The sequence below is a fragment of the Ursus maritimus genome, unplaced genomic scaffold (genome assembly GCF_017311325.1).
Source record: "Ursus maritimus isolate PB19 unplaced genomic scaffold, ASM1731132v1 scaffold_12, whole genome shotgun sequence".
Classification (NCBI taxonomy): Eukaryota; Metazoa; Chordata; class Mammalia; order Carnivora; family Ursidae; genus Ursus; species Ursus maritimus.
In genome coordinates, this window is record NW_024423564.1 from 46,573,931 (window position 1) to 46,646,019 (window position 72,089).

Here is a 72,089-nt window from a genome sequence, read left to right on the forward strand (position 1 = left end):
AGCTGAAAACATTAACAGGTTTTCAAGTTCAAGGTCAATGTGTAGAACAGCAAATAAATTGCAAAAAGAAAGCAGCAAGGAGAGTATAATGCTCTCAAGGTGTTGGGGCAGGTAGATGGACAGGCTGGAACCTGGAACCCAAACCTGAATCACTGCGGCCTGAATGAAAAAAGGGTGCGTACAGATCTAACGCACTGACTCCACACCTGTGACCTTCAGGCTGCCTTTCCTGCAGGAAGGGAACTAAGACTCCATTCCGTAGTGGAGAGTCAGTTTTTCTGTTGTTTTTTTTTTTTAATAAAATTTTTTTATTATGTTATGTTAATCACCATACAGTACATCCCAAGTTTTTGATGTAAGGTTCCATGATTCATTACTTGCATATAACACCCAGTGCACCATGCAATACGTGCCCTCCCTAATACCCATCACCGGCCTATCCCGATCCCCCACCCTCCCCTCTGAAGCCCTCAGCTTGTTGGAGAGTCAGTTTTTTAAACCAGTTTCTTCAGATTAGAAGATCAGATACTGCTTCTACGGCAAATGCACCCCAAGTAAAAGCCAGGACTTTCCCTCATCTCTTTCAGACCACGAATACACCAAATTTGAAATTTTATTTATTTCCCCCAAGAACCTTTTACCTTCCAGCAAAGGGCAGGTTTTTGACATCTAGGAACCAACCTGTAGGACTGTTTTTGCTTTCAGAACCTTTTCCATGTCTAGGGGAGCCACTGGTTCTTGGTCTCTTCATTTTTCACTATTTCAGCAGTCCCTTGCTGAGTGTAAGCTCCTAAATTCAGTTTGCTCCCCATGGTCTTAGGGGCGGAACTATGCCATTTTTCTAAAAAGTAGTAATTCATTCAAACAGGTCTTACTTCTAAGTTGAGCCACAGAAGAACACAGCCATGTGCTATAAAAGCACATTTAACATTCTGTGAAATTTGGTGGCCTAGGAAGAAGACACATGCGGAGCATGGCACAGAACTCCGTAGTTGGTTTTCACAGGGAAAGAAGATGAATAACGAAATGTAATCATCCCCTCTGCGAGCGGCAGACCTAATGAAGAAAAGAGCCCTTTCATGTGGGTGCTTCCTAATGCTTTTCACTGACTTCACACAGCAACTTCAAAGACTTCCTCTGCCAAGAGTAATTCTCCAATTTGAAGAGCAGCACACAGTCTTTTCATAGATCCACAGTCCCCTTCAGACCTCGGGCCATCTGGATGTGGTCACTGGATAGCACTTCATTTCTAGTACCGGAAACAAGATCCTGATTCAGCCAACGAGGGAGGAAGGGGAATATTTTCAGTTAAAGACTTCCTGAAGAGCTATGTCCTTGGTGTTGGCATGCTACTCACAGATCTAAGAGCCCAAGTTAGCACAACTTGAAATTAAAAGACAGCCTTGATTCTTGGATCACTAAAATAGAATCCTAGCATGTGGGGCAATCCTTGTATGAGCAAATCAATCCTAATGCTATATAAGACAGAATAAACTAATAACATGAACAAAATACTGAGTTGTGCAACCTTAATTTAGGCCCTCAATGGTAGGTACTATTGTGTAACAAACCACTTGATGCCTCAAACAGTCAATGACTGGCTGTGAAACAAAATATAATTCATGGCATCTTATTCAAAGGCAGTAGAAATTTCTTCAACATAGGCTCCCAAATGGTTCTAACGTGCAATCTTTTACATAGAGATTTTGATCATTTTAGTACATCACGCTAAAAGATATGAAAAGTGTGTAGAGGCTCTTAACCATTATGAATTGATTTTTCTAGGATTTCATGTTTTATTTTTAATTATCCAATGCACCTTCACATCAAAATTCTAGGAACGATTGCAAAACTCCTACCACCGTTTCTTTGAGGTGGAACTGATTGGAAACCAGCAAGAATCAACTATGCACAGAACCTTTCCCCAATAGATTGTTTTAATTAATTCTAATTTTTGATCAAAGTATTACATCTGAAGCATCTTCTCTTCTGGTATTGAAATGCCATAATAATTAGCCTTGAGAAAAACTTGTCATTATTTCTTGTGCTGGGAATTTAGTGGACTTTTCCAACCTGGAGTCACAGTGTTTCAATTCTGGGAAATTTTCTAGAATAATATCTAATTGAAAATTTCTTCATTTCTGTTTATTCTCTTCTTTTGGGACTTACGTTAGCAGGATGTTAAACCTTCAGAAATAATGTTATCTTTCTTTTCTTATTCTCTTATCCGTTCCTTCCTATTATCTATCTCTTTGTCTTTTTATTTTTCTAGGGATTCTCTTAACTTTATCTGCTGACTTTTCTTTTGAATTTGTTTTTATTCAGCTATCTTAGTTTTAATTTCTTGGAATTCTTCCATATTCTGATTGTACTGTTTTATTGTATCCTGTTCTTGATTAATGGATGTCATGCTCTTATTACCTCTCTAAGGATAATGACTTTAGTTCCTTTGATGTTTTCTTCTGTCTCTGGGTCGTCTCTGCTTCCTCCAATGATTTCGTTTTTTCTGTTGATTTGTTTTGATGTCTAGTGCTCCTTAACTATCAGGGTCAGCCAACTATGACCCTAGAGCTAAATGCAGCCCACAGCCTATTTTTGTAAACAACCTGATTTCACTTTCTCTAAAGACTAAATCCCTAGTCTCCTGTGGGATGAAGAGGGTTAGTAACCTAATTAGCCAGTATGGGGGAGAAGACAAAGTCAATCTAACTGCTTCCTTTACAGACTTTTAAATAATCCCTATCTTGGGGCCCCTTTAATACCACTTATGCCTACATTATGAATTACTTGATAGTTCAATTACTGAGTTTTTCCAGGGTTCTTCAGGGCAAATTAATTTGCTTGTCCAAAGGGAAATTGCTATCCCTTCTAGGGATAAAACATTCACCCAACACACAAGGTCACCTTCTTGGTCTTTGAAGAGCCTGAGGAAATGTCACCTATACAACAAACAGCTGGCTTATGTGCTAAAATTACTATCTTGAGAAACCCAACTCAGGATCAATATATTCTGTGATACAAAGATTTCCTAGAGGCATAGCTGTTTACTGCAGAGAGAACCTCATAAAGATGAGAAGGGGTAAAGAAATAAAAACGGAAACATAACCAGAATGAAACCATCTGGTAGGGATATTGCCAAATACAATCTAGAGTGTAATTGAACATCTGCTTAATGACCTTTGAGAGCTCCAGGGAATGGTTTTTAGCCACTGAACCAAGGATGTCACTAACCACATTTCAAGTAGCCCACAGTATGTCCAGAAGAATGATTTTCAAGTTTAGCAGAGACCTCTTAAGAGACCTCACACCAAATCAGACTGATATTAGAGAGGGTATAGTAATGGAAATCTTTGAAAATAGATAGAATACCTAATGCAATTTTGCAAAGACTGATTTGCTCTTAACAAATCCCATGTTCTACTCTGAAAACTACTCTGAGCTCAGAAATGCTGGCTTCACAGCATGTAAAGCATTTTGCCCTAATTTTAGTTCCAACTAGCCATGAGACAGAGAAAAGAAAGTGAGAGAAGAGGGAGACAGAATAATAAAATATAATAAAAATGACTCCCATGAATAAAACAACCACTGACCTCTATTCAAAGACAACCAATTTGTTTGATTTTCTAAGGACATAATAGAAGAATAAGATGAAGCCCTTGCTCACATGAAGCCTAGTATAAAGACATAAGATGTGTATGTCAGAAATATGGGATCACAGAGGAGAGAAATTATTTCCAGCTAAAAAGACCAGAGACGGCTTTTATGGGGGTATGATTTGAACTGGCTTTTAAAGGACGGATTAGATTTTGAAACAGACTGTAATAAAAATAAGGACCAGAAATTCGGATTCAAAGAAAAGCAATGCTTCTCACAGGTCAAGAGATATTCCAATTTTGAGACACCTGGCTGGCTCAGTCAGTACAGCCTGCGACTCTTGATCTCAGGGTCATGAATTTGAGCCCCATGTTGAGGGTAGAGTTTACTTAGAGAGAGAGAGAGAGAAAGACATTCCAATTTTGAGGCTCTCAGTGTAATAAAAAGTAAAGAAATGAAAAAATATAAGGTTTCCAAATATATATATATATTTCCATATATATATGTAGATATATGACTATATATCTACATATACATAACTATATATATATATGTATATATATATCTCCATACATAAAACTATATATATATAGTTATAAAATATAGCATATTTTAAATATTCAGTCTTGTGTATGTGTCTCTGTTTCCTTTTGAGGCAATATTAAAAAGCATAAATTTAAGACTCTTTTTCAATGAAACCCCAAACAAATGGTCTTTTGGTGTCTCTCTATCATTCAGCCCAAACAGACTCTGGGATATAAGAACCAAGGGAGACAAAATTACAAAGCTTGTTCAGGAAGAAATAAATATGATCTTGATGACAGAAATATACAAGACAGGTTAGGCGGGTTTTTCCTTTTTCCTTCTCTATCTTTAAGAAATGTTTAAGGAAGTTCTTTCAGAATAAAGGAGGCACACAAAATGTAATTTTTTTAATGGCTTAAAAGCTTTTATCTATGACCTTCATATATCAGCTGCAGTAATAATTTGCCTTCCTCGTAAACTATCACAGATTTTCTCCCACCTCGATTCTGATTCTCCAGCAAAAGGAAGTATTATTAAAGCACAATGTGACTTTGCTTGGAACGGCAGCAGATTTTCACGTCATAAACACCAGATGATCTCTTTACCAAGAGTCAGAAGGCAATTGTGCTCTGAGGAAACAAGCTCATCTTCAACAACAAAAGCATCCAGTAAAAATCACTGTAGATGCCGACGCTCACGAGCTCATAAAGTCACTATTTTATGTTTTGCGAATCCCTTTTGTTTTGCCAACTGTATTTCACACAAAATTCACTCACTCCCCCGGCTTTTTCCCTATGAATATGTTCTTAGGATTAATCATAACATTTTAGATGATGTTGGTGAACAAATCAGAGTTTATCAGACAGAGAAGTTAGCAAATCTATATTTATTTCTCTAGACCTTAGAAGACAATGGGTTGGAAAACTCTAGGCAAGATACTGGAAGTGGGGAAGGGCCAGAAGTCACAAGAAAAAGGCTTTGAAATATATTGGCTCAAGGTTTTTTAGGATAAAAACTAACAAAAATTGAGAGCTATGAGTTCCACCTGAAAGTAACCAGAGTGTCATTTGAAAGTACAGGTGTCGAAGTTATAGTTTTGTTAGCTTAATTCTTTAAGTAATACTTTCTTATGTCAAATGGAGTTGCTATATATTAGCTTATAGAGGACACATACTTAGTGGTCTTTTTTTTACAATACGGTTTTTCTCCATTGATGAGTGAACGTAGGAAGACTGGTACTAGAGTTATTTCTGATGATTCCTAATAAAGGTAAGTATTTTTTAATAAATAGAACTTAAATTACATACATGCTATACATTAGTCTCCTTTTGGGAACTTCCCTGTTAGGTCTATCTCTATTAGAAAGAAAGATTTGTTCACTCTCCTTCGTCGGTATGTCCTAAGAAATCTATCATAGCAGAAGTGGCACCCGATAGGTTACGGAGGAAGATACAGATGGCTCAGAGGATAACTGAGTTGTCACAATCGACTCCATTCATGATTGTGATATATTAACGGCAAAAAGGTCCCCAATCATTTACCTCCTCCCTGTATCCATATCCCTTGGATTGTGACTCTCGGCTCTTCCCATAATGAGGCAAAGTCTCTCCCCCGTTCCTTGAATCTCTGCTAGCATTGTGACTTGGTCTGGCTGATAGGATGTGGTGGAAGCAATGCTGTGCCAATTCGAAGCCGTGGTCTCGAGAGGCACTGCACATTTCCACTCGCAATTAGAATCCTGCCGCTGCCATGGTAACAAGCCAGAGCTAGCAGGAGTGCTACGAGACATTTAGGGCAAGTGCAACTACTGCTGGATTGAAAATAAAACAAAAATACCCGCAGGACTGATCAAACTTGGGCTTGAGGAAATAAAGGCAAGAATTAAGGTAAAATGAAGAGAATGTAACATTTATACCTTTTGCAGTTACAAATCATCTTCTCAGATATTTTTATTTTGAGAGAATTTATACAAAGGGGATTACTATTTGCAACAATTGTTTTATGTAAATCAACTTAGTAGACTTTGTGAATATTGTAGTTTTATAGGTTGTTTTCCCCTTATATATATATCAAATATTATCTTTTAAAATCAACTGTCTGAGAGAATGATTAAAAGAAGGGAGAAGGAAAAAGAAAAGAAAAAAAGAGCTTCCTAAAATAACCTCTCTTGACAAGTGAGGATATGCTTCTCTAGAAACAGATTTATTGACAACATAATCTTGTTGAATTTGTTTGCTGCAAACTTCAGTGAAATATATCTCAGCAGTGGGTTGCTCTGTCTGAAGTTAGGTACTTCCGGTTGGGGAGAGCCCTCAACCCCTTGTGAGCCAACTGTAGTTTGCTGTTTCTGACACTGTTAATGAAACTCCAGCACCAGACCAGATGTTCTTGAAGATTTAGCAAAGATTACTGATACATTAAGCCTTTTTTGAAAACAAAGAACCAAGAAAACACATTGTCACAATTTGCAGCAACTTTTAAAACATTAACAGTTTGAAGAAGTGAAAAGTGAGAAGAGAGTGGGATTTTGAAGTGTCTTTTGACTACAAAACTATAGTCAAATTTGGTTATAACTGATTTGGGGCATGTGGACACAAGATAAATACTTCTCTCCTATAGATTTTCCCTAAGACAGGGAGAAAAAAAAAATCACCCAACATCACAACATAAACATCTTTGTGGAGATTCGAAATGAGCTCTGATCTTGGATCCACACGGTCGCACTTGGCCATGTGACCACTTTCAAGTTCCTTCTCAATACCCTGGAGGTAATAAAAGTGCTCTTTCAATAACAACTTCCTGCATTCGACAAGTATTCTATCAGCTGTGGTTCAAAATAATGCAGAAAAGTAGGTGTCATTGTCATCCCTGCTTTAGAGATGAGGAAACCAAGAGGAGAATAAGTAATTTGCTGAAAGCCCCAGGAAAGGAAAACCAGGATTCAAATTCAGGCCATATGGCTTCAGAGTCCATACTTGTGGCCCTATTTTGTATTTGAAAAAAAGTATAATGTATCCTAGAGATCGTATGTGATGTATAATATTGAAGTATACTTCACAGTATTGCAAAATATGGGGTCTTACCAGTTAAAATATAAGTCTTACAAGTTAAAATTATATTTCATCATAATTACATTAAAACTATGCTTAGCACAATTTCCCCCTTCTCTACTTCTGATAATACTTTTTCCAGCAGACTGGTGAGTAGGGCAGTAGAGGGGCATCCAGATCTGAGAGCCCTAATTTTCCCTCTCCCTATGTACCTCCTTGTTCCATGAATTTAGGAAATCTGGCCTCTGGCATCCAAGTAAAAGAATCGAGCTTCTCGCTTCAGATTGGTTATCCCTTACCGAAATGGGCGTGATACTGCTCCTTCCTGTCGCTCGGTTAGATTCAGCTCAATACAGAGGGTAGGTCCTGGTTACTGCAGGTCTGAGGAGCAAGGAGGAATCCTCCAAGAGCTGAGGAAGACCCTCAGACTCAGTCCACCTTGTATATGACCTGGGAGCAGGAAGGAAGCAGTGCGGTAGTTCATCACCCCAACTTTGGTGAGGGGTAGCCAGTAGAAAACATAATCTCTTTGATTCTGCAACCTGAAGACCAGAAGCCAGACTAGAGAGTACATAAGCAGATTGTCACCCTTTCCAGAACAACCTGAAGATATATCACCTCGGGTTGTCCAAGTGAGCTCAATCTAATCATATGAGCTTTTAAAAGTGGAAAATCTTTCCCAACCAGGACAGAGAAATGGAAAAATGAGGAGAGATTCAAAGCAAGAGAGGCATTCAATCCACTGTTGCTGGCTTTGAAGATGGAGGAAGGGAACTGTGAGGAACGCGGAAGGTTGGAGCAACCCGCAGATGGCAGCCAACAAGAAAATAGGCTCTCAGTCCTACTACTAAAAGATACTGAACAAGGAAATGAATTCTCCCCTGGAGCCTCCAGAGAGGAACACAGCCTGACTAATAATACCTTGCTTTTAGGGGCGGCTGGGTGCCTGAGTCAGTTAAGCATCTGCCTTCGGCTCAGGTCATGATCCCAGGGTCCTGGGATGGAGCCCCGCATCAGGCTCCCTGCTTGGCAGGAATTCTGCCTCTGCCTCTGCTTCTCTCCCCGGTTCATGCTCTCTCTCTCATTCTCTCTCTTTCTCTCTCCAAAAAACCAGAAAACAAAACAAAAAAAACCCTTGATTTTAATGTAGTGAGACCTGTGTCAGACATCTAAGCTTCCTAATTGTAAGATAACGAATTTGTATTGTTCAAGCTGCTAATTTTGTGGTAATTTGTTATGGTAGCAATAGAAAACTAATACAGAAGGGATCTTGGAGATGTTTTAGCTTAGTCCCTAATTTTAATCAGTAAGAAAACTGTGTCTTAGCTATGCTGTAGAATGTTCTTCCGAACCTGTTCATCTGATTAATACCTACTCTGCTTTTCAAGATTCAACTTGGACACCTTTTCTTCCAGATGTTTTCCCTGGCCCTCCAGGACTTAGTTAGATGTTCCTACTCTATGGTGTCATAGCACTCCATGCATAATTTAGCACAGTGCCTACTTCCCAGAATTCCCACTAAATGTTTAAGAACTAGGATTTCGTCTTACTCAACATGGTATCTACTAAATATAACATATTCCCAGCAGTTATAACTCAAAACACTGGATGAAAAAAATGAAAGAATTTATGTCTCCTGATTACCAATCCCAGACTCTTTCCCCCATGCTTCCAGAGTATTCTACTAAAACTGGCAGAAGTATGGCAAACAAATTTGTAACCTTGAAGTGGCAATATGGCTTTAGAATCATACGAACTAGGTTCACATCCTGGCTCTACCATCTACTAGATGGCCTAGGCACGTTTCTTTAAAGGTTAGTTTCCGGGGCGCCTCGGCGGCCCAGTCGTTAGGCGTCTGCCTTCGGCTCAGGGCGTGATCTCAGGGTTCTGGGATCGAGCCCCACATCAGGCTCCATGCTCTTCTGGGAGCCTGCTTCTTCCTCTCCCACTCCCCCTGCTTGTGTTCCCTCTCTCATTGGCTGTTCCTCTCTCTGTCAAATAAAGAAAGAAAATATTTTTAAAAAAATAAAAATAAAAATAAATAAACGAAGGTTAGTTTCCCTTAGTGTTAGTTCCTCATTTATAAAACAAAGGTATTAATAGCATCTGCTCAAATAATTGTATGAGAATTCATTGACATGATGCTTGTAAAAAGCTTAGCAAAGTACCTGGCATATAGGAAGCGCAAAATAAAAATTGGCCATTATTACTAGGTATCTGTGATGGTTAATTTTATGGGTTAATTTGGCTGGGCCACACTGCCCACATATATGATCAGACATTATTCTGGATGTTTCTGTCAGGGAATTTTAGACGAGATTAACATTGAAATTGGTATACTTTGAAGGAGATTGTTCTCCACAACACAGGTGGGCCTCATCCAATCAGCTGAAGGCCTGAACAGAACAAAAGACTGAACTTTTCCAAAAATAAAGAATTCCTTAGCACATGGTCTTCAGACTTGAACAGCAACATTGGCTTTCCTGTGTTTCCAGTCTGGCAATACACACACTCACACACACACATACAACACACACATCTTACACATCTTATTGGTCTGTTTCTCTGGAGAACCCTGACTAAAAGAATATCAAACCTGCAAATATGATATTAAATTGTACATAATAATTATGTACAATTTGTAAACATAAAAATATGAAGATAAGTAAGATTCCCATTATCTATTGTAAGTAAATGTTTCCTTCGTTTCAATATCAGATGGGACTCTTTCTGTTCAGAGCAGCAGTAACTAGTAAACAAAAGAGAAAGTGGCTTAACCAAAAACAAACAAGCAAACAAAAACAAAAGGAAAGAAAAAGAAGGGTGAATGGATACCAGGCAGTGAAAAACAAGAGCTGGTCACTCTAACTGCTTAACAAAATCACCCTTATATAATTTTGGTTATTCTGCCTTTTACAAAGGCTATTAGATTTTTAAGAACCAAAACCAGAGGATACCTGGCACTCAATATTTTTTTATTTTTTATTTGTTTATTGCTGTAAACACATCCAACATGGAAAATTTTTAACAGTAAACTTCCTTTCTTGGCTCCTTTAAAACAAGAACAACTTCAAACCTTTCCACCGTGTTACAATGAACATTATGGCTATCTGGTGATGATTAAACTTATAATCTTGCTTTATATTTTCCAAATACTGTTATCATTTGTATTAGCTACCACATATGGGCCAGCCAGATCTTCTGACATTTCTTTCTGCAATATTCAATTAAAAACAAACAAACAAACAAAGAATTCCCCCACACCAGCTGGTGGAAGCAGCTTGTGGCTAAGCTAAAATGAAAACCTCTTCCCCTCCTCACACCAACCAGAATAACCAGTCTGCTTGTTAATAACAACAGTGCTCTAAGTCTGAACTGCAACAGGAGTTGAATCCACAGTTTTTATTTGCCATGACTCCAGTATTCAAAACACTGTCTATATAATTAGAGAAAGAACTTGAAGGCATACACACAGAAATTTTACAGTGGTTACCCCTAAGCCAGAGGCACAGCTAACGATGACTGAACACCTACTGCATGTCCTTTACATTTATTATGGCACTGAATTCTCATAACAACTCCATGAAGCAAACATTGTTATTATCCCCATTTTACCTATAAGGGCAGACACTGATGCTTAGAGCATTTAAATAAGTCACTCAAAACAAGGTCAAGTAGCTGGTAAACACGTGGGAGCTGGGTTTGGAACTCAGTCTGATTTCCACTTTTCTATAATGGAAGCCTATTTTTAAGAAACTGCTTTTCTGGGGCGCCTGGTGTGGCTCAGTCGGTTAAGCATCTGCCTTCGGCTCAGGTCATGATCTCAGGGTCCTAGGATTGAGCCCCGCATTGGGCTCCCTGCTCAGCAGGGAGTCTGCTTCTCCCTTTCCCTCAGCCCTCTTCCCCGCTTGTGTTCTTTCTCATTCTCGCTGTCTCTCAAATAAATAAAATCTTTAAAATAAATGCATACATACATACACACATAACTGCTTTTCTGGAATCAGGGAGCTAGAGTTTCCTATCCCCTTGAAGGTCCTTCTAGCAGGACAAGATCGAATTGACATAAGACATTAACAGGAGAAAATAAAATTTAATTTTGTACTTACAGGGTACTTACACAGACATGGAAATTCCAAAAACAGTTTTGCAAAATGCCATATATATGTCTTCCAAATTGGGGTGAAGGAGTAGGAGTCTGGGACTTTATTTATTTGACAGAGAGAGAGAGAGCACAAGCAGGGAGAGTGGCTGAGAGAGAGGGAGAAGCCGACTCCCCGCTGAGCAGTGAGCCCAAAATGGGACTTGATCCCAGGACCCTGGGATCATGACCTGAGCCAAAGGCAGATGCTTAACCGACTGAGCCGCCCAGGTGCCCCAAGTGTGGGACTTTAAAGGGAAAAAATGCAATTCACAGAAAGATGAAAAAGAGTAAATGTTTGGTACACAAATGTTTGCTGGACAAAAAAAGAAACAATGGGATATAGAGGACTTTGATCAACAGGCCTTGCTAGGTTCCTCCCTGTGTGCCACTCCTAGTTCATTGTATAATGTAGTTATCTATGGTGGTAACTCTCTTCCTGGAGCAGGTCCTCCATCTAAATTCTTTTCAGGCAGGTAAGGGGGTGGGAGGCTTGGTAAAAGGTTTCCTGACGCCGCTGGGTTTTGACTGCTTTTTAACTAAAAAATAATCCTCATGCCAAAGTGGCCCATCTTGAGGCGGCCTGCCCTTGGCCCCTATAGCTGTAACTCCCTAAACTCTATAGAACAAAATCATTTTTCCAAAAAAGAAAAAAATATTTCGGAAGGAATGGAGGAAGGGAAAAAATTCATCATATTCCAATAATCACATTATAGCCACAGTAAGTTTTTTAGACTGGCTTGGAGGTTATCAGATAAACATGGACAAGGCATGACTTAATACTTGCAGTGGATACTCTAGTACCCATTGGATAACCCGTACCCTCAGAGCACGCATCCACCCTTCTCCAAAGAATTGCCCTGTGCTGGCTGGAGCCACTTAATCAGGGAGGTTACACCACCAGCTTCCCTGCCCCTCTCCATCCCCAGTCCATAACTAATGACTGAATAATACAGGACTATAAAAGGTAAGTCCCTGGTCCCATTTCTGTAGGGCATTTATTTCAGAGACCACTTCTTGAAAAGCAGGCCAAGGCTAGACTTTGCTGGACGCTCTTACTCAAAATAAAATAAGCTGTATGGATAAAATACATGTCCATCTTAGAAAGTTGCCACCCTATTCTCTTTGCCCACTAGAACTGAGGGTTTTCCTTATGAGAACTTGATCACAAAACAACAACACTTGCAATTTCAAGAGAGTGGTTTGCTAGTCAGCTTAAACAGTCTCTCTACTGGACTAAAATGACACACTGGAACAATGAAATGAGTTCAGAAAACCAGAGTTGCAGCCCTGGCTCTGCTGTGTAATAAGGATCAGTCACAAAACCACTCGGAATTTTCCTTCCTTTCTCTGTAGAAAATGGACTATACTTGTGTCTTCTAATTTAGCAGGTAGGTATAACAATTGAGCTAGTAAATGAAAACAAAAACACACAGAAAAGTCAGGCCTGAACTTTTTCCTAATTGAAGAAATTGAGATATAAAGTATAATAAAAATAGTAATGAAACGAGAAATCTCTAATCCCTAGCACTAGGCCATGTGTGTTCGGTCAGAGGCATTTTACTCAAAAGATTGGGAATGTTTGCAGTTGCTGACAGTTCTCATTGGAATAAGTTTAAATTGATTTTGTGAGCAATAAGTCAACATTGAACCAAATGTGGATATTAAAAAAAAAAAAGACATACAGCAATCCTTTCTTCAACTAATCTTTAATTTCTACCCCAAAGCAATTATACTTTTCATTGCACTTATTTTTTTCTAAGTTTGCATTTGTACGATGAAGCAAATGGCACCAGGATATCTTTTACTGTGGAGATGGAAACTCTCTTTTTTTTTCTTACTTATTTATCTTTGGATAATTTCTTTTTTTTTTTTTTAAAGATTTTATTTATTTATTCGACAGAGATAGAGACAGCCAGCGAGAGAGGGAACACAAGCAGGGGGAGTGGGAGAGGAAGAAGCAGGCTCATAGCGGAGGAGCCTGATGTGGGGCTCGATCCCAGAACGCTGGGATCACGCCCTGAGCCGAAGGCAGACGCTTAACCGCTGTGCCACCCAGGCGCCCCCAATCTTTGGATAATTTCTAAGAGAAGATTCCTTATTTTGAATAATACTACTTTTATCACTAGATAACTTTTGGCTTAATCATTTTCTCTCTCTCTCTCTTTTTTTTTTTTTTTTTGCTATTGTCCTTATGGTTTTCTTATGGAGCATTTGCATTCTCTTTTGCGTTTCTGTAAAACGCATTGCAAGCTTTCTTTCCTCTGCCCTGAAATTTTCTTTAGGTCCACCTGAGTAATTAGGTGATTGTATTATTTTCACTTTACAGAATTACGGAGTATTAGATTTCCATCTTTGTGAAAATAAGTTTGTAGTTCCCAAGTGTTTCTTGGCTTCTCCATGGAATTCAGGCCATTTAAGGCTACTCTGTGGTTAAAAAGGATGTCTTAATTTTTAAAAAATATTCCAGATTTCATTGTTACTTTCTGTTTACCCCTCACATCTCAGAACTAGTAGGCTTTGGCACAAAATTCCAAAATAATGGACGGCCTTACCAGCCTTACCAATGACAGAATTCACTAAAAAACTAAGAAAACATACAAGAGAACTGAGTGGAAGAGTAAGAGCCATTTCCCTTATTATGTAATACAAAGCAGCCAGAAGTTGGCTATGAATAAGTTCTAGATACAAATACATGACTAAACTGAGCCACAAGCAAAAGAAATGAGCGTGTTCTACTTTACCATGCCTGTAATGTGTTCCCCTACATGTTATCTAGCTGAATATAATAAACACGATGCTATGTGGCTACTTAAGATAGTACCCAGTGGCCTTGGTATAAGATACTGATTTCACTCCGAATTTCAACAGTGAATGTGGCAAACATGAGGTTAGAATGGAATTTTGAGTAAAATGCCCTATAAAGCAATTCAGTGAACATTAGTGTTCTGGAAGCCTGACTTCATTTAACCCCACCAGAACGTGGCTAATTATTTCCCTTCTACAAAGCCAGATGTATTATGAAGGGGGCGGGAGGTGGAGGGTGCATTGTTTAAACACTAAACCATTGTCTCAGTGTAAACTATGTTAATGGAGAGAGACGTGTTCGCAGATAACCAAAAGTTGTGGATAAACCTCGTAAACCATAATAAACGGTTTAATAAATGACGGTGCCTCCGCAGGCAGTAAGGAACAGTGCCTAAAACATGGCTGTGATGGTTAATTTTATGTGTCAGCTTGGATAGGCTTCTGGTGCTCAGCTGTTTGATCAAATACCAGTTCAGATGTCACTGGGAAGATAATTTTTAGATGTGATTAGCATTAAATCAGTAGACTTTGAGTAAAGGAGACCAGGCTCCATAATGTGGGTGGCCTTCGTCCACTCACTTGAAGGCAAAGCAATTCTGCTTTAAGCCTGCGACACAGAAAACCTGAGATTCCAGCTTGCTGGCCTGCTCTGCAGATTTTGAACTCAAGACAGCAACAACTCTTTTAAGTGGGTCTCCAGCCTGCCCCATATATTTCAGACAGGCCAGCCCCACTGTCACGTTAGCCAATTACTTAAAATTAATCTCTTTCTCTCTTTACACACACAGTGTTTCTCTCTGTTCTGTTCCTCCGGAGAACCCTTACTAATACAAGGGTGGTCACTGCTCACTAGAAGCTCTGACAGACTGAATAGACAAATGGACAGTCGATAGACCATATATAAAAATAGAATTTTGACCTACAATCTGCAGCAACCTCCCCAGAAAACCAAACCCTTTACCTAGAAACAACAACCGAGGAAGCCAGCCTGCTTTAAGTCAGACCTGCAGGAAACCTGATTGCTATCTCTATTGACAATTCAGGAAGCTAAACATTAACTTCTGGAACAATTGGCACCAAAGGGCCAGCACTTGATTAATAACTGACAGCTTCCCTAATTTTTGTCTGTTTTCAACTGAGGACCAACCCTACAAAGCCAAATATGTACCCCTAACCAATTGCAGCAGGTGTCCTACTTCAAATCAGGCTGCCTACAGCTTCCCCATGCCAGCAGCCTCCAATCAGGGCATACCTGAAAACTTCCCTTATTTATTTATTTATTTATTTATTTAAGATTTCTTTCATTTATCTTTGCAAGAGAGAAAGAGAGAAAGAGAGAGAGACCAAGCAGGAGTAGAGAGAAGGTGCAGAGGGGAAGCAGACTCCCCGCTGAGCAAGGAGCCCAGTGCGGTACTCAATCCCAGGACCCTGGGATCATGACCCAAGCCCGAGGCAGATGCTTAACCGACTGAGCCACCCACACACCCCAAACCTTCCCTTTTCTACACTACAAAACTTGTCCACTCCTCTATCAGCCTTAATTTTTCAGTTTTTTTTAAACATTTCTGACAGTGATTAAACGTTATCCATTTAAAAGTCTTCTGACAGTTTTATATACGGAAATTTTAGTTTCTCATCCACGTCAACACATATTAAAATTTCTACAATTCTTTATGCTCTGCTTCCCTTTGAGTCTCTGTCAAAACACAAGATGACAGTAGCTGACTCCCTTGTAAGCTTGGAATAAATAGTCCTTGCTTTTTTGATTTGCTTGGTCTTCGTTATTTCCATGGCACTACAGTGTAGCCTCAAAACGCTGCTGCCCAGAGCCAGAATTTCCAGACTCTGTCACGTAACTCAAAATATGAACAATACGTAAGACATAGCCTTATGTATTCGCCTCCTATCTTGCATTCAGTGATACGCTTTTTTAAGGCGAAACAAATGGCAACAGCAAATGACTAAAAGCCTTTAATATAAAAACAATTTAAAAAACCTATTTGACGTATGACTTATTAACAAACACTTGCTGACTATGTACTTTACTCTAAAATACGCTATTTTAAGCATTTCTCTCTTTAGGCTCATTAAGTTGACTGTTACAGGTAAAAATATAAAAAGTAGTATGCCCCTCTATAAAAGTGGCTTTTGACCTCCATGACAGAATCTATAATCTGCAAACACTAAGATTTGGACATGATAGTTATACAGTTGAACTTACAAAAATTACTGCAAGTGGCTGAGACCTCTGAGAGTTGAGGATTAAAAGGGCCCAGGAAAACAAGTCAATGCCACATAATATAGGAATATCACAATGGGATACATTTGGTAATTAGATTTATTTATTTATTTTTTAAATAGTAAGTACAACCTTTTATCAGCAGAATTTCACAGTAGGCTTTTCAAGTATTTGATTTTTGGCTTATGATAATTATGTGTAAACCATTGCTTTGAGTGCTGTTTTCGACAACATGCAAAAATCACACTTGATTTAAGAACATTCATTTAATAATTTAAATTCTTCAGAAAAACATAAAAAAATGAATTATTATATTGTAAACATGATCAATATAAATCGTAAGCTATGAAAAAAGGTCACAATCCCCAAAAGCAGCACAAATCCCACCTCCTTCAGAGGCAAATGTATACTAAAATTAACAAAAAGATATTAACAGAATTGACCTGTCAATTACAATAAGGGAAAGAGGAAACAGTTTTTAATAAGGAGGATCCCTGGAAGGTTACAACTCTGACAAGTAATGAGGTGCCTTAAAATTTTCACTTGAAAATTCTGCAAAGGCTCATTCATGGTCCGTTCAATTACACAGAGTTGATCTTCTCAGGAAGCAACTTCTACCAGCAGTTCTGGAATGCTAGTTACGACCTGCATTTGGAGGGTGCTGCATCAAAAGTGCACAAGAAAAATAGGTTATTAAAACTGCAGGCAAAGACTTCACTTCTTCCAAGGACTCTTTTCTGAATACTACCAGTTTTTTAAATCTGCACTTCAGCTGAGTTCCTTGCAGATTTATATATCCTGTCTATTATAAGAAGAGAAGAAGAAACCTTCAGAATTCAGGGAGGCCGAACAGTGACCACCGGGGCGCCAGGGTGGCTCAGTCGGCTAAGTGTCTGACTTTTGATTTAGGTTCAGCTCATGATCTCAGGGTCATGGGATCAAGCCCCATGTCAGGCTCTGCGGTTGGTAGGGAGTCTGCATGAGATTCTTTCTCTCCATCTGCCTCTGCCCCTTCCCTCCGCACTCTCTCTCTCAAATAAATAAATAATCTTTAAAAAAAATAAGAGAGCGGCCACCCCCCCAAGATTAAACACACAAACACACCAAATAATTAAACTTACTGCTGCCTTCAAAGCTTGATCTAGATCTTCAAGTAGGTCTTTTTTATCCTCTAAGCCCACAGACAGTCGAATCAGTGTGTCACTAATTCCAAGGACATCTCGGTCACTCTTAGGCACTGATGCATGGGTCATGATGGCCCTGAAAGAAAGAATGAGCAAATTTTTGATCAACATATTGTATCTGTCTTATAAGTTGCAATTATCTTCAGTTTTTTTTCTATTCTAAATATCAAATTCTTCATATGCCTATAATTTTTCACAGGCAAAAAAATAAGGAACTGTGAAAATGATCTTTTCTAGTCACTATTATAAGTGAAAACTAAGATCTTTTATCCTTTTTATATCATCAATAAACTCAATCCAAACACTGAAGGTGCCAATAAAGCACTCCCATGCAGGAGGGAAAAAGATAGCCTCCAGCTGTGGATTTTAACATCTGCCTGAATGAAGCCTTGGCCAGAAGTCATATACCCCATGACCACCCAGCTAGACTTAAAAAAGACTTGATGGACCAAGAGCCAGCCAGAATTAATTCCCTCCCGGTCAATGGCACCTTGTGAGGCAGATCAGGGAAAGACAACCCAGGACCAACACCAGTGGCAACCAGTGAGCATTAGGAATTTCAGCACATAATCCATGAATGGAGGTAGAGGCCTGGAAGGATTTTCAAAACCAGCCAGTAACTCATCATCATCATTAACGTGTATAAAGGTAAAGCACCTACTGTGGGTCAAGTACCACAGTAAGAATTGGGAAACCAAGAAAAACGAGGTATTTTTCTTGACCCTACCTAACAAAGCAGAAGCCAAAGACTGTGACAATTCACAGAACAGAATAGTCTACAGCACATGCCAAACAAGAGTGGACAGCAAGGACCGCCAGAGTTGAGAGGAGGCAGAAAACTCTGGGCTGAGGCCGAGGCATCATGGAGGAGAGGCTAGTAGTCTTAGTGAACCCTGCCACCAACACTCATCCTTTCCGGGCACACTACCCGAAGATCAATGCCTAAGTTGCTCCGTCCTATCTCACTTCAGATCCAGGGACAGAAAATCTCAGATGCGGTCAACACAAATGAGTATCTTCTTTTATCACTCTACTGAAGTTGTACATGCAAACGTCCTCCTTAAAATGTTCTGTCTTGGGCGCCTGGGTGGCTCAGTCAGTTGGGCATCTGTCTTCGGCTCAGGTCGTGGTCCCAGAGTCCCAGAATCGAGCCCCAGGTCAGGCTCTCTGCTCAGCAGAGAGGTTGCTTCTCCCTCTCTCTCTGCCCCTCACCCAGCTCGAGTCTGCTTCTCCCTCTGCTCCTTAGCCCACGTGTGCTCTCTCTCAAATAAATTTTAAAAATCTTTTTAAAAAATTAAATAAATAAAAAACGTTCTCTCTTTTCAGGCTTTTAATTCCTCAAAAAAGAGTGTACACATAAAAATAAGAACTTAGGCCTCTGAGCCCAATAGACCTCCACATGAATCAGCTCCTTTACACACTGGCTGAGTAGGCTTGTAAAAGTTACCTGTCCTCACAATCAATTTCTTTATCTAAAATCATAACAATAGCTATCACTTATTATAGGTTTACCATGAGGCAGGTCCTCTGCTAGGTCATTTGTGTGCATTACTTCATTTTTTTTTAAATGAACAGAAGTTGGATGTAACTCCTATCCCAAGAGTTTATCACAGTCATTAATGGAAGGAACACATATAAAGCATTTGCAACCACCTGGAGTGTATCAGATGCCTAATAAAACAAAAATTCCTAATAATAATTAACATTTATTCGGCCCTTAGTATGAACCAAGGCATCGACTTAGGGATATTTCCCCCCATGTTCCCCTAACAACCCTAAGAGCTGAGCGCAGGGTTATGCACATGTTACAACCGAGGAAACAGACTGAGACAATATAAGTCACTTTTCTGAGGTTGCGGAGTTAATGTGCCTGTCAGGCTGGAAGACTAATCGAGCACACATTGGCTCTGCCTCCTCCCTCCCCTATTGCAATGCTGTACCCGTTGCCGTAGCTGGGAGTCACAGAATGAGGGTGACAGAACAGACAAGCCCTGACCTAATTCACTTGTCCAATAGCAGGCATCGGGGTGATGGCCTCGCTGGCTGGTACATCTGAGGGCCAAGCAACTTTAAACCAAATCCCTGAAGAAATTAGGAGGTGCCAATTTTTAAGAGAGCTTTAAAGTAATACACATTTCATGACTATGAAAAATAACCCAATTTCATATGCTGAGTGTGCCCTCTTGTGCATTCAGACTTACTAGCAGGCATCTTCTGAAAGACTCACAAAAACCTATTTGTGTTACCTTAGTTATTTGAATAATTATTTGGGTATCATACATTTTTTTTAAACTTTATGTGGAATTGCCTGACTCTTCCTTCCAAGAAGCCGCAAGCTACTGTGCGAGGACAGCAAATGTGCCTAAATTCTGGTAATCCCTGACACCCCTCAACATCGTGCTTCCAGAACATAGTTATTATGCAAATTAAAACACAGAAACATGCCAGGTGCGTTTAGTGCTCTTGAAAATTATTAGCTAATGATGTTTATTACCACTGCAATATTTACAAAACATGGGTAGAGTACCATCCAATAAAATCAGGATAGCTCTGGAATGCTTGGGGGATAGGTAATCAATAAATGGTAATTGTCATTTTAATTATTAATCCCATTTTATGGATGAAAAAACTAAAGCTCAGTGGTGAGTAACTGGCGGAGCAGGTGTCAAATCCAGATCCAGGCTGCTTTTACCTCCACTCGTTATCTCTATGCAAACCCTCAGGAGAGAAGTTGCTAACATATTCCTATGTGACATTTGAGTAACCAGCAAAACTTTCTGAATCTTTGTTTCCTTATCTATAAAACAAGCTGTTGGAGCACCTGATCTCTGGCTGCATGTTCCTATATCCTATGGTGCTTTGATAAAATTAGATGAATTGATTGGATCGGGAATACCAAGTTAGATTTTGGGTTTATCTTGCAGAAAACATGAAGCCATTCAAGGTTTATCCACAGAACAGAAAATAAATGGGATTCGGTGGCATCTAGTAGGGTCCTCTTCTGACCATCAGGGGCATGGCAGCATTTCAACAGAGACACAGTCCCCAATTCCAAGGAGCCTTGAAATCAGCCCTTCTCATAAATGTCTCTGACCTCCCTCCCAGAGCAGAGTGGGATAGAACAAGCAGCTCTTGGTCAGAGGTCAGAGATCCTAAAATAACGGTCCACGGGAATGGCCTTCAGGCAGAACGGAAGGAAGCAAAACTGGGGAGGACACACAGAGCTCACTGAGATTTTGTTGGGGTCTCCATTCTACTGGGTTAAGAGTCCATTCTGATTAACTAGCATGATGCTATTCTTGTCAAATGTCTTGAATTACTCCTGATTTTACCATATTCCTTTCCAAACAACTGTTAAAGCTGACGTCAACGTTAAAACACTGAGAAAAACAGAAATATACTCACGGAAGTTCAGCAAGACTTTCGTATCCTCCCAAGCTCTCAGCCAGAGTAAATAACTATGGCAAAGAAAACATTAATTTAGATCTTTAATTAAAGTAAAAATAAAAAAATACAAAACTAAATGTTTTTAATAAAATGGCCCTGGACACGGGTTAAGAAATGGTGGTTATGAAAGAAAGTACAAGTTGGGCAAGAAACCCAGAGAAAAAATGAAAATAAAATCCGTAACACTGATGTCACCGATTAGACATATGATGTGCAAACTTTTAAAACATTACAAGTTGAGGAAGGTGAATCTCTCATACCTTCCGGATTTGGCCCTCTAAAGTGATAGACACTTCATTAACATAAGTCCTAAAACCTCAGAATTATTACATTTGAGACCTACCTCCGTGGTTACCCTTTAAATAAAAATCTCGACAAGTCTACCAAGTTATACACACTTACTTGTTAAAATAAAACACTTCCTAAATTAATACATCCATTTAACTCCCTCCTGGAGTAGGGAAAAAAACCAAACCCGTTTTTGTATTTAGTGTTATAGTGTCATAATTTTACAAGTATTTTAAAATTACTCTCACAACTGTATTTAATTAAATATACACGCTCTTTCTGCTTTTAGTACAACTTTTAGATACCAGTACAAGATAACTAATCTGGCAGCGGCCTCTGCGTTCGACCTCAGTATTTAACACTCAATCTGCTGCATGAACTCTGCAAGCCCAGTGTATGGAGTTACAGAGGCCTCTCTCCCAGGGGCCCCGAGAGCCTCCTGCCAGCGTGAGACTCAAACAAAGGCCTCTCTTCCTTCACCGCAGGCAGATGCAGCCTGGAAGGCACAGGGTTTGGAAAGTCATTCCTAGGCTGGACTTCAGAGCAGCCTTTGTGCAGTGCACCAGCCGCACATTGCTTTCAAGTTTCACATAATATTTCATTTGGAAAAGGGGTTCAATTTTCAATAAATCTGAAAACCAGTGCATCAGGACGTTCCATCTCTCTCAAATTGATGGCCCTGTCTGGAACATACTCAGATGTCTGCCACTGCACCAAAGTCATTTTCCAACCTAAAGCATTTCATGATACAGAGGTCTGTGGGTGCGACCTGCAGGTACAAAGACATGAATCTGAGCTGGATGGAAAGGAGAGATCATGAACTGCTGTTAATTTACCTCGACGATTTAAAAACCTCTTTTGAAAGTTTACCTTGAGGTTCTTGAGAAACGTCTGAGCATGCTGAAGAGTGCCTTTAATATAAAAGGTGATCATCCCCGGGCAGCCTGTGCACTGACGCTTTGCCAGCTCATGCTGAGGATGAGAGGGCAGCCCTGTGATCATGAGGCATAATAAAAGTCTTATTTTAGAGTCAGACATGTAATTTCAGAACAAAAAAATTCACCGTTTGCCGAAGCAAACTGCAAGTAAGCCTAATAATGATGAGCTTTACGCCATGTCCACATCTGACGATTGTACTCTGGCCTCCGTTTCTGGGTCTCCAGCTTCATTCTGACCTATCTTTTCTATCCTCTCCATGCTCGAGCTACATTGACTTTCCTTACACCAGCAGTACTGCACTTTTTTCATCTCAGGACCTTTGTACAAGCTGTCCCTTTAACCCGGAACATTCTCCCTGCTGACTGCCCCTGCCCTTCTATTAATTATATCATTCTGCAATTTCTTGTTCAACATCTGTCTTATCCACCAGACTAGCTCTATGTGGAGAAATCCATTTCTTTTGTTAATAATTGGATCCCAGGCCCTAGTTCAAAGCTTGCTCCATCGTGGGCAATTAATCAACATTTGTTGAATGAATCGGAATGTCTGTCCATGCCCATCTAACAAATGCTTCTCATTCTTCAAAGCACAGGCGAAAACTTTTCTCCCTCCCTCCATTCAAAATACACACCAGTCAACAGCTCTTTAACCAGGGCATATACGGCATTTAATCTCATATGTAGTTCTGCCTTGGCTTATCTAAGTTCCTTGAGGACAGGAATCAAGCTCAATTCTCCTGTCCATCCAAGACCACATGGCTAACACCTCAAAGGGTTCAAAGTAACTATTTACTTAAGACCACAGCACAATTTAATAGACTGGCAAAATAAATTCAGAGAGTTATATATAAGTCTGCTAACTGCACATGAGTTGGCAGAGGTGAAAAAATCTGAAAAGGAAGTAAGAGAGCTTCAGGGGAATTTTGATGTGTAAGGAGCAAGTCCCAACCTAAATCAGATAAAAGAGCTAAGGCAGAATGGCAGACTGAAAAGACTGGAAGTAAATCAACTGGAAAGTACAATGTTGCAATCTTGGGACAAGTAAACACAAGCCTTCAAGCTAAAGACCATGGCAGGAGCATCCAATGCATAAAATCAATTTCCTAACATCCAAGCAGCCACTAGATTATAGGCAACACAAGGACACAGACCACGTGTATCTTCACCCCCCAGACCCCCTACAGAGCCTGACATACAGCAGCGTCCAATAATAGATGAACAGCGTTAAAATACATGAAAGCAGCTACCTTACCACATCTGTCATACACAGGATACTTAGGATAACCCATAAAATCCTAGTGTAAGCTTTTGTGCTTACAAATCATATCAACACTGGGGCACCTGGGTGGCTCAGTCAGTCGAGCGTCGACTCTTGATTTCAGTTCAGACCATGATCTCAGGGTTGAGAGACTGAGCTCTGTGTTGGTTCCATGCCCAGCGGGGAATCTACCTCTTGAGATTCTCTCCCCTTTCCCTTTGCCCCTTCCCCCCACTTGCATACACTCCCTCTCAAATAAGTAAATAAGAAAAAGAAAGAAAGAAAGAAAGAAAGAAAGAAAGAAAGAAAGAAAAAAGAAATCATTATCAACATACCAGGATAAATAACCTTTTCTACCCGAGGATTAGATTCCAGAAACTGAGCAACTGCCATTCCATTTTCGAAATGCTTCTCCATTCGGACCTGTAGAGTCTTCAGACCTCGATTGCAGAGGTAACAGTCAACAGGGGATGGAACTGCTCCAAGAGCTGTAAAATGAACATATGCTGGGTTAATCTGAAAGGTGGGGAGGGACCCAGGAGATTCTCTCACTCTCTTTTTCTTTATAGTGACTCTGAGAAACAAGCTACGAAGGCCAATATTTGAGTTTTAGGGGGGAAATTAATGTATCAAATCAGAAGCATAAGAATGAAGCCTAAAGTACACTCAAAGAAATGGGCTTTAAAATGAGAGGGGAAATGAAGATCCTGCAAACTAAACATGAATAAATATGAACTTTTCAAATATGAACATAAATAGTCCTATGATTTCCATTCAATGACATACTGCACATCGTTGAATCTTACATTTCTTTGAATAAGCAGAAAAAAACAGCATTCAGCTCCTATTGTTCCTGAAAGTTCTACCAACATTCTATTTAGCTTTTGTCTAAAGCAGCCTAGGAGTTACTATGCCTCCAAGGTATGTACCTCGCCTCAACGTTTTATAAATCAAGCAGTAAGTTTTGGTTTTCCTCCTTGGTGTTTTTTTGCGTTTTTTTTACTTTAATGCTTATTTCCTTTATTTATTTAATATTTATTTACTTTATTCCTAAATATGTTTGCATCTGTCAAATCAGAACGGTTTAAACTAAACATCTTCAAATAAACCCTTACCCATACTTGACGTAACTAAACCATCTAAATAGGAAATGGTTTCAATAGACATCTATTGAAAAATACAAGTTTATATATTAAGTGCTATTTAAAGTTAACCACCATTCCAGATATAAAAGACAGAGTATAAGAAAGCCATCATTTCAAATGCTTTATCTAAAGAAAAAAAATCTAATAAGTCTGAAAACTAAAAATTCACTTGGGCTTTACCTAATTATAGTCAAAATTAACATGGATTTGAAAAATAACAAAACTCATCCCTTGAGTCACGTTGTAAAGCCCTGTTATGCTCTAACTATATTTTTATATCCTAATTTTTCTGCTTTCCTTTAAAAACCAGAATCTTTCTCCTCCATTTCTCATTTCTTCCTAATTAGTAGAATGCTATCACTTCACAACATTTAGTGGGACTAAAATATCAAATGTAGTCCCTGTGAGAGGATAAGGGGAATTCTGGGACTTTTTAATACTTACAATTTTGTAAGAAACGGAGCCTATTATGGAGGCTCTCAGAATTAAGAGACACTAAGCCCATTACGACATCACTGTGGCCTAAAAAAACAAAAACCTTTAAGTTAAAAACAACGTGTGTTTATTCTTCATTCTACAATTTCTAAAATGTAACTTTCACTTGAAAAAAAACTCTCTGGGAAAAAGCCCTGTAAAATTAGTTTAAATAAACTGTATTCAATTTGATAGTACCAAAAGCTGTAGCTATAAAAAATGAAATAAAAATCATATAAAAATTAAATGTTTCTCTTTAAGCTGTCAGTAGAATAAAACTGTAACTTTTTAAAGTAAATTTTACTCCTCTGTTCATAAGTCATGAGCATAGTTTTGTCTGCTATAAATAAATCGCATATTTAACCAAAGCATAAATTTTTTACTTTTTACATGAGTCACATGAATAATACAAGAAAAGGATCAAAGTATCAAGCGCTATGGTATTTTCACCTATCCATGGAAAGGAACACTCAAAGTGTAGACTATGTATGTCTTACCATTCATATATTTTGTTGCTGAATACATACAAATATCAGCTCCCAGAGCCAAAGGCCGCTGAAAGGAAAAAAAAAAGAGTTTCATTTTAGATAGTAAATCACCTGAAAATATGCTTCATTACATGCCTATTTGCTATTGTAAATTTCATTCCTATTCTACCTTTTCAAAAATACATGCATCTTAAAATTTTCCAGGATCTCTGATGGTATCTTTCCCCTTCATCTTTCCCACCAAATAAAAATACAAAGCACTCAACCCAGTACTCAGTCCAAAACCACAAATTTTCTGGAAATAGCAGGTAAACTCAGGTCAACAGGTCTCCTGACCTTGTTTCTTTAGAGCAGTTGCTGGCTGGTCCTAAGCGTATTACTAAATTTTACAATGCAGGGATGCTGGTATTTTATGACTCAGTAAACACATAAAGTAATAGACATAAACATTTAGCAATTATTATGTCAAGTGAGTATATAATATGCTTAGATTTTTGATCATTAAAACCTGATAATGTATGCTGTGATTATTCACTTGATGTGCCATGATCTTGACTCCTAATTACTCTTTTATTTTACTAGTTTTGCCACACGTAAAGTCACTTAGAAAGAAATTTCTTTGGATTGTTTTCCCTCACTCCATTTTCCTGCAAATCAATCCTTTAGTCTTAAAATGTCTTTGTTTATAGTGAGAATTAAAGTTATAATCAACTTATTCACTAAAAAATATATTATCTATATCTTTCTATTTACATTTTCTTTTTTTTAAAGTAAGCCCTATGCCCATCACAGGGCTTGAAATCACATCCCTGAGATCAAGAGTCAGTGCTCTACTGATAGCCAGCCAGGAGCCTATTTACCTTTTCTTTAAAAGATAGTGTGTGTGTGTGTGTGTGTGTGTGTGTGTGTGTGTTTTAATCTCACCGTTGTTTAGTCATTGGAAGGTGTTAGTGTAAGGGGCTATAGGACTTTTCATTTGGGGTGTTTCAAAAATTGGATGTTTTAAGTCAGGTATTACTCAAAGCACTCTCTACATAGGTGTCTGCACATCTCCAAAGTGATGGAGTCGAACTAGATGATGGTCTCTTCCAATGCTAACATTCTGTAAACTCTGTGGTCAAGAGAAAAGGAAAAATGAAAACAAATAACATTTGTTGATATCATTAAGTGCGGAGAACCATGTTAAATATTTGACATATCCCAGTGAATTACTACACAAAATATTTTACCTAACTCAATAAAATCAGTACTTTAAGATTCTTATTGTACAGATGAAGAAAAGGAACTAAGAAAAACAAAACGGTGGTGATTGGGTGGCTCAGGCAGTTAAGCATCTGACTCTTGATTTCAGCTCAGGTCTTGATCTCAGGGTGGTGAGATCGAGCCCCATGTCAGGCTCTGCACTGGGCATGGAGCCTGCTTAAGATTCTCTCTCACCCTCTCCCTGTGTGCCCCCTCCCCCAGCTTGCCCTCTCTTAAAAAAAAAAAAAAAGAAAGAAAAGAAAGAAAAAGAAAGAAAAACAAAACAGATCATTCAGATGAAGAAGCTGGTAGAGCTAGCAGCCACATCTAGATTATGTAAATCCAGAGGTTCCACTCTCAAACTATGAAACTTTATGATGGTATGCCCATTTTGCCTTCTGTGACATCTATAGAAGACCGAGAAGACAAAAGGCAGGGAAGAAAGAGAACATATCCAGTTTTCATGAGGATAAAATAATGAGAGGACCTTTTCAGAAGATCTACTGTATGCAACTAAAACATGTAGCCACTTAGGGACAACATGATTCTGATTAACTCAACTGGAATGAATCCAGATTGAAAGGAAGCAAACTGCAGTCCCTGGCATGCGGAAATGTGATGTGGGCTTCAGAAAGGTAGAAAAACTGGACCTATTTTAGCGACAGCAACAGGGGGAATAAAAGGGCCGGGCCCGATGAGTAATCTGGGCAGGCCCAGGCTAAAACAATTCATGTCATCTCTTTGGGAATATACAGGACTCACTGTGACTCAGCTAGAGCAACCTATGCTGTGTCAAGTGGCCTTTAGTGTAAGTGGTAGATGGGATAAGGAGTTGGGATAACAAATCCAAGACAGAAAATCACCTGGGACAAATAGATGATGCCAGGAGATTTTCACTTGGAAATAGACTGCTTTACTGGATATAAGAAGCAGCCAAAGATATATCGTGAGCCAAAGGTAGGTGGCCCATGAAGCTGTGTGAATCCAACATAGCCAGGAAATGTGAGGAATACAAAATAAACCTGGTAGTGCCTTCTCAATAAAATGGAAGAAGGTGAAGAGCAGATTTATACAAACTAAGGCAGCAGCCTGTGCCAACTCCAGGGACCCAAAACGAAAGCGGGGGAAATATAAACAACTGAGCTATAAACATCTGCCCTAATTTAAGAGTAGCAGAAAATGAGCTGGGTTTTCAGGAATTCTGCAGAATAAAGGCCAAGTACAGGAAGTGTAATAAGAATGATCAGAAGGTACAAGCAGGAAGGAAACATCGAGGGGAAGGTAAGCTCCTAACAAGGAAAGGAAACAGATTGGGCTGTTCAGAGGAAAGAGAGAGAGAACACGTGGGGAAAGGGCAGACAACTAATCAATTATAGAGAGATCCTTAGATGATCTACCAAAAGGAACAAAACAGAAAGAAACATCTGGAAAAAAAGTAAGAGAAAAAAGAAAAGGAATGGAGGATGAATGGGAGGGTTTGAGGTGGGAAGAGATGTATGTAGAGGGGTAGGTAGGAAAAGAGATAGTTTAAAAGAAGCACTGTAAAGGACTTGGTACTTACAGCTACAATGTGAAACAGGGAGTAGAAATTCCTAATACAAACAAGGTAAAGCTATAGAGAGCTGGATATAGTGCATGGGGCACTGAGGGAAGAGAAACTAGAAAGGAGGAAAGTGGAGAAATAATATGTGTGACATCCACTGAGATGTCATGCAGTATAGCTTTCGTTTTCGTTTCATTTAGAAGGTTAGCCAGGTTTAATTAGATAACGTATATATTACATATATTATGTAATACATTTAAATACATCTTAAATTATATAGCTTAAGATTTAATTATGTATTTTAATAATTTAATTATATATTAATATAGTTAAAAATAAACATATATATTAAATATATAACATGTTTTTCAGTCACACCATATATATATAAAAAAACATAACTGATTTATAACCAGCACATAAACATTAAAGTCCCTACTGTTTATAAAGCACTGATAGATAAAATCACATAATAAGGCCAGCTCTTCAGAGAGTTTACACATCCTGAGAGAACTTCAAAGCTTTAATTAAGACATTTAAAACACACAAAGCCCCATACCGGATATGAACCTAGGATTGGCTGAAAAGATATTAGCTAATGGTAGAAAAGGTCCAATTTTAATTCTCTGTCTAATCAATAACTATGATTAGATTCCATGAGTTTGGTAATGATTTTAATGTAAACAAGTCTTTCCTTTCCTAGTTACAAGTATCTGTAGTCTACAATTTATGCCAAAAATATAACTTTCATTTACCTGGAAATAGGCTGACATAAAAGTGTTATCAATGACCAAAATGATGTCGCCATGTTTATGGACCGTATGTGCACAGGCTTCAATGTCAATCATCTTCAGGTTAGGGTTTGTGGGGGTTTCAATCCAAACAAGCTAAAACAATTCAATAGATGACAATAGTTTATAAAAATATACTGCGCCAATATATGTCTTATATATTGTAACCATCTGGCAGACTACACTGGAAGAATGTGGGTGATGAAGTTGCAAGGGCTGAATCTGAATCCTAGCCGCCATTAATTTCTGAGAGGTCTTAGTTAAGTAACTTACCCTCCATATTCCTCAAATTTTACATCTGTACAATAGGGTTGATAATATTTCATAGCGTTGTTACAAAGATCAAATGAGATAATGTTACATATAAGAAGAAAAGTGCTCAAGTTAATTATTGTAATTCCATTCCATTAAGAAGAGGAAGGATTTCAAAGACAAAATTCAGTGTCTAGGAATTTTGTTCTCAAAGGTAAATAATACAGAACATTAAGACCACAGCCTAGAATTTTCATTAAAGAGAACTATTCCTACAATGCCAAACACATGCTAAATATTAACTTAAAAAATGCCAGATGCATTAGAAACTATAAAATAAGTACCCAGAACTAGAAGAGCATGGGTTTTAAAGTGCAGGAGAGAAGTTACACACAATAGAAAACCTGGTCACAGCTCATTTAAGAAAGAGATAGCATCATACCCCAAAGCCTAGCACAATTCAGGCACACAGTAGATGCTTGACAGTGACTGAAAAGACCAAAGAAAAGAACAGAATTCTGTTTGTTAAACAAGATGCCACTGTATTGAATGACATTACCTCAGCTTTCTTTTTAAAAGGGTTAATGATTCTTTATTACTATATAAATGAGCAAGATAACTAGTTTAATATTCTTCCTACTCTAGAGTCTTACTGTGGAAAGATAAGGTAATTAAAATAATGCGTATTCTACAAGAAATGAATTATTTTAAAAATCAATAAAAAATTATTTCTGGGTAAGAATCTATTACTTATATTTATAATAAAAATAATTAAAATAATAAATGCAAAGTTGATTTTATAGGGACTTAAAAAATCTACTTCATATGATGAGGCAGATACTTCAGGGGGAAAAAACGTACTAATTCAAGTCAGTAAGAGCCACTACATAAAGTTCTGTTGACAAGAATTAACATACTCACAATTCGCTTTCCTCCCTTAGAAAGACTCAGACCAGCTATTTTAATAAGTATCTTTTCTCCTAAGCAAGATAAAAAACAAGTTCCTTTGAAAACAAACCTTAATCACTCAAAGCTCACCCCTGTGTTAATCTTCAAAGTAATTATTTGTGTGAGAAAAGGTTTTCATTTTTTAGCACTCACTGCAACATAATCTTGAGTACAATTCAAACCTTTTAATCATTAGCAAAAAGTTGGAAAGGGCTGACTTATAAAAGACACTGGTCCTTCTTTTACCCATGCAGAATTTAAATGAGGCCCCAAGAAAGAATATCACATATGCCATTCACTCAGGCACAAAACACCTTCCGGTGGCATGCAAGCTTCCCAGGATGGAGGCTAAAGATTGCCCGTGGCCCATTCTCTACTTGTAACTATTATTTTGTTGAAGTACCGCTTAGAATTCTTAAAAGGCCAGTGTGCTTAGGGTCTGGGGTCTTGGCAAGCTTCCTTCTCTGCAACCCAATCTCTGTAATGACTTCTGTTACCAATACCAGCTTGGTAATGCAGTATAGAATTGTATGCTTTTGCTAACAAATTTTTTAAATTATTATGTGTTGCATACTGTACTGAGCATTTCGTATTCCTTATCTCATCTAATTTACACAACCATCTTTCTATAAAGCAGGTGCAATTATCCCCATCTTGCAGATGAAGAAACTGAGTCTTTAGTTAAATAATTTGCCCATGATAATACACCATGACACAGAATTAGAACTTGGATCTTGCTATGGAATTCATGTACCTAACCATTATGCAGTAATATTCCAGAGAAGCCAGACCTATCCTAATCTTGTTGATGGTTTCCAATGCCTTCTAATAAAATTTGTTATTCAAATTTAAATTATGTCCTCTAGTAAATAAAATGATAAAAACAAAACAGCACACAGAAAACAGACAAAACTGAAAACCGGGTTACCTTGGTTTCTGGTGTAATGGCTGCCTCTAGCAATTTCGTTTTGGAACAATCAACAAAAGATATCTTTAATCCAAATTCAGTTGCCACCTGCCTGAAGTACCTGTTTGTACCTGAGGCAGAAAAGAATCAGACAAAATGGAAAGGACATTGTACTGAGAAATGTTCATTCCTTATCGGTATAAATACTTTAAAAATATAAGGAAGTATCAATTACCAATAAAAATACAACTAACAGCAATTGTACCTGGGTTAAATCATTTGGCTATCTTGTATAGTAAAGAATGTAAGGCTTGGATTTTAAATTAAAGGTTAAAGAGTCAAATCAGGTGTGTTTTATTTGACTCTTTAAACTTTAGTTTAAAATCAGTCTTGCTTAAAGGTAAGGGCAACCTGTCTTCCTTACCTTCCCACTCACCACTTTAAATAACTTGCATTTAAACTGTTTGGAATGGATGCTCTTAAATTTGGATCCATAATGGACTTCAAGGGGTGAGACCCCTTGATCCTAAAATTAAAATAATAAACATTGGGTGCAGTCTTAAGCACACTTTTCCAGTTTTGTGGGGAAGGGGTGCACATTTTCAACAATTTTCCAAAGGTTCCCTAAAACCAAAAGCCTAAGTATGTAGGGGAGATTAAGGGTCGGGTAGAGGCAAGCTCTTTGGGAGTGGCCTGGGTTATAGTTCATCTTCACTGCAGGCAAAAATTTTAAATAACACTAGAACACCCTCTCTCTTTAAATACTACCTTCTCTGGAACAGAATATATCTGAAAGTTGATCAGGTCCAACATCCTCATCCAGCAGTTTAAATAAAATTATTATTAAACAATCTCTCTTACAAGCAGTTCAGAACATAGACCCTAAATGTTTATGCTCTTCCAAGTCTGGGCCAAGACAGAAGGGTCCGTCACACCCTTAAAAGATAATAAATGATCAATAATCCTGGTAACATTGGTAATATAATTCAGGACCCACTTTATCGTCTTTAAAATATCAGCTGACACAACACGCATGAGAAAGGTCACCTACCTCCATACACATCATCCATGCAAATAATTTGGTCTCCTGCTTTTAAGAGATGGGTAATAGTCACAGTGGCAGCTAAGCCTGAAGCAAAGGCCAAACCTAAAATAAAAGCCAAGTTAGAGTAAGTCAAAAAAGTCAAACCTCTCGGTTGAAAAACACCTACAGTATTTCCTTGCATTACTTTATGATCTTCTCTCTGCTGATAGGACAGCCATCACCACTGAGACACAAGAAGTCTCCTGATGAAAATACAATTGCCAACTCGCCCTTTCTATTTCAAAACTAAAATATCTTTAAGAGAAAAAATAAGTAATTCTGCTTTGGTGGTAGCATTTCTCTGAAACACTTCAAAGAAATAATTCTTTACAAAGTTCTGAGATTAAAGGCCAATTGCCAATTAAATTACAGTTTAAAAACGACAAACTCTAAAAAAAATTTCAAACCTGAGGAACAGAGCTAAGGTAAGATTCACTCATTAACTATATGGATATCCAACTGAGCAAATATTTTAACAAAACTCAAAATCAGACCTGAGATGCGCCTGGCAAATTTGAAAATTTTTGTTTTTAAAATTTTTTAAGTGTGGAATTTCCTTTAAACAAATACGATCCTGAAATCTCGTATAGAACAAAAATAATGAAAACAATTAAAAAAAGAAAACCACCCGGCATTGTGCACATTAAACACTATAAAAGAAAATATCCTGACTAAATATCAGTGCATCACCTTAATGATAAAAATCACCTGTGACTGGTAGAAGGGATAATTCAATTAACTTGAAAAATGTAATTCCTATAAAATCTTCTCAGAAAAGTTTAGGTTAGAATTACAGTTCTCTACTCAGAACATCTGTAGTCCAATTCATACAGAAAGCTAAACTTTAAACCCAGTTAAAAACAACCATGTTTTCTGGAGCCCACTTGAAAAAAAAATGTCTGCCACAAGACTACTCAGCCTTTACACCCCCTGCAGTAAATAATGTTCCCTCTATAGGACTAAATTACAGAAGTTTAGTGTTCAAAAAGAACTCCCCTCAACCAAAACAAAAGACAAAACTCCCCAAACCCCCAAAAACCCACATTAACATTTCTAACCCCGGCACTCTTGCTATGAGAAAACTCATAAGATTCATTTTCTCTTCACTATTCTATCCTCATTCAGTATCATTTATATAAAAAATATGAAAATGATTTAACAGTAATCCACCCCTTCACGAAAAAAGATACAAAGAGTTAATCCTTAATCTCTGAGAGCATATTATCAAGGGCACCAGGTAAATGTTCCCTGGTGTTGTTCTCAAGCATTATCAGGTGAATGAACCAGAGTATCAGAAAGCTTATATTCTCAGAGGTAGTGTTACAAAACTCTGTTAATATTTATCTATTTATACTGACACCTTCAGATGAAGAGTGCATTTACATGAATACTAAATGGCAAATTCAGCCATTTTCCTCTATTCATATTTGTTTTTACCTAATAATTACACATATGCATATTACGCCATCTGTGGGACCTTAGACAAAAAAAATTCAATGTCCTGGTAAAAATAAAAGTTTTGAATTAGCTAATCCTTATTCCTTTCCAATTCTAAATTCTGTGCCTCTATGACTTTGTCTATACATATAAGAATGGGTTTTAGACTTCACAAACTTTGAAATGGAAAACCGCTTACTGTACTTGGCCCCATCCAGTGCTGCCACTGCTTTTTCCAAGCAATTCCTGGTGGGGTTTCCAGAACGGCTATATTCAAAACCCTGAAGAAAAGAAGTTAGAGTTTATCCTAGGAGATTTAGGTTTATTTATCAGAGTCCTAACATAGACACCTCCACAACTAGAGGTTCATCCAATGATAATGATCTTCTATTATTTAGTTATGACATGTCTTGCCACTAAACAGGAGTTTAACACATCTGCCTTCGGCTCAGGTCATGATCCCAGGGTCCTGGGTTCCAGTCCCACATCGAGTCCACCATCCTGGCATGGCATCATCGTGCTCCCTGCTCAGCGGGGAGTCTGCTGCTCCCTCTCCCTCTGCTCCTGCCCCCCTGCTCCTGCTCTCTCTTTGCATGCACTCTCTCTCTCCCAAATAAATAAATAAAATCTTTAAAATAAACAAATAAATAGGAGCTTAACAATATTCTGGGGGCAATGGTGTGAAAAGGCTCTGAAGTCTACCAAACTGGATTAGAATTCTATAGCTGCCCCTTATGAGCTGTATGCCAAATAGATAAGTTACTTAATGTTTCCTAAAGTCGATCTCAGTACCTATAAAATGGGAATAAAATACAAAAAACTAATTTGTAAAACTGTTGTGATGATAAAATTACACAATGTATAATAAGTTCTCTACATGGTGCTTCACACGTGCTAACTACTAGAGAAAGGGTTGTTTTTACCATTAGCATTATTATGATGTTAGACTCACCTTTACCCATTAACTTGGGGAATTCAGGAAAAGGGAATCACCAGAGCCTACAGAGTAAACTTACTTCTAACCTGTATTTCATTTCCTAAGAAATAAGTGATACAAGTCCTGTTTAGCATCCTGCAGGAAACTATGAACAGATCCTACAAATGCTCAGAGTTCAGATCTTGGCGCTACAAAAGCAACTCAAAAAATAGACAGTAGTTCTTGGCAAAGTGGCTACACACAATTTTTAAAAATTCGCTCTTTTTACATTTAGCATACTAGGAGTATTCATTCAGTCATTTTATTTAATACTCATGGTCGGCTTTTAGGAAAGTGAAGCCAAAGGTTATAGGGAACATCAGAACCAGTATTCAAACCTAGGATTTAAACACTGACTGAAAATGCTATATTTTCCCCATGCCTCATACAGCACATAATAAAACACAACAACCATTTTTTACACATTGTTTCTGATTCGGAAGCTCCTAGTATTAGTAATATATTACTAAAATCTATATATTTTAAGTTTGGTTGTTTGTTTTCTTGTTTTAGACAAACTGAGCAGATATATTTTATACAGTTCAGGGATATCCTCATCCCTCCCTCACCATCACCTCCTTGATGTGACTTGTACTCCCCAGACAGAAAAAATTTGGATTCATGTGGCTTCTGCCACAGAAAGGCACCCGTGTTTCCATAATTATTCACTGCAGAGATTTAACTCTGGGGTGGGGGCGAGGCATATTTTAGTGGCAAATTCCCACCCTCTCACCCATTCAATGGCTTTCCAAGTGGAATAGGAGAAATAGATGGTTCTCTTCAGCTCCTCAGGTTCTCTTTAGTGCTCTTCACTGAGTTTTTAAAGGTACTAAGAGGTGTCTGGTATTTGTAGATTTTACCACCCCTATTGGCTCTCTGAAAATATTTAATTACTAATATCTGGTTAAATGGTTAACTTTTGTACCAAGAGCTAAAGCTTGGACAGTCACACGTTCACAAAACCCTACACCAGCAACAGACTACAAGCTTGGAAAACAGGTTGTGTACACGTTCTGATTCCAAAATACAGTAGCTAGAAGCATCCTAAACCAGTTGTAGAAATGCCCTTTAAAACTGTACCTCACAAAACAAAGGGCTATGTTTAAAAGAATTTTCCTAGACTTACATAACAACACACTAAAGAGGTCTTTGAAGTATAACCAAAGCTTTGGACCTACAAAGTTTATTGAACTGATTTCCTTAAAAGCTCTGCAACTTTTAAATACTTCAAATTCCCATCAGTGTGTTGCCAAAAGGGATTAACAAAGACTGCTCCATCAAAACCTTACAAGTCATTTATCTATAACTGTAGGTCAGTTCCTTTTGTATAAAAAGTGTGTAATATTTGTCCTGCCCTCTGGCCTGCTTGTTGAGAGGATCAAATGGAAAAAGTATAAATGTGAACACTGTGAAATACCGAACTACTGAGCAATTATAATGTAACATAAAGCTTAACATCTATATCAATAATTTATGTAGGAGGTACTGATTAACCCCCTTTACTCAGGATTAACCTGAGGCTTGGATAGGTTAGGCAACTTGCTCAAGGTCACCCAGATCAGAGGAGGTGCTGTCGGAATTCAAACCTAGCCCCTCTGACTAGGTGATTTGTGCTCTTAATCACTAAGCCACACTGCTTAAATGATGCAATGGGTTAGATTATTACTAGTATTATTGGAGTATAGCAGAGTGTAGCCAAATGCCTAAGAGAAGGGTTCTAGAACAGGGTTGGAATCCCAGTGTGCATACACCATTTACCAGCCATGTGGCTCCAGGCTAGTTACTTAGTATTCCTAAATTTGTTCATTTGTTTTTTTCATAAGAAAAATGAGAACCTAGTTCAGACTAGGGTGGTTGTGAGGATTATCCCAGACCATACTTGTAATACATCTGACATACTACATGTAAGTCTGTATCTAGCCCATAGCAAGTAAATCACTATTAATAACAACAATACAGCCATTGGGCATGATCTTGATTCTAAGTGAGTTATCAGACCCTGAAGAGTCTGGTTGTTGCGGCTGTTGTTGTTTGGTTGACTCCCTACGTGTCTTTATAATTTTTTCTGCTGAAGGTAATTCAACAAAGTTATGACCCTCAGTTCTGAACCGCAAATTTGCCAACATTACATGAATTTCAGTTCAAATCTATATGGCAAGTTGGACGAACTGTTCCTTCCAGTCCTGCTTATCAAAAGAAATGTGATCATTGGACCAGCGAATACAAAGATTTAGTACTAGGAAGATCACGGGTGTAGCAAACCTCCCTTTGGAGTGCCTTCCTGATGTATAAACCATCTTATAAATTTCTTGCACGCCTTTTTATGCATAAGCCATCTCTCTTTACCCGCCCAAAACCAGCCCCACCCCCCACCTTCCCAGCCAGCCCCAGCTCACCGAGTGCTGGCCGGGAGCCTCTTGCTTGAACGTGGTGGCCAGTGAGATGGGGGGCACTACAGCGTGGGAGGTCCACTGCTCCGGTTCCTGGCCCACATGGATGGCCTGCGTGGCGAAATGTTGGAAGCGAGGCTGGAAACCATACAGGGAGGCGTCTTTTTCCTGCATGGGAAAGAGAAAAGGAGCGAGGAAGATAAAACTAGAAAACTAGTGTGACAGGGCCTGAAAGAGACACAAGAATCAGGAGAAAGGGAGCTAAAGACACGCCGGGCTGACGACACCGAGCGGACAAAAGCCAGGCTCCGGGACTCAGTGGCTCAGACTTTAGTAGCCGGCCGGTGGTTTGCGTTCACCGCAGGCGGAACGAGCGAGACCCAATGAGCGAAGGCCCCGACGCGACCCTCGTTCCTCATTGGCCGGAAGCGGAGGCGTTGCCTGGAGCGTCGCTGGGACCGCCCTTCCCGGTGCAGAAAGTGGAGCGAAGCGGGAGTCTGTGTGTCCACGTGGTGTAGGTCCCTGCGGGCAAAATTCCTGAGTCCTGGCGGTGGTGGGGGGGAGGCTGCCATGCTGGCTCCAGTGAGCCCCTCGGGCGTCTGTGTGACCTCACGCCGGAGGTTTGCCTGAAAGGTGGAGAAAGGCGGGCTTGGTGTTGAAACCGAGTAACCTTGTAAACAGGCCACACAAATAGCCTCCTCCTACTGTAGCCAGTGTCCCTGACCCCTACCCTCAGCCCCCTTTGTTCAGAGGGCGGTGCTGACCGACGCAAGCAACGAAGCGGAGATTCGTACGAAAACCGTGACACGACCTGCCAAATCTGCAGCTTGGATTCTCATTAACTACGGCGGTCTGCCTTTTAAGGTACACTGAACTCTGTAATGACCCAGTACTTGCGATAATTGAAACCTGAGTGAGGGTCATATTTTTCTTAAGTAATGGTGAAGCAACTGTAGTGAAGATCTCTAATCAGAACTCTGGCAGCGTAAGAGCCATTCAAATTTGAGTTTTTTTCAAGCAACATTATCTTCTTTTGAAGTAGCCGGAGAAGCTCTCCCTGATGAAAAAGATTGTATGACTTAAAACACAAAAAACCTTATTGGAGCCTCAAATCCTTATACAAAATGCCTTCATTGTTGCACAATTGACAGCAACATTTTTGTAGGAAAAGGGAAGCAGTTCGTGTGACGATTTACCACTCACCTGCACCCAGAGCCCTGCTTTCAAGGATCACTAATGTAAAACAAACAACGAAAATCTCCTTGTTCCTAAACAATACAGATTTGACCTACTTACTATTGTGACTATTTTCTAGGACTAGGGAATTCAGGAATATTTCTGTTCCTGCAAAGTATTAGCTAAAGATCCGAAACTATTGAACGAATTAAGAGAATAGGGAATGAACAGTTCTTAAAATTTTAAGGACTGTGGCATTTACTTTTCAGATTAGCTTCAGGGACACCTAGCCATTAAGCACTAGAGAAGTAGTGCCTGAGGGCCTGTTAGCTTTTAGAGGCAGAGCAAGATTTGTATGCCTGGGGGAAGAAATGGTTAGACTCCAAAACACTGATAGATATTAATATACATTTATTTTTTTCTATTTAAAATATAACATGTCAACTGCAACTCATCTCAAGAGGTATATGTAACTGTACATAGGTATGTTTTTATGTGATATGTTTAGGGACCATGAGGGTCTAAAACAGTACCTCCTAATATTTGTGAGCAAAACCTGAGTTGTATAAATACGGATATTTTATTTAGTGTTATTGTAATAAGGATTCTTTAAAAGATAGCACCAATATAAATGCTCTAAATTATACCCTTTTTTACTAATATAATTTGAGGAGACTTTATTAGATGGTGGCTTAGTATTATGTATTGAGGATTCCTATGACTCAGCAATTTTACTTGTAGGAATTTATTTTTCACATGTATTCCTACATGTGTGCAAAGATGAGACAGGATGTTCTTTTTTGTTGTTGTTTGGCTGGCTTTTTTTTTTTTTAAGACTTTATTTACTTATTTGATATAGAGAGAGAGTGCACAAGCAGGGCGACTGACCAGCACACAGGGAAAGGGAGAAGCAGACTCCTTGCTGAGCAGGGAGGCCAATGCCAGGCTCGATCCATCATGACCTGAGCCAAAGACAGACGCTTAACCGACTGAGCCACCCAGGTGCTCCCAGGATGTTCTTTCTATCTATTTTTGCCATTTTTAATGTCAAAAGAATGGATAATGGCTTAACTATCCCTCGTAGGAGACTGGTCAGTCAGTTATGGAATAGTTAAGTGGTGGCTACAGTATGGCAGAAGAGCAGGAAGACATTGATATGGGCTGGTATGTCATGATCTCTAATTTCTGAGACAGTAAAGCAACGTGCAAAGCAAAGTATATGTCAGTGCTTCCACTTTTTTCAAGAATGTACCAAATTGCATTATTTTTAGACAGGTATATGATTAAATAGATATAGAAATCATTCGGGTAGTAGAGACCATAGATCTGTAGTAAAAAGTTAACTTTCTTTATATTTATTTGCTTTTGTGTTCAAGTTTTATACCATAGGCATATTTTACCTTTTCAACAATAATAATACCAAAAGTCCTAATTTAGAAATTGTAGTTAAGCAAGTTATTTAACAAAAAACTTAAAAAAAAAAAGATAACCACTTTGTAGTAAATGCTATACAGCTTGGGATGTTTATGCAAATTAGCTTGTAACAACAACATAGCATCATAATACCTACTGAAAAACCATTAATTCCTCTCGAGACTGGGATTCAGCAGGGCGTATATTTTAGAGGAAATGAGAGATTTCTCATTTTTACATTTCTTTATTCCTTAATCCTCTTATACAACACAAAGTTCATTATTACTTTCATAATATATACTTTTTAAAACTATGAAAATGTCAGTGTACTTCTTGCATATGTATGCAAAGACTAAAACTACTCTCATTAAAGGCAGGCTGTGGATAATTATATTGTGACTGCATAGCAAAAACAACACAGTAAGAACTTGGGAGGGATGTCCATATACTATGTTATTATTGTCAGGATTCATATAGGAAATTATTAGATCCATTTTATTTTACCTCAAAGGAAAAAAGGTCTTGCTCTTCCTTAGGCTTTTGCCAATGAAATTATGAGAAGGGAATTTGGGGCACAGGAAGAAGTCCTAAGGAGCGGTGTATAAGTCCTTAATTTGTGGGTTTGTAGATCACTGCAGTGGGCCAAAGCCCTCCAGACATCACTTATGACACACACTTTCACTTGCCAGTGGAAACAACTTTTAAAAATAACAACAAAAAGAAACAATCTGGTTTTGATATGACATAATTAAAAGTGACATATCTTGAGAATAAAAGTCTTAACACTGTTGATGGAATTAAATTAAATTTAATATCGAAAGAGACATTGGAGAGCAAGTTTCTAGCACAGTTGCTTTGTTTTAGTGATGAGATGCAGAAAATAGAAGTGACATGCTCATGCTAGCATATATAGTAAGTATCTAGTCTGAGAATAGAACAGAGTTTCAGGCATTTGGGATGAGGAAAAAAAAAACAGAAATCACTAGAATGCATTCCACAATGATATAAAAGGAGCCAAATATGACTGGAAAACATAATGAAGTACTGACTCAGGCACTTTTGACTAACAGTAAAGCAGCTGAGTTTTGGAGTCAGAATGCTTGGTTTTGAAACTCAACCCTAGCACCTGCTATCTCTGTGACCTTGAGCAGTCAATTAACTTAACCTCTGTAAGTCTCTGTTTTCTCCTCTGTAAAATGAGGAAAATAGAATAATTGACAGTTCTCAAAAAAATAAGTCTTAGAAGCTCATGGCAGGCCAGAGATAGGGTAAGGGGCAAGTAGACTGAATGAATAGCACTTAGGTCAGAAAGCTACTTTTTTTTTTTATATGTGTGCTATTTCAGTATCTTTGCAAAGGTATACTGTACTTAGGCCATGTGGTCTAATGGAGAAAGTGGGTGAGGTCTTTTTGCACAGTTCATAAACCACCACAGAGATAAGATATAAGATATAAGATATAAGATAAGGTGACTTGAACTATCCAGACACGCAGAAGCCTTTTTCAACTGGTAATATAACAATTGAAAAGCTCTTGACTTTGTTGCTGACGATTTTATATCATAGAGAAAACATTTTAAAGGAAGTAATTATCCATGTTTTAGGACTGTCTGACTTACTGCAGAGCAGTTAACTTTCCTAGTGGCCAGTGGCATACCCCCACATATTTCCACCAACCCCAGTTGAGAACCATGGCTAGAGGAACTGAAGGACCATTCTGAATTTAGTCTTTCCGACAAGGAGAATGGATTGGTAATGGAGACATGGAGAACTTTGGGAGAAAATGACTTATTATCTTGAAGATTGTGGTATCTAGGAAAAGGAAAGACAGATATATAACACATACTAGACCAAACCTCCCCAAATTGTGCCCCAAGGAATATTTATACAAAACAAATGGTTCTGTGGCCAAAAAATGTTTGGAAAACACCACATATTCAGTCATATTTAGATTCCTAATGCCCACTATTAGCATGATAAACGGTCAGAGAAGTCCTACAGTAAGAAACCAAGTATGAAATATTTCAAAAGGGAAAATTCTTTTCCCCATATATCTCTTAATATGTTTTCTTCCTATGGCCCTTTTCCCATTTCTGCTCTAACAGTTCTGTTAACAATTTAAATTGAGCTTCTCTGCACAGGTTTAAAATATTTAAGGAAAGGTATAAAATAATAAGAGAAGATAGGTCAAGAAGTTAGTAGAGAAATTCCATCTCTTCCACTATTTTTTTTATGAAAAAGGAATGTCAGATTAAGATTCTCTCTTCTAATCCTTTAAACCAATCACAAATTCCCTTGGATGTCCACAATTGGTCAGTTTCTTTTCTAAAGGGCCACTATAGCTCTTTCAAACCCCAACACCAGGACTCTCTTCCTTCTTCTCTTCTTGGCAACTTCACAGAAAAATAGGTGTGAACTCACTTAATTTTTCCTTCTGCTCCCCAACTTCTATCGCTCTTTTATTGTCTTTTGTCTTATCTGAAAGTCACACTCTTAACAATAATAATAGTTATAACAACTACCTTTTGTTGAATGGCTACTTAGTCTAAGGGTTCTACATAATTACGATTGACCTTTGAAAAATGCAGGGGTTAGGGGGCTGATAGCCCCACCCCATGCTATTAAAATGTGCTGTCAAAAATCTACATATAACTTTTGACTTCCCCAATACTAAACTACCAATAGCCTACTGTTAACCCAAAGCCTTACTGATAACATAAACAGTTGATGAATACATATTTCGTATAGGTACTGTATACTCTATTGCTACAATAAAGTAAGCTAGAGAAGAGAAACTGTTATCAAGAAAATCATAAGGAAGAGAAAATGTATTTATATTACTGCAGTATACAAAAGCCACATATAAGTAAACTCATGCAGTTCGAACCCATGTCATTCAAGGGTCAACTGTACTTTCTAATGCTTAGAGCAATTCCAGAAGGTAGGGATTACCTTGATTTTATAAGTGAGTAAACTGAAGTTCAAAGAGTTTACATAACTTGCTCCAATCACAGAGTCAGTGGATGAAGACTCTAAAATTCCAGATCCTATTCTCTACCTTCTACATTTTTATTATATCCTTCTGTCCAACTCCTTTCCCTCAGGATGCAACCATGACCAGGCTCCTCCTGTTTAAAAAAATAAATTCCTGAACCCCTTCATTCTTCTCTAGGAACAATGCTAATTCTCTTAATCTTTTCATAATCAATATATCTTTTAAATATAGCCTTACTTCTTCATGCCCATTGTAGCCTCCTTGATCAGGTGCTACTACGTACTTCAGTCTGTTCCCTCTTCAGCTGACCTTGCACATTATGGGCAGAATCATTTTTCTAAAGTGTAGTTTTGATCATGTCAGCTTTCAAGTCCCTCCTCTCAAGAAAGGACTTTGTACCTACAGCTTTATATATGTGTGTGGCCAGCTACCAATATGAAGCTATATTCATTCTTCATTAATTTATTCATTCAACAAACAGCTCTTCAAGTTATTTATGTGCAATCATGATGCTTTGTCTTGTCTCAAGTCACCTTGTTACCTCAAGTTACCTGTCACCTGGACTATCCATAATCCCTCCATGCTACCAGAAAGAATGTTGAAAATTAAGGTGCAATACTGATCATGGTATGCCCTGTCTACAAAAATTTTAAATTCCTTTAACTGGCATCCCAAACCCTTGGTTATCTTGCCCATCAAGATATGTCATTCAATGTCACTAAAAAGATATGACTGCTGGTTGATCTCTGAGTTGGACCCCAGCACTTGGAGGTTTCTCATCCCCTGCCCTGTCCTTGGAATTTGGGTTCCACTTGTCTTTCCCACTCCCAGAGGTTGCTCTAAGAATATAGCCTTGAGGTAGTGATGTGGTATTGAGAGCACCTACACAGTATATGTGACTAAACCCAGTTAAGGCTTCTATAAACTTTTAAGATTTGGTGGGTGTGTGCGGGGATCCAATCATCTTGCTGCCACCCAAGGCAATCCTCATATGTAAGTTCCCTTTGCTTATTAAAACTGCTACTACCAACCTATAGCGGTCTGCTTCTTTCTTCTGGTCTCTCCCTGTCCTTTGAGTATAGGGGCCAGTTTCAGATTACACCAGGGAAGCTTCCAAGAAGATTGCAAACCAACACATCCCTACCCCTCTCCAGCCATACCAACTACATCTAGTTCCTGAAATATGCCACTGTCCTTTCATGATTATGGGCCTTTATACATATTGTTATCCTGGGACTTTCTTCCCCCTTCCTCACCAGATGAGCTAATTCATATATATATGAATTTCCTTTTCCTCTTCTGGCAAAATCTATCTGAAGTTTCTATCCTGAGTTAATTTCCTTCCCACAGACATGGGTTCCATAACAGTTCTTATTGTTTTTAATTGAAATTGCTTGCTTATTAATTTTTTTAAGATTTTATTTATTTATTTATTTATTCATTCATTCATTCATTCATTCATTTGACAGAGAGAGAGAGCACAAGTGGGCAGAGCAGCAGGCAGAGGGAGATGGAGTAGCAGGCTCCCTGCTGAGCAGAGAGCCCAATGCACGGCTCAATTCCAGGACCCCGGGATCATGACCTGAGCCAAAGGCAGATGCTTAACCGACTGAGCCACCCAGGTGCCCCGAAATTGCTTGTTTAAATGTCTTTTGCTAAATTATATGTTCCTGGAAGGAAGGCAGCAATATCTTATCTTAATATCACCAGCACCTAACTCTGTTTCTGGCATACAGAAAATGCTTAATAAATATTTGTTAAATAACTAAATAAATACTAGGCAATCGAGGGAATAGAAGCACTCAATCTTTGTCCACAAAAAGTCTACAAAGTAAATAGTGGAAACATACCAGTATTGCCACACTACTTACCGTGTTGTTGAAACTAACTTCTTTACAAAGGAACTTTGTTCCCAAATGAATTATAAACTATCGATTATAAGAAATCTTTAGGTATATCCATAAATCTTTTGTTGTCTGTTGGAGTGATTTTTCTGAAATACAAAGAAGTCCATAGCAAGAAATGAATATGGATGAGGGAGGCAGGATGGTAGAAGAGTAGGGGACCTCATTTCATCTGGTCCCTTGAATTTAGCTAGGTAACTATCAAATCATTCTGAACACCCATGAATTCAACCTGAGATGTAAGAAAAGAATATCTGAAACTCTAATCGCTAGTAGAAAAGCGATCACTTTCTGCAAGGGAGGAGGTGTGGAGAAGTGAATCTAAGGGGAGCTATCAGAAGATAAACAGCAGGAGGGAGGGAGACTCCATAAGCTGGCTACTGGAAAGTGATATAGCCCTGGAGGATAAAAATCAGAACCCTTAGAACTCTGCTCCAGTGAGAGACAGCCCTGCCTGAAAGGTGTTTACATGGTGAAAAGGGGCAAAATTCTAGGTGGAGCAGTGTGGCATCAGGATCCCCAGAGTCACAGAAATAGCGGGGGTGCTTGAACCAGTAGAGTTCCCAAGCATTGGAACAAGGAAACTGGTTACAGTCAGTGATCCTGGGAGGGTGCTCTCAGCTCAGTTTGCATAAACTGCAAGCCACAGCTTGATCAGGTGACTGCTCTCAGCGTGGGGACCGTACAAAGGATGGGAACATGGGCCCCTCCGCCTTCCCTTGGGAGGGGCGGAGCAGGTACATGTACAACCATGGCAACAGCTCTCAGGGTAGGGGCCCTGTAAAGAACAGTAACAGGATGACCCCAAATTAATAAAAATAGATCAACACCCCAACATGTAATAGTGAAGCTTGCAAATTTCAGAAATAAAGAGAAAATCCTGAAAGCAGCTTGAGATAAGAGGTTCCTAACCTACAGAGGTAGGAACATTAATTAGTCTTATATCAGACCTATCCACAGAGACCAGACAGGCCATAAAAGGCTACCATGATATATTCAGGGTACTAAATGAGAAAAACCTGCAGCCAAGAATACTTTATCCAACAAAGCTGTCATTCAGAATGGAAGGACAGTTAAAGAGCTTCCAGGACAGACAGAAACTAAAAGAATATGTGACCACCAAGCCAGCCCTGCAAGAAATATTAAGGGGAAATCTTGTAAGCAAAGAGAGAACCCAAGAATAACATAAACCAGAAAGAAACAGAGACAATCTACAGAAACAGGGACTTTACATGTAATACAATGGCATTTAATTCATATCTTTCAATAGTTACTTTGAATGTAAATGGGCTAAGTGCTTCAATCAAAAGGTGCAGGGTATTAGGTTGGATAAAAAAGCAAGACCCATCCATATGCTGTCTACAAGGGACTCACTTTAGACCTAAAGACATCTCCAGACTGAAAATGAGGGGGTGGAGAACCATTTATCATGCTAATGGACCTCAAAAGAAAGTTAGGGTAGCAATCCTCATATCAGACAAATTAGATTTTAAAACGAAGCCTGTAGTAAGAGATGAAGAAGGACACTATTTCATACTTAAAGTGTCTACCCAACAAGTAGATATAACAATTATAAATATTTATGCCCCTAATTTGAGAGCAGCCAATTATATCAACCAATTAATAACCGAATTAAAGAAACACATAGATAATAATACAATAATAGTAGAGGACTTCAATTCCCCACTCACAGCAATGGACAGATCATCTAAGCAGAAGTCGACAAGGAAATAAGGGCTTTGAATGAAACATTGGACCAGATGGACTTCACAGATATATACAGAGCATTCCACCCTAAAGCAACAGAATACACATTCTTCACAACTGCACATGGAACTTTCTCCAGAACAGATCACATATTGGGTCACAAATCAGGTCTCAACTGATACCAAAAGACTGGGATTATTCCCTGCATATTTTCTGACCACAAGGCTGTGAAACTTGAGCTCAATCACAAGAGGAAATTTGGAAGGAACTCAAATACTTGAAGGCTAAAGAGCATCCTACTAAAGAATGAATGGGTTAACCAGGAAATTAAAGAAGAATTTTAAAAATTCATGGAAACTAATGAAAATGAAAACACGACTGTTCAAAACCTTTGGGATACAGCAAAGGCGGTCCTCAGAGGGAAGTACATTGCAATACAAGCCTGTTCCAAAAAATTAGAAAAATCTTAAATACACAAGCTAAACTTATATCTAAAGGAGCTGGAGAAAGAACAGCAAATAAAGCCTAAACCAAGCAAGAGAAGAGAAGTAATAGAGATTAGAGCAGAAATCAATGAACTAGAAACCAAAAGAACACTAGAATAGATCAACAAAACTAGGAGCTGGTTCTTTGAAGGAATTAATAAGATCAATAAACCCTGAGCCAGACTTATCAAAAGGAAAAGAGAGAGGACCCAAATTAATACAATCACGAACAAAAGAAGAGAGATCATGATCAACACCAAGTAAATACAAACAATTTTAAGAACATATTAAGAGCAATTGTATGCCAACAAATTAAGTAATTTGGAAGAAATGGATCCACTCCTAGAAACTTATAAATTACCAAAACTGAAACACGAAGAAATAGAAGAAAACTGAACAGACCCATAACGGGCAAGGAAATTGAAGCAGTAATCAAAAACCTCCCAGAAAATAGGAGTCCAGGGCTGGATGGCTTCCCAGGGGAATTCTACCAAAGAGTTAAAGAAGAAATAATACCTATTCTACTGAAGGTGTTTCAAAAAATAGAAATGGAAGAAAAACTTCCAAACTCATTCTATGAGGCCAGCATTACCTTGATCCCAAAACCAGACAAAGACCCCATCAAAAAGGAGAATTACAGACCAATATCCCTGATGAGCATGGATGCAAAAATTCTCACCAAGACACTAGCCAATAGGATCCAACAGTACATTAAAAGGATTCTTCACCACAACCAAGTGGGATTTATTCCTGGGCTGCAAGGGTGGTTCAACATTCATAAAACAATCAACATGATACATCACATTAATGAAAGAAAGGACAAGAATCATATGATCCTCTCAACTGATGCAGAAAAAGCATTTGACAAATTACAACATCCTTTCTTGATTAAAACACTTCAAAGTGTGTGGGTAGAGGGAACATACTACAATATCATAGAAGCTATCTATGAAAAGCCCACAGTGAATATGGGGGAAAACTGAGATCTTTTCCCCTTAGGGATCAGGAACACGACAGGGGTGCCCATTCTCACCACTGTTGTTCAACATCGTACTACAAGTCCTAGCCTCAGCAGACAACAAAAAGAAATAAAAGGCATTCAAATTGGCAAATAACAAGTCAAACTCTCACAAGTCAAACTCTCACAAACTCCTCTCAGATGACATGATACTTTATGTGGAAAACCCAAAAGACTCCATCCCAAAATTGCTAGAACTCATACAGCAATTCAGCAACATGGCAAGATAGAAAATCAATGCACAGAAATCAGTTGTATTTCTGTACACTAACAATGAGACTGGGGAAAGAGAAATCAAGGAATCAATCCCACTTATAATTGCACCAAAAACCATGATACCCAGGAATAAACCTAACCAAAGTGGTAAAGGATCTGTACTCTAAAAACTACAGAACACTTATGAAAGAAATTGAGGAAGACACAAAGACATGGAAAAACATTCCAAGTTCATGGATTAGAAGAATAAATATTGTTAAAATGTCTATGCTACCCACAGCAATCTACACATTCAATGCAATCCCTATAAACACCATTGACGTTTTTCACAGAGCTGGAACAAATAATCCTAAAATTTGTATTGAACCAGAAAAGACACCGAATAGCCAGAGGAATGTTGAAAAAGAAAGCCAGTGCTGGCGGCATCACAATGCCCGACTTCAAGCTATATTACAAAGCTGTGATCTCAAGACAGCACGGTACTGGCACAAAAATAGACACATTGATTGATGGAACAAAATAGAGAGCCCAGAAAAGGACCCTCAACTCTATGGTCAACTAATCTTCGACAAAGCAGGAAAGAATATCCAATGGAAAAAGAACAATCTCTTCAATAAATGGTGCTGGGAAAATTGGACAGCCACATGCAGAAGGATGAAACTGGACCATTGTCTTATACCATACACAAAGATAAACTCAAAATGAATGAAAGACCTAAATGTGAGATAAGAGTGCATCAAATTCCTAGAGGAGAACACACGCAGCAACCTTTTTGACCTTGACTGCAGCAACTTCTTGCTAGACATGTCTCCAAAGGCAAAGGAAACAAAAGCAAAAATGAACTCTTGGGGCTTCATTAAGATAAAAAGCTTCTGCACAGCAAAGGAGACAGTCAACAAAACTAAAAGGCAACGTATGGAATGGGAGAAGATATCTGCAAATGATGTGTCAGATAAAGGACTAGTATCCAAGATCTATAAAGAACTTATCAAACTCAACATCCAAGAAATGAAGAACCTAGTCAAGAAATAGGCAGAAGACATGAATAGACATTTCTCCAAAGAAGACATACAAATGGCCAACAGACACATGAAAAAATGCTCCACATCACTCGGCATCAGGGAAATACAAATCAAAACTACAATTAGGTACCGCCTCACACCAGTCAGAATGGCTAAAATTAACAAGACAGGAAACAACAAATGTTGGGAAGGATGTGGAGAAAGAGGAACCCTCTTGCACTGTTGGTGGGAATCCAAGCTGGTACAGCCACTCTGGAAAACAGTATGAAGATTCCTCAAGAAGTTAACAATAGAGCTACCCTATGACCCAGCAATTCCACTACTGAGTATTTACCCCAAAGATACAGATGCAGTGAAATGAAGGGGCACCTGCACCCCTATGTTCATCGCAGCAATGTCCACAATAGCCAAACTGTAGAAAGAGCTGAGATGTCCTTCAACAGATGACAGATGAATGGATCAAGAAGTGGTATATATAATACAATGGAATATTACTCAGCATCAGAAATGATGAATACTTATGATTTACATCAACATGGATGGAACTGGAGGGTATTAGGCTAAGTGAAATAAGTCAATCAGAGAAAAACAATTATATGGTTTCACTCATATGTGGAATATAAGAAACAGGACAGAGGATCATAAGGGAAGGGAGGGAAAACTGAATGGGAAGAAATCAGGGAGACAAACCATGAGGAACTCTTTAACTATAGGAAACAAACTGAGGGTTACTGAAGGGGAGGTGGGTACAGGGATGGGGTAACTGGGTGATGGGCATTAAGGAGGGCACGGGTTGTGATGAGTATTGGGTGTTAGTTGCAACTGATAAATTATTGAACACTGCATCTGAAACTAATGCTGTATTATATGTTGGCTAATTGAATTTAAATACATACATACATACATACATACATACATACATAAAAAGAAAGACATAAATGTGAAAATATAGGGATAATTGTTAAGAAGCAAGGGAAAATGGGAGAATAGGAAAAGTCAGCTAGCAAATTAAACTGTTCTTCCTATAGCTTCAGTTCAAGAAAAAGAGGAGAAAAGATATGCATAATATTTGCTGTTGCTCTTAAGTCTTCTGTCATCAGATTATCACTCATTAACCAGAAATACTTTGTCTTCTACATGACTGTTTTATCTAATCATTAACAAAACAAATTATTCAACCTTAAAGACCATTGAGTAATTTTATGCAATTACATTGGAGCACTGTTGAGTTCCTAATACAGTAGTTTTTATTATAAATAGACCTGAAAGTCATGTTCCCCCTTTATAATTCCATAGTTATTTATTAAAAATTCCTTTAACCTTTGCAGAAAAATTTTTTATGACAAGATAGATCCCCTGAGACATAAGTGAGAGACCCTGAGACCCCTGAGATAATAACCTTAACACATAGAAAGTCACTTTTAAAAGGCATCCTTATTTGTTTTGTGATCATCCAACTGACATTATGCATGATCCTTTCACTTTAACTGTGAAAGACACAAGTACTTCCACTGCCTTTCACCACTGTCTTTCTCCTGGATTACTGTCTTGGCCTCCCTTTTCCACGTTACACTCCACGCAACACAGCAGCCCGTGTGATTATTTTAATATGTAATTCAAAACATGCCACTCCGCCTTAATACTTTTACTCTTAACACTCAGAGTAAAAGCTGAAAGTCCTTAAATTGTCCTTCAGGACCTTAACTTGCTCTCATCTCCTACTCTTCTGCCCTCCATTCACAATGGTCTCCTTGCTGTTCCTGGAACAAGCCAGGTGTGCTCCTGCCTCAGGGCCTTTGCACCATCTGTTTCCTCCTTCCCTCTACCAGGAAGACCCTTCCTCCAAATAGTCTATGGATGATTCCTTCACCATCTTCAAGTCTTTGCTCAAATGTCACCTCCTCCTCAATAAGATTGCCCTGACCACACTATTACAAGTCTCATTTTCTCCCCAAACTCTGATCTCCCTTATTTTGCCCTAATTTTAGCATTTGTCAGCTTCTAGCCGACTCTATAAATGCCTTATTTATTATGCTTATTAGATATTATCTGTCTTCTCACTAGAATTAAAGTCTTTGGGACAATACTTTTTATCTTGATTACTTACATGTATTAGCACCTAGGACAGTGTCTGGTAGATAGTAGGTATGCAATAAATATTTATTAAATAAATAAATATAGAAAAACTACTACATTCCAGTTGGGCAAAAGGCAGGCTTGTGTTTGCTTGTATATTTATTCAGCCAAATTTATTAAGCATAAGTCATGATTTAGACACTCTAAGTAGAAGATGAAGATGAATAGAACCAGATTTTTTTCTCCCTGCAAGTATTCATATACATACTAGTGGGAGAGACGCATAATTTCATTTTGTTGGGTTAAGTATCATAATAGAGGATACCATAGGAAAACAGAAGTCAGAGTAGCTAATTTTTGGAGATTCTCATAGGATGCAGAGAGATTTTCAGCTCATAATAAATTCATTCATTGTATGGCTGTTTGTGAGGGGTAGTAGGAATCTTGCTCTTAAGGAGGCTGGAGGTATAAAATAGTGGTTGAGTTACCAAGGTCTAGAATTAACATGCTTGGATTAAAATTCTAATTCTACTCCTTGATAGTTCTGTGCAGTTGGGGATATGATGGAATATCTCCAATTATAAAACATAAGCACTATTATTACTTATCTTGACACAATAGATGCTATAACAAAGATTCTTACACTTCAATTTAAAATAAAGAACCTGTCAAAGCTGTAGATTTCCTTTACTTTAATGCACAAAAGGAAACAGACATATTCTAAGCTTTCTGTCTAAAACCCAAGAGGATCAGTGTTTATTCTTTTAGAAATCAGAGATGTTCATCTGAATACTATTACTGGAAACAACCAGTTAACAAGTGAAATAGGCAAGTCAATAAGCAAAGCTCTTTAGAGAAGTAAGGTGGTATCTTAGTGTGGTTTTGATTTGAATTTCCCTGATGGCTAACGATGTATGCATTTTTAACAATTGGAATATGTGGCATGTAATACTCTGCTTTTACATCTATTTATTTTGAATATTAAATGAATTAATACAAGTTTTTAGAACACTAACTGCATGTAGTAAACGTTCAACAAATGTTATTTATTATAATCATGCATAATCTGTTACCCAGAAAATGCACTCCAAAAGAGGTAGAAAAATGCTAACAAGCCCATTCAAAGTGCTGTAAAGAAATCTCACGTGTTGATTCACTCTGATTTTTAAAACCAAATCAAAACAAAAATATTTATTGAGTACCTACTATATACAGGCCCTATCCTTTGTCCTGTGTTTATAAATTATTATTAGTTTCATATTCTATTCCTGATTTCTCCACAGATCCTTAGGGAGATAGCCTAGAAATCTGTGTCAAGATATTGTAAGAATTAATATGCTGGGGCAGCAGTTAAAACAATGACAAAACAAAAACTACAATAAAAAGTACATGCATGTTTTTTAAAAAATTAGCTTCTCAAAATTAACAACACAAGAAACAACAGGTGTTGGTGAGGATGCAGAGAAAGGGGAGCACTGGTGCACTGTTGGTGGAAATGCAAACTGGTGCAGCCACTGTGCAGAACAGTTTGGAGGTCCCTCAAAAAGTTAAAAATAGAACTGCCCTACAATCCAGCAGTTGCACTACTAGGTATTTACCCAAAGGATACAAAACTACAGATTCGAAGGGGTACATGAACCCCAATGTTTATAGCAGCATTATCAACAATAGCCAAACTATGGAGAGATCCCAAATGTCCAATGACTGATGAATGAGTGAATGAAGAAGATGTGATATATATATATATATATATATATAATGGAATATTACTGAGCCTTCAAAAAGAATGACATCTTGCCATTTGCAACAATTATGTGCATTATGCTAAGTGTATTGTGCATTATGCTAAGTGTATTATGCTAAGTGAAATAAGTAAGACAGAGAAAGACGAATACCATATGATCTCACTCATGTGGAATTTAAGAAAGAAAACACATGAACATATGGGAAGGGGAAAAAGAAAAAAAGGAGAGAGGGAAACAAGCCATAAGAGATTCTTAACAATAGAGAACAAACTGAAGGTTGATGAAGGGAGGTGGGTGGGGGGATGGGCTAGATGGGTGACAAATATTAAAGAGGGAACTTGTTATGAGCACTGGGTGTTGTAAGTCATAAGTCACTGAATTCTACTCCAGAAACCAATATTGCATTGTGTGTTAACTTACTAAAATTTAAATGTAAACACACAAAGACACACAAAATTAAAAATTAAAAAATTACCTCTTCGAATGCTTATCTCACCTTCCCCTCTTGCTATGCATCTTTTGCCTTCTCTTTTGAATTTCAGTGAACTTCTGTAAGAAAATTTGACAATAAAAATTAAAAGATATAATCTAATTAAAATATCTGACATCTGAAATTTTTTGATTACTTTTGTTGAGAAGATTTAAAAAATTAAAAGAGTTGGGGCACCTGGCTGGCCCAATCAGTAGAGCATGCAACTCTTGATCTTGGGGTTGTGAGTTCAAGCCCCACATTGGTAGAGTTTACTTTAAAATAAAATAAACGTAAAAAATGAAAAGAGTAGGATCCTGGAATTCTGATGCCCTGAATGAAGTTTTTTGACCTCCAATTTTCATCCTTCTTTGCCAAATGGTGACATAAGGCCTATAGGAAGCTAGAAGCAAGACAGGAGTCAACATCAGCCCCCCAGTGGGAGTGCCTGGTCCTCCCGAACTTCCAGTCCTGTGGCTGGGAGAATATGGGAAGAAAAGGAGACATAGAGGCAGCAATGCCTCACCAGGGACTGGCAGATTACCACCAGTCCATGCGGAGAAAAATAGAATTGCTTTCACCCACCTGCAGTACTGCGTATCTCAGGCTACCTTTACAACCAGACTTAAAACTCAAAGCTGACAAAGAAAATTACAATTCATTCCAGGGACCATGCATGGTATGTCAGGTTCCCCTAGAAACAGTCTCTGCAACTGTAAGATTTGTGTGTAGGGGATTTATTAGGGAGTGTTATTGGGAACAACAGTTGTGATGGGTGAAGTAAAGAGAACCAGGCAGAAGGAAAAGATGAACTGCCATGCCATTGCAACAGAGGCTCCAGCAGTAACTATGGGGTGCTCAGCACCTGGAATGGCCTCTCAGCATTGTTCTGGCTTGAGGCAAGGGGGATGGACTTGCCCTCCCATGCACCAGTCACTAGATATGGGCTATCCCCAGGAAGGGGGTACATTGTTGGGTAAGGTAGCTCTCTTCAGCTAAGGACAATTCCTAGAGAGAGACTCAGCAGTGAGTCATCAGTCATCAACATTCAAAGCAGCTGGGAGAATGAGTGTGTCCTATAGGGGATCTGAGTGGCACACTACGCCATCCACCCAAGTCCTGGGAGCTAAAGAGAGTGAAATCCATCTGGTCAAATAGGATAAACATTCAGTGAAAGAGAACTGCTAGAGGAACTAGACGTCACCTTAAGTGACAGAGATATAACCTTAAATGTAAGAGAGGCTAAAATAATTGTAAGAGAATACTAATAGTAGCTATGGCAACAGATTTGACAAGTCAGAAGTGGGTAATATCCTAGCAAAATAAGCATTACCAAAATTGACTTAAGAAGGAGGAAAAATTTGAAGAGACCAAAGAACAGAGATGAGAAAAGTGAGGAAATTTCAACCATTGAAAAGTGATTACATGCAGCTCAGAGAATTTCTTTTTTTGTTGTTTTTTAAAGATTTATTTATCTTTGAGAGGTGGGGGAGGGGCAGAGGGAGAGAGAGAACCTTAAGTAGACTAACCACTGAGAGTGGAGGGAGCTGGTGGGCTCAATGAGGGGCTTGATCCCAGGACCCCAAGATCATGACCTGAACCGCAATCAAGAGCTGGGCATTCAACCAAGTGAGCCACCCAGGTGCCTCAACATCTCAGAGAATTTCAGTGTTAATGTTCATAGGAAACTCCTGAGGATCTAGTTAGTTTTAAATGTGGCTACTAATAAAGTAGATATAATGTTATGCCTAAGATTATAAATTTCCAACAAGCTTCCTGTGATGCTAATACTGCTGGTTCATAGCCCACACTTTGAGTAGCACGGATTTAAACTAATGCAGTCATAGCAAACAGTGGAAGTTTCTTTGGTTCATTTTATGATGTTAATATAATTTTAATATGAAAACATGGCAATGATAATATAAAAAGAAGGAAGGAAACAAGGGAGAGAGGGAAAAATAGGGGAAGGAAGGAGAAATAAAGCTACAAAACAATGTCGCTTAATTGAAAATAGGCTCCAGCAACGTATCTAAAGGAAGGTATGTGACCAAGAGAGGAGTGTGGTTTAAGATTAGGAGATCTAGCAACCTAATCCATTAAAACAGCAAATTAGAGGGAGAAAAATTCATATGATTATAACAACACGTGATAAAAATGCATTTGATAAAATACAGTCATTATTTTTAATAAAACCTCTAAGTAAAATTTTAATATAAGGGAACTACTTAAATGTAATAAAAATTATATCCAAAACTATATTCAATTATTATTTTAAATGATTAAACCTTTAAATTGTCTTATTAAAACTTATCTTATTATCCTACATGGTTAAAAGCCTTAAAATCATTTTATTAAAATTTGTTTTGGTAGTTTTCATGAAATCAAGATAAGGAAACAAACAAAAAAAGAGAATTAAATAGCTAACATAAACATCAGAAGAAAAAAGCTGATGGTTTGATAGTATTCCTAAAAACACCTAAGACTAGTTAAAAACAAAAACAATCTTCTGGAATTAATAAGGTAATTTAACAAGATGGCCAAATAGAAGAAAATACACAAAAATCAATACCTTATTACCTGCATAAGTACCTACAGGAGATGTGGAAAAAGATATTCTATTCACAATATGAACAACAACCATAAAATATAAAATGTAACAAGAAAAGAACAGGAAGAAAACATAAAATTATTGGAAAAAACATGCCACGTTCTTCGATGGGGAGATTCGATTACATAAACATATTGTCACAAAATTAGAATTAGTGTTTTAATACAATTCCAATTAGAATCCCAATAGGATTGGGGTTGAGGGGTGGTGGCTGAAGTACTTTTAGAAGAATGAGAGGGGTGGTGGCTGAAATACTTTCAGAAGAATGAATGCCTGAAAAGAGCCAAGAAAATCATGAAAAAGGGCAATAAGGGAACACTTATTTATTAGATACCAGAACACACCATAAATCTTCCATAAATGGAACAGAGGGTTAAATTTGACTAATTTAAACCTCTGTGTCTGAAAGGTTTAAAATGATAGATTCTAAACCTATTTACATAGGACAGCATAAGAGATCATAAAAACAGGTTTTACAACCCATTGTCCATCTGTCTTCTTGTAAGAGGAGGTGAAGAAATTGATCAAGATTCAGGTAGCAAGGATTTTGTTTAACAAATTCCAATGTGTTGTATATTTATCATCCATCTCCTCCCTAAGGGGAAGAGGAGACAGGTATTTTTTCCATCTCCCATACGTGAGTCAAAAAATTGGGATGTCGGAAGACCACTGATTTATCATGGATCTCCTGGAATTTTAAGGTATGTAACAATTACCTCTTAATACCTGAAAAAATGTGTAAGAGAGTAGATGGTTGATACTGGGCTTGATGGCAGGGCAAAGAAAGAGCAATGGTTGAAGCAAGCTGAAATTCTGCAGTAGTTGGGCAAAGATAACTATTTCTCAGAGCATGATGACCTGGTCCTCACAAAAAGGAGCTGCAATAAGAAATCCACCCAAGAAACCTATCTGGAGGGATGAGAAAGAGTCTATGTGCAGAGTATACCACCAGAATCAGCCAGCTAAGAAATTACAAGTGACAGCCAGAGGAGTATCTATATCAGGGACCTTTAGTGATGTGTGTGTCAGGGGTGGTCATGAAAGATCCCTGCAAGAGAGTTAGCATTTGGACGACTACCAAGACGGAGTACATTTGACAGCCAAGAGAGAACTAAAGATGGCACCAGTTACGTAAGCCCTTCAATATCCCTGAAGACTCTGATGCTTATGTTCTGCCACCCAAGAGAAACTGGAAGTAGGAAGTGAAAGAGACACAAGTGCAGGACCAGAGGAATGATGATAAAGACTGACCACGCTGCTCCCTACCTTCTCAGTTCCAAGCCTGAGTCAGGCATAGGCTTGGGATAAGCAGGAGGTTTTATATTAGATAAATGGTTGGAGCTTTAATATTTATTAATATTTGAATGAAAGTGGCAAAATAATCTGGTCTTATTATATCTGACTGAGACTTCATGCAGTTGGAGCTAGGGGATGGGAAAACCATTTGACAAAACAAAACAGGTTTAAAGGTGCAGAAATGAGGGATGCCTGGGTGGCTCAGTTGTGTCAGTGGCTGACTCTTGATTTCGATTCAGGTCATGATCTCAGGGTCATGAGATCAAGCCCTGCATTGGACTCTGCTCCCTTAGCACAGAGTCTGCTTGAAATTCTCTCTCTCCTCTCCCTCTGTCCCTCCCCCTGCTTGTGCTCTCTCTATCTCTCCAAAATAAATACATAAAATCTTTAAAAAAAAAAAGGTGCAGAGATGAGAATAAAATTTCTTGCTTTTAATTCTAGTTCATTTAGGTAACTGCTTACATGATTGTATCAATATGGTATTAGAATAGGAGTAAAAGGAGCAGTGAACAAAAGTGAGAGTACAAAATTAGATCCGCAGTAAAATGAAAGATCATTTAGTAAATTTTGCTGGAGTATAATCTAGGAGACCGCAAGGACAGACTCGGAGTTGGAGAGCTCTCCACCCTTAGCCTTGAAACTCAGAAACAAAAAACAAATTTGATTTTAAAGATAAAAGACTTTGGTATGAGAAAAGAAACCCCAATAGGTAAAAAAGGGTTTGGAAATATGCTGACAGAGGCTTAATTATCTGTATGTAATCTACAAAGAAGTCTTACAAATTTATTTTTTTTAAAGACAAAAAAAAATTCTCCCCTCTAAAAAAATTTGGAAAAGGATTAGATAATGAATATATAAGTCACAGAAAAGCAAATCCAAAAGAGGAACAAGTGTATGGAAAGATGTTCAGATTCACTGATTGTCAGGAAATTTGGAGTTGCCGTGACAACAAATATCATTTTATCAAGCTGTCAAAAACTAACAGGAGATAACTGCTGAGGATATTGATTACTTATTTTATTTAGGCACTACTCTATATGATTTGTATGAACTGGCTCATGTAATCCTCAGTACAACCCTGTGATGAAGGTACTAGTATTATCCTTATGAATAAGATAATCTAGGCACAGAGAATTGAAAGAAATTGATATTGCTTACCCAGGTAGTAAATAGCAGAGCAAAGTTTCACACTCCAGCAGATAACTCCAGTATGAACCCTGCTTCCCACTATACTATTCATCTCTCTGAAATGTGGGAAAGGGCACCCCTCATATTATTGATTATATGATGACAGCCTTTTTGGAAAACCATCTGACAACATCCATTAAAAGCAAATGTAAATACATATATGGCCATTGAATCTATAATTCCATACCTGGGAATCTAGCCCATATAAATAAAACAACCAGCATATAAAGATAAATGTATAAGGATGTTTATGGGGAATGATGAATTAGGTAATGATATACCCAGAGAATGGAATACTATGATCACAGCAAAAAAGAATGAATTAGAGCTGCAACGACTGACTAAAAATTTCTTTAAGGTATTGTTGAATGAGAAAAGCAAGATGAAAATAATTGTATATATAATATAATCCCATACTTATAAAATTGACTGACAAAAGCTTTATATGTATGTGTGTATATGATAGAATCATTAGAAGCCTGGAGAAAAGAAAAAAAGAAAGCTATAAACAGTCATTATAAAATAATGGTTAGGAATTTCAGTTTAGAGTCAAATTTTATAAGCTCAAACTTGAGATGTATCACTAAATTGACTGTTACTTTAGACTAGTTACTTACCCTCTTTGTTCCTTAATTTATTTATCTACAAAATGGAGATGATTCTAGTAAGGACATCATACAGTTGTTAGAATGATTAAGTGAGTTAATATATATACCTGAAAAAATATTTTATAATTGCATTTACATAAAATTATGTCCATATATGTATACATATTTTTAATAGACTTTATTTTTTAGAGCAGTTTTAGGTTTATAGCAAAACTAAGTGGAAGATACAGAGATTTTCATATACCCCCTGCCCTCATTCATGCATAGCTTCACCCATTATCAACATCCCTCACCAGTGTTACATTTTTATGTTTGATGAATCTGCATTGACACATCATAATCAACCAAAGTTCATAGTTTACATTAGGGTTCACTCTTGATGTTGTGCATACTTTGGGTTTGGACAAATGTATAATGATGTGTATTCATTTTAGTATCATAGAGTAGTTTTATTTCCCTAAAGATTCTCTGTGCTTCACTTATTCATTCGTCCCTCACCCTGGCAACCACTGATCTTTTTACTGTCTCCATTGCTTTTGCCTTTCCGGAATGTCATATAGTTGGAATCATACAGTATACAGCCTTTTCCAATTGATTTCTTTCACTTAGTAATATGCATTTTAAGTTTCTACCATGTCTTTTTATGGCTTGATAGCTCATTTCTTTTTAGCACTCAATAATATTGCGTTGTCTGGATGTATCACAGTTTATCCATTCAACTACTGAAGGACATCATAGGTTGCTTCCAGGTTTTGGCATTATTAATAAAGCTGCTATAAACATCCGTGTACAGATTTTTATGTGGACATAAGATTACAGCTCTTTTGGATAAATACCAAGGGGAGTGATTGCAGTATTGTATGGTAAGACTATGTTTGTTTTTGTAAGAAATCGCCAAACTGTCTTCCAAAGTAACTGTACCATTTTACATTCCCACAAGCAATGATTGAAAATTGCTCCAAATTCTCGTCAGCATTTGGTGTTGTCAATGTTCTGGATTTTGGCCATTCTAAAAGGCATATAGTGGTATCCTGTTGTTTTAATTTGCATTTTTCTGGTAACATATGGTGTGCTTATTTTCCATCTGTATATCTCCTTTGGTGAAATATCTGTTGAGATCTTTGGCCTGTTTCTTAATTAGGTTATTTGTTTTCTTGTTTTGAGTTTTAAGAGTTCTTTGTATATTTTAGGGGCACCTGGGTGGCTCAGTCAGTTAAGCGTCTGCCTTAGGCTCACGTCATGATCCCGGGGTCCTGGAATCAGGCCCCGTGTTGGGCTCCCTCCTCAGCAGGGAGTCTGCTTCTCCCTCTCCCTCTGCCCCTCCCCCTGCTCATGCTCTGTCTCTCTCTCTCTCTCGAATCAATCAATCAATCAATCAATCAATCAATATCTGGGGGAAAAAAGAGTTCTTTGTATATTTTGGATAACAGTCCTTTATCAGATGTGACTTTTGCAAATATTTTCTCAGTCTGTGGCTTGTCTTCTCATTGACATTGTCCTTCACAGAATAAAAGTTTTAAATTTCAGTAAAATCCAGCTTATCAATTATTTCTTTCATGGATCATGCCTTTGGTGTAATATTTAAAAAGTCATTGCCATACTCAAGGTCATATAAATTTTCACTTATGTAATCTTCTAGGAGCTGTACAGTTTTTGTGTTTTATGTTTAGGTCTATGATTTATTTTAAGTTAGTTTTTGTAAAGGGTGTAAGATCTATATCTAGACTCTTTTTTTTTTTTTTTTTTTTTTTTTTTTTGCGTGTGGATATCAGATTGCCCCAGTACTGTTTGTTGAAAAGATTGTCTTTGCTCCATTTTATTGTCTTTGCTCTTCTGTCAAAGATCAGTTGGCTACATTGATGGGGGTCTATTTATGGGCTCTGTATTCTGTTCTACTGATCTATTTGTTTAATTTTTTTGTCAATACCATACTGTCTTGGTTATTGTAGCATTGTAGTAAGCCTTGAAGTCAGACAGTGTCAGTCCTCCAACTTTGCTCTTCTCCTTTAATAATGTGTTATATGTTCTGGGTCTTTTGCCTCTGTATATAAAATTTAAAATCAATTCATCCATATCCACAAAATAACCTGCTGGAAGTTTAATTAGGATTCTATTAAATCTATAGATCAAGTTGGAAGGAACCTGTATCTTAACAATATTGAGTTTTCCTATCCATTAACATAGAATATCCCTCCATTTATCTCATTCTTCTTTGATATCTTTCATCGGAGTTTTACAGTTGTCCTTATATAGATCTTGTACATATTTTGTTAAATTATACCTAAGTATTTCATTTTGAGGAATGTTAAAATAAATGATGTTGTGTTTTCAATTTAAAATTCCACCTGTTCATTACTGGTATGTAAGAAAGCAATTAGCTTTTATATGTGTACATACTTTTTAATAATTTGATGATTTTTTCAAGGACCATGTCATCCTTAAATCTATTTCTTAAAATTTTCTTTCTCAAATTAAAAAATTGAAGCATATTAAACTTTGAGCTTCATATAAATTCCAAATGTTCATCAATTTCTAGTCTGAAGAAAAAGTCACAGTAGAGGTGGACTGCAGTTAGAAGGCAAGTTCATTTAAAATAGTTCAATTAAGGGTGCCTGGATGGTGCAGTTGGTTGGGTGGCCGACTCTTTGTTTCAGCTCAGGTGGTGATCTCACAGTCCTGGAATTAGGCCCCCCATTGAGTCCGGCATCAGGCTCAGAGCTCTGCATGGAGTCTGCTTAGGATTTCTCTCCTTCTCCCTCTGCCCCTCCCCAACAGTCTCTCTCTCTTTCTCTCTCTCTCTAATAACTAAACAAATCTTTAATAAATAAATTAATTAAATAAATAAATTAAATATTTCAATTGTTCATCCTTGCTATCTCTGGCCCATGTACCTCAACATCAAAAAAGAAGGGGGGGTGGAATTTATCTTTCTTGAAACTTACTAGCATGAAAATACAATGGGGAATTTCATATTTTTCAATGGAGAAATAATTTGGCCCATTGCAGAACATATTGTTCTTGCTAAATGAATCAGTAGAGATGAGTAGTTAATTCATTTGAGAAAAGTGTGTGTTATCAACCTAGAAAAAGATGGTGCTGGTGTTCTACTGAAATAGGTATAGTTTTTAAAAATACTAATAACAATATTAATAATTTTTAAAACCTATTCATTTGAATAGTATTTTCAATTTCCAAAAATATTCTTATACACAATATGTTATGTAATTCTTACACTTATTTTTGAGGTTGGTATTATCATGATCCCATTATATAGATGAGATAGCTAAGGTTCAGAGCATTAATAAACTTGCTTGAATTTATACAACCAATATATAAATTGATGTGCCTACCTTCAAGCTTGGGTCTTCTCATTCTAAATTCTAATACTTACTCATACCTGATTACCTATGACCTATAAATATATATACCATATCCTGTTTATCCATTCATTAGTGGATGGACATTTGAGCTTTTTCCATTATTTGGCTACTATAGATAAGGCTGCTTTACACCAGATTTATCTATAAAAATTATAGAAAAATTAAAAGGCTAAAGAAGAAAAACATTCTAATCTGATATATAGGTGGAAAGTAGATATTTCCATCTTTTTTCTACCTTAGATGAAGACATCAGAAGAGAATGGGTGGGTGGAAGGAGCAAGAGAGTGGTGGCTTAAACTATGTCTACAAATTATTTTATACTCCTCTCCTCAAGAGTTGAAGCCTAATTCTCATCCCCTTGTGTGTGGGCTAGATTTAATAACTCTCTTCTAATGAATAGAATAATGGTGTATAACTTCAGAAATTAAGTCATAAGAGTATTAAGTCTTCCTACTTGCTCTTCCTCTTGTATCTGTCACTCTGGGAGAAATCAGCTACCACATTGTGAGAATACTTTGGAATTCTAGGTAGAAGTTCACACGGTAAGGAACTTAGGGCCACAGCCAATAACTAACACTAATTTGCCAGAATCTTGGAAAGAGATCCTCCAGCCCAGTCAAGCCTTCAGATGATTGCAGCCCCAGCCAACATCTCGACTACTATGACATGAAAGACCCTGACTGAAAATGTCTCAGCCAAAATGCTCCCCAATTCCTGACCCACTTAGTTTAAGTCACTACGTTCAGGGACAATTTATTATACAGCAATAGATAACTAATACAAGAACTTCGGAAAAAAAAAAAAAAAAAAAAAAGAAAAAAAAAAAGTAAGTATAAACCAGGATGCCAAAGAATATTTAGAAAATCAGAGGGGCCAGGGTAGGGTCTAGAGGCTTTGTGTTAAGAAATGGATTCCTTAGTGTTTATCTCCTACTTGTTTGTACTAGGAGTTAGTAGGGAATTATACCTGTTGCAAATCACTTGTGAGTCAATTTCATTGGTCACTGGAATAGCTGTTCACCTTATTCCTTTCCAGTTATATGTTGAGTGATTGCCCAACAGAAGTTGGCCTCTCTCCAGTCTAGAAACGGAACTACAGACCAATACTCCCTTTTTACTTTCTCATTTTCTTCAGCACTTTAGTCAGTAATCAGTGATTGGCATAAGACCTTTGATCTGTTTCCATCTTTATTCAAAACATACTAGAAATAAAGGGCCACACTTTTAAAAAAGTGGCAGATCCTTGGGCTAAACTGAAGGGATGCTAAGACATTCAGAGGTCCTTTACAGTTATCTAGCCTAATTCATCAGGGCATTGGAATATAAAGAGGAATGATTGCTAATGGGTACAGGGTTTCTTTTTGGGGTGATGAAATATTCTAAAATTGATTTTGGTGATGGTAGCACAATTCTGTAAATATACTAAAAACATTGAGTTGTGTACTTCAGATGCATGAATTGTATGATATGTGAATTATCTCAATACGGGTGTTATTTTAAAAAGAAGAGTGGGAAAAAAATAAAAAGAAGGATGGGACAGAGTTAAGAAGATAAAACCTTGATTCCAGTGATCAAAACCCAACTCTGACTTTGCAGTGACCTCAGTATTGATCTTCCTTCAGTTATTACAAGGCACAGTTTTGAAAATATAATCTTAATTACTACAAAATAATGCTCCAGCAAAATTTATTTATAGCCTTTAGAAACAAATGCTTAGACATCTGAATCTTTATGCACTGTTTGAGCAAAGAAAGAAATTAACATTCATTCAGTGTCTGCTACTTGTCAGGTACTTTGATATATATTATTCATTTAATTCTTGTACAATTCTTTAAGATGGGTATTATTATTCCTGCTTTAAAGGTAACAAAGCAAGTGGTAGAGTCTAGATTTAAACCTAAGTTGTCCAATTATAGGTTTAGTGTTCCTTCTATACTATCATAAAGGTACCATACAATTTGCTTAGCTGTCATATTTAGGAACCTTAAACAATCTTGTTAATTGTCTTTTTTAATGTATATATTATCTCTCCCTCAGTGATTTTAAGCATCTTATTGATAGAAACCACTTTTTTGATAGCTTTCATATCACCTTTTATTCCAAACAACTGGTCTAGTGCTGTGAATGCATAAATGTTTATGATGATGAAAATGCTAAACATAGGATAATAACAATAATTTTGGGGTAATGATTAATTCAGGATATTTAGGTTGATGCTATAACCTTATGTATCATATATGCCACTGTAACCCTCACAATCTGCAAAATAATGCAATAAAAATGATGACATTGGATTGAGGCAGACCACTCAAAACCTATGCAATTCTATGGCCAAAAAGCTATCAAGAAAATAATTGGTACTTCAGAAGAAACTTTGTACAGCCTAGTCAGGCAGCTCAATATGTCTAGAGGCTACTTAGGGAATAATAAATATGCCAAAAAGCAATAAAATAAAAATGTCGGTATGAAGACCAACATAAATGAAGAATTGCTTTGAACAAATAAGGTTGCTATTTCTCCAAGATGGAGAAAGACCCCCTAAAGGGGAAATCTTTGAAGGGCATATCAATGGCTTTAAAAAGGACACTTAACCTTAGTTAATCACTAGTATCAGAATTAGGGATGGCAGTTTGCTATCCACTGAGTCAAAACTGGAATTTATTCCATAAGGTCTGGTCTTTGTTTACCAGATACTGTCTAAGTTTGCAATAACCTTACCACATTCCTCCTTTCTCCCTGCACTGCCAAACTCCCTTCCTTCAAAAACCTACTAGTTGAGGTCAGATGATTTGTTGATGAATTGATTCTCGGTCAGGATATGAAATTTCATTGTATAGCTCAAGGGAACTCATGCCTAATACTTGAATAGTAGGCTGAAGCCCTTTTTAAAAACAAAGTTCCATGTATCACCTTAATGGAACTTGCACATACACATCTTTCATGCCGATTTTAGTTTTTTGTAAAATGAGTTTTTTCCCAGAAATTATAATAATTAACATTTACTGAGCAATTATTATGTTCAAGGCACTCTTCTAAGTGTTTCACATGTATTCACTCTTTAATCCTCATAATAACAATTGAGATGGAAACTATTATAACTCTCATTTTATAGATAAGGAAACTGAGGCACAGAAAGATCAAATAACTTGCCTAAAGTAATGTGAGCTCAAGCAGACTGGCTCAGGGTTCCTATTCATAACCAATAAACCACCTATCTGAGATGATGTCATGTGATATTCCTGGATCTGATCTGATACAAATATTGGTCACTTTGTAAGTCATATAAGAATCTTATTTATAATTCCCTGAGTAGGGTCATTTAAAGTATTTTTAATTTTATTTATCAGAGGATGAGGGATCAACTTTTTAGTTAATTCTTACATTTGGGATAGCTGGTTATTTTATTATTGTGAAACACATTGTTGAATCCTTTTTAAAGTGCTTATTATATATGACCACTGGTGCTAATCAATTGCTGGATGCATCTTCTGCTTGGCTATTCTATATTACCAAAAGGATTGGTTAGCCCATTCAATTCTGGCTCAGTACCTATTTTTTTCTGGAAGCATTTGGCTCAATTAGAATTCTCTCTGTATATCTTGCTTATACAGATAGAAAAAAAAGTACCTATCTATATTTTACAGACACATACTTCTGGAATTAATAAAATGAACCTCTATATTAATGTCCCTTATTTATAATAAAATCACTAAAACTTGTACATCCATTATAGTCATTCTTTTATATTAAAAATACTGTTTTGCACATAGCGTATTAACCTTTTTTTTTCAATATCATTACCAAATTCATGGGCTTTTTATACTTAACTTGTTTTAGTTAGCAAAATCATAATAATAAAGATTCTGTGTCTCCCAGTCCCCTTTGCCCATTTTGCTTATACCTTCGACACGTCCCCTCTGACAACTACCAGTTTGTTCTCTGGTATTATGGGTCTGTTTCTGCTTTTTTTGTTGGTTGTTCATTTGTTTTGTTTTTTTAGGTTCCCCATATAGGTGAAATCATATGGTATTTGTCTTTTTCTGTCTAACTTATTACACTTAATACCCTCTAGGTCCATTCATGTTGCTGCAAATGGCAAGATCTCACTCTTTTTTATGGCTGAATAATATCCCTCTTTGTGTGGTGTGTGTGTGTGTGTGTGTGTGTGTGTGTATCACATCTTTATTCATTCATTTATTGATGGACACAGGTTCCTTCTATATCTTACCTACTATAAAAATAATGCAATAAACGTAGGGGTGCACATATCTTTTTGAATTAATGTTTTTGTTTTCTTTGAATAAACAGTAGTGGAATTATTGGATTGTGTGGTATTTCCTTTTTTAATTTTTTGAAGGATCTCCATCCTATTTTCCACATGGCTGTGCAATTTACATTCCCATCAGTACTACACATGGATTTCTTTTTCTCCACATCCTCACCAAAGCTTGATATTTCTTGTCTTTTTGATACTAGCCATCATGACGGGTGTAAGATGGCATCTCATTGTGGCTTTGATTTACATTTTTCTGACGATTAGAAATGTTTAGCATGTTTTCATGTCCCTGTAGGCCATCTGTATGTCTTCTTTAGAAATATGTCTAATTTGGTTCCCTGTCCATTTTTTAATCAGATTTTTTTTCTTTGGTTTTGAGTTGTATAAATTCTTATATATTTTGGACGTTAACCCCTTATTGGATATATCATTTACAAATATCTTCTCCCATTCAGTAGGTTGCCTTTCATTTTGTCAATGGTTTCTTTACTGTACAAAAGCTTTTTATTTTGGCGTAGTCCCTATACTTTAATTTTGCTTTTGTTTCCCTTGGCTTAGGAGATACGTCCAGAAATATGTTGCTAAGGCCATGTCCAAGAGATTACTCCCTGGGTTTTCTTCTAGGAATTTTATGGTTTGAGGTCTCATGGAATGTTTTAATAAATCTAAAGATTTTTTAAAAAGCAACAAGTAGATGTACATGAGATTTGGGGATGGAAGAGTTAGTCATCCAAGAATGCAAAGAAAAATGAGTCATAGAAGCACAGGTTGGCCCTGACCATCAAAGCATGGTGTGCTGGTGAGGAGTGGGTTATTACTCCTCCAGTCTTGTGAGTCTCCATCTGCCTCACGGACAGAATTGTTCTTGTGGAAGAGTGCACATCAGGCTCTCAAAATGCAATGCCATTAAACATTAGAATCAAATACCTGACTCCTCTTATTCTGATTCCATACTCACCAAGCAGCCTTCTGCTTATTTGGCTTTGTAAACAGTTTGTCTACAGGGGGGTGTGCTGATGGGTAATTCTAGTACACTCAATCATTAATTTTAGATTGGAATTCTGATATATTAGTCCTCTATCCTTGGCTATTTCAAGTCCATCCCTGGAAAATGGACTCACTCACAGGGAGCTGACAAAATTAGATTTCTTTACTTGTCACACTGATTACAAGCTCACAGACTATGGTGAATTCATCATCATAAGTGCCACTAAAGAAAGCTCTTGACTGCCAGCCAACATTCTGCAAACAATAGCTTTTTGCATTCCCTGGGCCAAATGCTCCTAACAGTCAAGGAACCATAGTAGGTTTAGATTTTAGCAATAGGGGTCATCAATAATCATATAATTGCTTGACTTATTTTTCTTATTTTTCTACTCTTGAAGAGTAGAGTCTAGAGGCAGTACATAGAAGAAGTACCTAACCCAGATATAGACAATACTATTTTAGAAGCTGCAAAGGTAGAATGTGAGGATAAGAGTTCCCTAAGTGCTGAATTAGAAAGTTTGAGAAATGGAAATAAATAAAGAGGGTACAGTTGGAGTAAAGATGGCATCCTTATGATACCATACTTATGATATAGTTTCACATACTGTTTTACCCTGTTCAACATGTTCTAGACTCAACTCTTCACCAGTATCTGTCTTTTCTTCTGTTAATGAGGATGAGGAAATGCTAAGAAGCAGACTCTAAGAAGCATCTTAAAATCAGGTAAAGAAGAGACCTTTATTCCAGGTAATGATTTTTTTTTTTAAAGATTTTATTTATTTATTCGACAGAGATAGAGACAGCCAGCGAGAGAGGGATCACAAGCAGGGGGAGTGGGAGAGGAAGAAGCAGGCTCATAGCGGAGGAGCCTGATGTGGGGCTCGATCCCAGAACGCCGGGATCACGCCCCGAGCTGAAGGCAGATGCTTAACCGCTGTGCCACCCAGGCGCCCCTCCAGGTAATGATTTCTAATCTACACACTACGAGGTGGTACGATTTATGATTTCACCTAGATACTGATTATAAAATAGGGTTCATGTTAAAAGTAAAATTATAAAATACCTCAGGAATGTTAAATAAACCAGCCTATCATTCATTAACTAATCAATTCCTACAACAAATATTTATTGAGGGTCCATTGGTGCCAGGCACTTGGTGGGGGCTGGAGACTTTATGGTGAATACAACTTAGTCTCTATACTTTTAGATTTTGTATTCTAATGGGAAATACAGACAAGTAAGTCAGCAATTACACTTGGTGAAAACAAATGTAGGTAGTGGTAAAGGTGCTGAATTCCCTGGCAGCACATAGGAGAAGTACCTAACCCAGATATAGATAAGGTGCCGGTGAAGTCCTGCCAACTAATTTGAGATTTAAGGACAAGAGGGAGTAGTATGGACAATCTTTTGAGGAAAATTGTTCAGGACAAACAGACTGTTGTGTACAAACTGAAAGTGACAAGCTAAGAGAGGTAAACAGAGCCAATGAACCCATGACGATGTTTATAATCAACGTTCAGTTCTTTGGACTTTATCTAAAGGGCTATTAAATATTTTTAAAATATTTATTATAAGCATTCAACACACACAAAAAGCATAGTAATGTAAAAAATCTGTATATACACCACTAAGCTTAAGAAATGGAACATCACTAGCCTTTAAAAGGGGGGGGGAATCTAAAAGCAAAAATTAAAAATACATGCTTAATACAAATACAGCTATGATGGAATTTCCATATGGATACTTAACTGAAGACACTTTTTTCCTTCATGCTCCGTAGAAACCATTATCCTGAATTTGGTGTTATTATTCTGATACTTTCGGATTTGTACTTTAACTCCATATGTAACTGTAAATAACACAAACAAATGAGAGGTAAGTTTGCCATATAAAATACAAGATAACCAGTTAAATTTGAGTTTCAGATAAAAATAAATAATCTTTTAGTATAAGTGTGTTTCAAATACTGAATAGATATTTGCAATGCTTGCAATATTGTCCCATGCAATATTTGGGACATACTTTTATCAAAAATTGTTTATCTGAAATTTGAGTTTAACTGGATGTCTTGTAATTTTACTTATAAATCTGGCAATCCAAGGGGTGAACGGATGTGGGTTTCTGTGTATGCACGCATGAGTGGGAAATGGGAGCCAGAGACACAACAGTTTGGAAGCAGTTTTAAGTGGCCTGAACTCAAGGATGGCCACTGTAAAATCAAGAGAAGTGGTTCAATTTTAAAGCTATGTGAAAGGTAGAAAGGTCAAGATTTAGTAACTGGTTGAATGAGGGGCTTAGGGAGAGGGAGGAATTAAGGGTAATGGAAGCAGTATACAGGTTTGGGCAGTGGAATCACTGATGGAAATAAGGTCTACATTGGACAAGTTGAGTTGGATGCACTCTTGAGGCATATTTAGGTTAATTGATACAGTATGTAGTTGGATGTATTCTAGGCAATAAAACAGAACCAGGAAGCCATGGACACAAATACTGACCCTTATCCATCTATTCCATTTAATCTCTTACATATCTACTTATTTTATCTTAACCTCTTTCACTGAAAAACCCACTCCTATCCCTGTTCTGTCTCTTGTTCCAAGCCTTTGTTGGTGATCTAAAAATAATTTCACTTATAAATGTTGCAATGTATCTTTTCATATTCATCTCATATTGACTTGTTTTCTCATTATGCTCTTGGCATCTTTCCTCTCTCCCCTGCATAAGCCTGTGTGTTTAATCTGTCTCAGAGGAATTCCTTCCTTCCTTCTGGAACTTCCACAGCTATTGGCTCTGGTTTCCTTGGCAACCTCTGCCTCTCTGATTTTTTTCTGATTATTTAAGAGAAATCTGACTAAATCACTAATATTCGCTGATCAGAAAGAGTAGGGAAAAAAAGGAAGGTGCCCAACATTGCCTCAGAGAAAGGAAGTGGGAAGATTTAGAGGAAACAGGAAAATACTGAGACCGAGAGAGATGTATGTAGAATGTGCGAAGAAGGTATTGATCTACATGTTTTGTTATTTTCATTTTCAGTGCACTGTTAGGAATGTTGTTAGGGGATGCTCAAGACGAGAACCTCATTAGCCAGGCAGCTGTATCATCCATCCAACCAAAATTCTCCTAGACCTACCTCAACCAATATGGAGTGTAGGAAATCATATTTTAGATTATTGTGAAAATATGAAATACAAGCCTTCAGAGAAGGAGGGGGAAAAAAGATGTAGACCGAACTTCCTTTAATGTTTACATTTAAAATATATTAGCATACAAAGTAAGGAGGATTCAGTAAGATTAGTTAATTACCAATCTTAGTTGTAGGTCTGTTGATGCATTTATAAAATATAACCAGTGAGATTTTATTATTGTGTACTGGGCATTCTGTATTTCATACTGTGATATGATTTTTATTAAATGAAGATACCATGATGGGGATTAGGTGCTTTGTCTAAAGCTAATACAAATACATACATTTCTGCTAAAATTCAGAAATATTCATTCTGAGAATAAGGCTTAATCCTCTAGTCATCATTGGGTGCCAGTGAATCGACCACTATTTGGAGTCTTAGCCACACCAGGAGGGAAATTAAGAAGGGGTAGTCTGTAGGACCAGAGTATTATCTAGTAAACTGGATAGTTGAGTTACAAATTTGAACTGTTGGATTGAATTCTATCTTGGTAACATTTAAATAAAAAGTAAATTTATTGTTTGATATTTGTTGTTGAAGTTATTCACTCATTACCTATTGATATTATTGCTAATCACAATGTATTTCATCATATTTAGTCCAAGATACTGTGACAAGAGGCAAGTATTTTTTTTTCCAAGTAAAATCTCACTTTAAGTCTGAGTGTAGTACTTTTGCTGACTGCTCGTCTTTGTCTCCTTAAGATCTTTTCCACCTATTTCCCATTATGAAATAGTTTTTGCAGTTTGGGAGGGTTTATCCCCAACTTGCTGGATTCAGAGATGAGTGCTGATTGGGCAAAACTGATCAGAGTAACCACATCCCCTGCAGGGAGTTGTTTAGGTAACCCAGGCCTGAGCCAATCAACACTCTCCTGGATACAGGGATTGAATAGGGTCCTTTTAGGAATGTCAGGGGCCAGATGTCTGTGGTTGTGGGCCCTCCCTCCAGACCTGAAGGAGGGAGCACTTGTCTCTGTTGCTGCAGGCAGGCATCTTGTTCCTTGAGGGAAGCTGGCCTTTGGAGGACACTCCAAACAGGAAGAGGCACGCTGAGAGTCACCTAGAAACTGACATGTAGTTTAGACCAGGCCACTCTTGAAGACGTATCTCTGCCCCTTTCTGTTATGTAAGTCAATAAATCCATTTAATTTAAGCCAGTTTCCATTGAATTTACTGTTATTTGTAAGTG

The 72,089-nt window shown here is 37.7% G+C and overlaps 1 protein-coding gene across 1 annotated transcript; it reads right to left on the reverse strand.

Annotated features, from left to right (window-relative positions):
• Window positions 1-16,469: 16,469 nt before the first annotated feature.
• On the reverse strand, window positions 16,470-37,320 carry CTH (cystathionine gamma-lyase). Its single transcript, XM_008690721.2, has 12 exons — window positions 37,153-37,320; window positions 33,980-34,061; window positions 32,311-32,406; window positions 31,281-31,390; window positions 29,117-29,248; window positions 25,586-25,643; window positions 25,059-25,136; window positions 23,805-23,957; window positions 22,144-22,265; window positions 20,944-20,996; window positions 17,476-17,614; window positions 16,470-17,015 (listed from the first exon to the last, which is right to left on the reverse strand). The coding sequence occupies exons 1-12, from the start codon at window positions 37,318-37,320 to the stop codon at window positions 16,989-16,991; spliced, it is 1,218 nt and encodes a 405-aa protein (XP_008688943.1). The 3' UTR covers window positions 16,470-16,988.
• Between the last annotated feature and the right edge of the window lie 34,769 nt (window positions 37,321-72,089).

Excerpts from the sequence above, each read along its gene's own strand:
- CTH (XM_008690721.2), bottom strand. The coding sequence starts at position 37,320 with ATGCAGGAAAAAGACGCCTCCCTGTATGGTTTCCAGCCTCGCTTCCAA. Across the intron at positions 29,249-31,280 it reads CCATTACACCAGAAACCAAG|CTTGTTTGGATTGAAACCCC; the intron begins GTAACCCGGTTT and ends GAATTGTTTTAG. Across the intron at positions 25,644-29,116 it reads TTATGTCAGCCTATTTCCAG|CGGCCTTTGGCTCTGGGAGC; the intron begins GTAAATGAAAGT and ends TTTTCCTTTCAG.